The sequence below is a fragment of the Sitophilus oryzae genome, unplaced genomic scaffold (assembly GCF_002938485.1).
Source record: "Sitophilus oryzae breed Bouriz unplaced genomic scaffold, Soryzae_2.0 scaffold_1373_pilon_pilon, whole genome shotgun sequence".
Taxonomy (NCBI): domain Eukaryota; kingdom Metazoa; phylum Arthropoda; class Insecta; order Coleoptera; family Curculionidae; genus Sitophilus; species Sitophilus oryzae.
This window is the reverse complement of record NW_022146030.1, coordinates 424,033-476,962: the sequence shown is the minus strand read 5'-3', so window position 1 is coordinate 476,962 and position 52,930 is coordinate 424,033. Positions and strand designations below refer to the sequence as shown.

Here is a 52,930-nt window from a genome sequence, read left to right as displayed (position 1 = left end):
TGGGTATACCCTTTCTTGTACTTTTATTTTATTTTTGGGATATCCCTACTCCATACATTAAACATTCAGAAAATTGATTTATCTATCTTTATACAACCACCAAAACGTTGATATAATAGTAATACATCAGTCCAGTAGAGACCTTCGGGTAAAATAATTCCTAAATAAAATTTGTAATTTGTAATTCCTTCAGTGTTTTCGAAATCGTTGTCAGGGTTGCGTCGGTTTTGAAAAAATGTCGAAAAACCCCGGACTGTCTACCATCAGCCGTCGGATATAAGTAGTTATTAAAAGCAAAGTTTTTAACATTTTATATTGTATTTATGAGTTTAGTGTTTGATTATTATCTTGTGAAAAATTTTAAATAATATTTTAAAGTGATCGGCATGTGATAGGTTTGTGATGTTCAGTTTAATAGTTATTTGGTGTGTATGTGTTTACGTATATGTGTGCTGGATAAAAACACTTTCATTAAAAGGGGTAAGCTCTAACTAAACATTAAAAGGTTATAATTGTTTTATTGAAACTTGATTGAAAATATTTCCCTAATATATGGCGAAAAAGAAGCTATAATTGTTAAGATTTATTTTTTTTAGTTTACTCCACTGTAAAAGTATTTTGGAAATATTGCGCGTTTCTCTAGAATTGGTCCGCTGGCTGGGCGATGGTGGAATCCACGTCCGCTGATGGATCCAAAGAGGCCAAAAACCGTAAATTTGAAAACCATTTCCTTAAGCTTGAAATTTTGATGGAAGCTTACATTTTATTGACATTTGCAAAAAATATCGTCCGCTGCCTATATGCGGGTGGAAAAGTCGTCCGCTGGTGGGATAAAGGAAGATAAAGGGTACCGAACATAAACGCGTTATGATGCACAAGCGGACGACATTTCCACCGACATACAGGCAGCGGATGATTGCTTTCGTAAATCTCAATAAAAATATTACCTTTCATCAAAAAATTTCAAATTAAGGAAATGATTCTCGACAATCTATTCACAAAAAAACATGCATGGAAAACACGAGAGGATGAATCATAATTTAATCAGTCGACTAAAATTTTAATAAACTGTAAAATACTATATTACTGAGTAACTACGTAGCATCGTATAGATTTATTTAAGTGATTGGAGTGATTTTCAGTGAAATTAAATTTTAATCCATTTATAAAAACTTAAATAAAAATATAATAAAATTATTCCTATTCCCCTTTGTGAAGAAGAAGAATCAAAACTGTATCCCCACGAATCTCTAGTCCTAAAAAAAATTAGAATTTAACGGATCACTTTTATTAAATCCTGCACAAGTAAATCTCCAAAAATATTCAATTAAACCCATTTTTTTTTTGGGACATTTTACCCGTAATATCTGAAGAAAAATATCTGATATTTATTTTATTTTACAGGTGGCGTTGCCAATAATAATAACTCAGACGTCACGTCGCCGTCAGTGATCGCGCGCATCTTCCGAATAAAAAGACGTTTTTTTGACGTTTCGGGCTCAATAGCATTATTTACCGGTTAGATATGTCTGAAATCGAAAAGTTTTGTGTATTTTGTTAAAGAAAAAGGATAAATTAAAATATTTCCTTTCACGGAAAACATTCATTGAAAAAATGTCAGGAAATTTTGATCGTTCGGAAAATTAATATTTGAAAATGGAACGAATGTTAATTTACCGAAGGAAGTGGTCGACTTTTTCTGTATCATTCTCATTGTTACTCTGTTTTTCCATCTTTATCTCCAATATTTGGAAAAACGCCTTCAAAAAGGAGCCTCTAAATTTGGATCCACTCGAGTATGGTTGGCAATTTGAAGAAGGAAAATTTGTGTGCAAATGGTTTGAGGGCGATCAGCTACCGTCATCAGTGGAAATGATCACACAAGAAGATACAAATGCTGAAGGTACTTATTCAAATTATTATTAATTTCTGCTTTTCATGTCATTCTAATTATTTAATACTTTATTTTTCTAGGCACTTGATGAGGCGGATGAAGATGAATTATCACAAGAGGATGAAGACAGTGATGAATCTGATAATGACAGTGATGAAGAAGATGATGATTAAACGTTTTTAAAATATTTTGTTTAATATTTGAAAAAAAAACCTTTTAATTTTTACGTGAATCGAATAATTAAATATAATGAATTACTCAATAATATAATAATTTTACAGCTATTAAAATTTTAGTCGACTGATTAAATTATGATTCAACCTCTCGTGTTTTTTGTGAATAGATTGTCGAGAATCATTTCCTTAAGTTTGAAATTTTGATGAAAGGTAATATTTTTATTGAGATTTACGAAAACAATCATCCGCTGCCTGTATGTCGGTGGAAATGTCGTCCGCTTGTGCATCATAACGCGTTTATGTTCGGTACCCTTTATCTTCCTTTATCCCACCAGCGGACGACTTTTCCACCCACATACAGACAGCGGACGATTATTTTTGCAAATGTTCAATAAAAATATATTTTTTATAAAATATGTTGAATTACTATGGAGTTTGCGTTTAAATTTACGGTTTTTTTGGCCTCTTTGGATCCATCAGCGGACGTGGATTCCACCACCGCCCAGCCAGCGGACCATATCTAGGATACTTTATGGAACATAAAGTTCTTCTCGTGAGAGTTTCGTGCTTAAGGAAATCGTTCCGGATTTCGGTTTTTTTACGGACTTTGGAACCCCCTGGGAACCCTCTCCACCACTACCTAGCCAGCGGACGCCCTTTGGGCAACTCAACTTCGTTGATACAATCGGTTATTCATGAATCGGAGCTTAAGGAAATCGTATCCCATTTTGTACGCGGGAGGCAGGGGTATTCCTTTTCAGCACGTCATTTATACATTTAATAAATAAATAATAACATTTTTACGTCACAGGGTCACAGGTTACCTTCATAGAAGTTAGTTATATTAAAATTTACCCATTATACATTTTACTCAGATAAGAATCAGTGGCCTTGATATGGTTTAGAGCCAGTCAACATCTTGGTCACTCCCAAACTGAGCTGGCGGTTGCCTTGTAGCAGAGCCATCATAAAAAAAGAAGAAGAAGAAGAACAAACAGAGCAACAAATGAACAAATAACTACATAATGACTGATAATGATAAGTGATAATAATAACTTTAATGATATGAAGGCTGATAAAGGTAATTATAAACATTATTTTGAGTTTGTTTAATAAAATATAGGATACAATATAACTAAACAAAATCAAACAGTTTTAGACAACCATACAAGATTTAACTTGACATCGTGATAAACAAATTGTACATTCAGGAACTTCGCTTTAAATATTATTAGGTAAGTAATATTTATAATTAATAAAAAAAAAAACATTTTTAAGCAATAAATCAACAGATAATATATAGAATATTACCTATGATAAAAATGTTTAAATACTGATGTATATTTATTCTAATCACATATAAATTTAAACTCAAAATTTTCATAAAAAAGAAATGAGATTTTTCGCAAATATAAGTAAATAATATTACATATTTCAGGTTGATTGACGAATACTCCACAGTTGATTAGAGCCCATGATTATGCGAAGATAATTAATATCACCTAAATTCAAGAAACCAGCGTAAAGAAGTTTACATTCACAACTCATCTAACCATTATAGGTAATAATTTACCAAAATTAGGTCATTTTTCATTATAAATATTAGGTACTTAGGCTACATTTTTATCTTCTAGATCAGTAGTGTCGTCATAATTAAATCAGTGATTCCCAAAGTAGTCCAGGTGGACCCCCAGAGGTCCACGGGAGACTTGCTGGGGGTCTACGTAGGCGTGAACAAAAAATTGGGGTACATAAGATGTTAATGGGGTCCACGAAAATTTATATGCTTTTGATAGTAAAGAGCAAAAAATGTAAGCATAGTTTTTATAAGGGCCTACCTACATTGTTTTAAGTTCCTATCTAAGCAGATAATGTTTTAATAAGGCAAGCGACTTTTACTTGTCCAAACTTGCGTATTTGATATTACGTACAATTTCTTGTACAGACTTGCAAAGCGCTATCCGCCCGACTATGCTTAATGCTTGTTCAGACATGAACTTGATCACCACTATAAATACTTGATGCCAAAGGCAAACGCATTCATTTGATTCCGGAATTTCGAAAAAAAAGGCGGAAATTTGGAAAAAAAAGTTTGTGAGAAAATTTATATCTGTGTTTGCTAGTGCCGAAGAAAAGTAAGTAAACCTAACCTTTTTGTTATAGTACTTAAGTATATTGTTTACGTGTACTAGTCGGTTGATCACAACGGCCTGTATAGATAGGTAAATTAGTAACTTACAGATATCTTAATTGTCCTCTTTCGATTTGAAGACAACACAGCCGTTTTTATTTTTTTCCAAAAAATTTTTTTTAATTGTTTTTTCACGAGAGAAACAATGCCTCTCTAAAAAGGCCAAATAAGCAATATTGCAAGCAATTAATTTTGTTATTTTTCTTGCAAATAACTACTTAATTTTATTAAAAACAGTAATTTCATAATCATTTTAAATTGGTATTGAAGTAACTATTTTATCAAAAGTATTCCTTTTCAGAAAGAGCGAGCGGTGCGCGGGCGACGGGAAAAGGGCGGGGCTTGGACTTCGATGCCAGTTTTTCACGTTTTAACAATGAAGCCGCAGACAAAAAAATACGCAAAATACACGGAGCGCGTGAACTCATTGATTTAATAAAATGTTAGTTATCGTTTTTATGGACAAATTTTTGGGGATTTCGGACTTTTTTTATTTTTTCCTACACCAAATATGATCAGTACTCGATACTGAGTACACCAATTTTTTATTTATACTATTAAAAATTAGTGGTAAAATTATTGTACTTTTAAAAATTTGATACCGTTTTGTGAACAACGTCTGTTATTTTGTCTCAGCGTTATTAGTTGGTCCTTTACCAAGCCGTTAATTCTATTTTCCGCGTGCTGACAAAGGCTGCGGTGTGATACCTATATTCAGAAAAAAACTTGTTTACTAAAACATTTTTTTACAGGTAAGGTAACTGACACGAAACATGGCTACAGCAAAGAAAAATTGTCGACCAATTATAGTATCGATTATTTTGAAATAGGTTTTGTTTCATCAGAGGCAGACAAACAATAGCCCATGTGCCTATTATGCAACAAAGTTTTGAGCAATGACTCTATGAAACCATCAAAACTCGAAGATCATTAAAAAGGTTCATTATCTGAAAAAATAGGTAAAGATTTAAAATATTTTCAAAATATTTGAAAGGAAAAATCATGGAAAGAGACCCACCATGCACAGTATGTTCGCTTCAACATATCAAAGTAACGATGATGGCTTGCGGGCATCTTACAATATATCATTACTTATAGCAAAATCTTGAAAACCGCACACTATCGGAGAACAATTAATTTTACCCGCTGTTGAAAGAGGTTTTAAAACTGTTTTGCACAAATCTCCATTTGAAGTACTAAAAAGAATTCCATAAAGTAACAATACTGTACAAAGACGCATTTATGAAATGAGCTCTGATATCGAAAGCTTTTTGTGCAATCATCTGCAAAAAAACTCATTTTTCTGTACAATGGACGATTCAACGTTACCCAGTAATGAAGCATTACTATTGGCATATGTCCGATTTATTGTTGAGGAAGGAATTCACGAAGAATTGCTATTTGACAGAACTTTGGAGACTGACACTAAAGGCGAATCAATATTTAATGTCCTGAGTAATTTTTTTACGGAAAAATCGATCCCATTTACCAACATTATTTCAGTGGCAACAGACGGAGCTCCTGCAATGGTCGGGCGATATCGTGGGTTTATAAGTCATCTCAAAAGAGTTATACCAGGACTTACAGCTATTCATTGCGTAATCCACCTACAACATCTTGTGGCAAAACATTTAAGTGACAGGGTGAACCAATCTCTTTCATTTTGTAATAAAAGCTGTTAACAAACCCAAAATCAGAAGAAATGCATTGAATACGCGTTTATTTGCTAAATTGTGCGACGAAAATGATGAAGACTTCCAACGACTGCTCTTACATACTGAATTACGCTGGTTGTCGAAAGGTGCATGCTTAACGAGATTTTACTCTGTTTTCGATTCCATATTAGAGTTCTTAAAAAGTAGAGATCCAGATTTAAAAGAAACTTTGATCAAATTCAAAGCAGACATTGCGTATTTGACAGATTTGTTTAAAATATTTAATTTGATTATAAAAATAAAAACTAAAAAAAAAAAAAAAAGAATTTAATAAAAACAAAAGGGGATAATTTCGGCTTTTCTTGGGAAATTGAAAATTTTATGAAGGCAAAACATTAGTCGGCGCGAATTCTCTCAATTTCCAAACTTGTCGCAGGTAGAATGTATTGATTAGGATATCCATACCTACAGTCAACATTTAAGTGCTCTGCATGATGACTTCAAAACCAGGTTTGAAGATATACTGACGATGGATATACCACCATGGATCATAAATACATTTGATGAAACGGAAGTGGCCAATGTTGTATTACAAGAGGAGCTGCTCGAGCTAAGCACTAATGAGGAGCTTAAGGTGAAATTTAGAAAAAAGGGCTACCCAACATTTTGGCTGCAAGCAGGAATACCCGAAAAATATCCTGGACTGTGGGAATCGCAAGGAAATTTTAATAGCTTTTCCCTCGTCAAACCTTGTCGAAAGGAGTTTTAGTGCCGTTACAAACTTCTTAACAAAAAAAAGGAGCAAATTAAACATCACAGACGGGGGGATTTGCGGTTATTGCTCCAAAAATTAAAGCCAAATTGATCGTTTGCTGACACTCCATCAGATACATCCTTCCCATTAATTAAAATTATTGGACCTGACCTATATTACCTTATATTTTTTTGCTTGTAATTCTATTCTTTTTAATAAATAAAGTGATATTTAAAATGTACCATTTTTCGTTTTTATTTTACATATCGGAATATAGGGACAGAACTCAGAAGTGACACAATTTTTATTTTTTGGCGACTTTAAGAATGTGGTAGAAATGTAGCAGCAGGGGGTCCACCGAAACCAGTAAAATTTTGAAAGTGGTCCACGAGAAAAATAAGTTTGGGAACTACTGATTTAAATGAACTCACAGATAGCAATGGGGCACTGCACCGAAGCAGTATTACAAAATATGTGAAATAAAACTGTAATACAAATTGCTCTATAAAATTTAATAGAAATAAATTTATTTATGAAAATTAAGTTATGAAGTTTTATTTTTCCTAGGAAAAAAATAACAATTATATTTTAATCAATTTAGAAGATTACAGTTAAAAAAATATGTGTTAGAATAGCATATTTTTAATAAAATTGCAGCTTTTAATTTTTATACTTTTTTGCTTTTATATCAATAAGAACTAACGTAAGGAACAATTCATTTATACTATAAAAACACATGCATATTTTTTGATGTTTTTAAAACCAGTGAATGATGTTGAAATATACTACACCTATTATTCTTATTAACTAACTTTAATTACAAACTTACACACTATTGTCATTGGAAATAAATTAATTTGGATATTCTATTTGTTTAGAAATTTTTTTACCTATTGTAGTTTTTATAAAACCTACTTGATTTAAAACAAAAAAATGTCACCTGTTGTGACAAAATAAGGTATTTTTTACTAGAAAACAATCTAGTGAGCTTTTCTAATAATACTTTATTTGATATACCATATGATCGAAAAAACGGCGTCCGCGATGGCTTTGAAATGAAGATCGCTGTCATTTTAAATGTAAATTTATATGGGAAATGTCATCGATTGCCATTTCCAAGCCAACTGGACGCCGTTTTTTTTTCGATCATACGGTATAATATGTATTCCCATCTGTTAATCTTTTTATTTTAAGGAAGAGTAGCTTAAAACATGTTTGTCAATCAATTATCTTTATATGTCGTTTGTAAAAATATTTTACAGTAGTAGAAAATAAAACTGTTTTTAAGACGAACAGCTTCTTTGCTAAAATAATTTTTCTTTTGGTCCCAATACATAATGATTTACATTTTATTTTTAACTTCAAATAATGAATTTAATGGAAACAATTGCAAGTCATAAAAACGTTCTAAATATACAAATCTATCCATTTTTTCCATATCGTTGCTCCAGTTTTTTGTCAAATTAACGAATATTAGAAATAGTTTATTTCAACCTCTTCAGCTTATTTTAAAAATGTTGACAAATAACAAAGAATACACCCTTTAAAGTTTCGCATTTGTCTTGATATACTCTGTATAAGACAACAGTAATATAACTTCGAAATATAAATTTGAAATTAAAATAATGATTTGTTCAAAAGTGATTTACGTTTTATTAATTTTGATTTTTTTCTTAAATTTAATTTAAAAGTGATTTACGTTTTTTATTAATTGAAACGTTTAAAATTTGAATATTCGTTCAACATTTTTTTTTATAATAAATTTGTTTATGATAAATAATTTTATAATAAAAATATGACCGAATTTCCTGGAAAGTTTGCCAAATTTGTACATATGAAAACCTAGCTTTACCACTTATTACAGAAAATCTCTTCCTTCCCTTATCAGAGAATAATACAAGACAGAAGATTTAGATATGTTGTTACTGTCTTTTGTTTTTAATGGATATTTTAAAAGCCGGGTAATATATGGTAATATACTATATACCTTTGACTGTCTTTGATTACAGCTGTGTGATTAGTGATAATTATTATTAAAATGTCTGGTAATAAGTGTCAATTTTACAATTGTGGGATTTCTCGGAAATCAGGTGTACATATGTTTAAGTTTCATGCGTCAAGAGATCCTAATTTATGTACAAAGTGGATAGAAAATTATGAGTTCATTCATATAGAATTTTTTTGCACATTTTGTATGTAAAAATACGACGTTAAGTTACCTTAGAAATGGTGATCGATGGCTTTTACCATATACCGTATAATCGAAAAAAAGAACGGCGTCAGCGATGGCTATAAAATGAAGATCGCTGTCATTTTATATTTGATATGTAAAATTATATGGGGAATGTCATCGATCGTCATTTCAAACCAATCGGACGCCATTTTTTTTTCGATCATACGGTATAATTTAACACATTAAGAGTTGTCCATCGTTATATTTCTATATCTATGCAAAGTTTACGATGGATAAATCAAGTAATATTAAGTGGATACAAATTTTAAACGAATCAGTGATTATAAATTGTTATAAATTATAAGTAGGTAATGCAGTTAGTGAATATACCGTACGATAGAAAAAAAAGGCGTGGGAGTGGGCTTGGAAATAAAGTTCGCTGTCGTTTAATATGTATATAAAATTATATGATAAGTCTTATCGATTGTCACTTCCAAATCAACATGACATGCATCTGTACATCATTAATCTCACGACTAGAGTTTCCAAACTGAAATCCCGAACCCCCAGGATCCCGGCGGCGTGTATGTTTATCTCCGAAATCCCGATATTAAATTCCGGGATCCCGAAAATCCCATAAAATTTAAATGTCCAATCTAAAATGATTCGACTTTATACACCTTTCAACGATCAACAAAACAAACTCAAATTCATATTTAGTAAGTAAAAAAATGCAGTTTCAGACAATAGTTTGGTTTGGTTTGGTCGAGTTTTGTTAACACTGTCTAGTCTGGGCTTTTTTATTTGATATGTTAATGAAATAAAAAAGCCTAGACTAGATAAAATCAGGAGCTAACTAATAGAATCATATCAATTCTCTCTGATGCATTCTCTCTGCATAAGTTTCTATTTTCGGAAAATTTCTTAGAGTTTTTTTTGTTTCTACTGACGAATCTGACACAAAATGATAACTAGTTGCTAAAGTTGAACTAATTTGACAGCTATGTTGAAGTAACGTTAGACATATCACACCCACCCTAGATTTTATCAAATAATAAAGATCTATTCACACTAAATCATAGAAATGAAAATATCTAGGAAAATCTTTGTTTGAGGGGTAGGCCGGCAACCTTAATAGTACTTTGAAGTCACATGAATTTCCCATTGAATATCGGAATAATATTCGGGGTGATTCAATTAAACTAAAGGAGTTATACAGGGTGGGTATTAAAGGAGTTATACAGGTTATACCAATGTTCAGCATTTATTTTGCCTCACCCTGTATAACTTTATGGGTCAGGTTTTAATTTGATTTAAAGTGCAATAGGGTAAATTCCAATTTAGGTGGTTTTTCTTGAAATTTAAAAATTGTTCTTCATTTTTAGAAAATCTTAAGTAAGTCTAAAACCTTACATTTCAGTCATATACTTCCCTAATAAAACTCACTTTTATTTTTCTCTTAGAATCTAAAAATTAATTAATAAAGGGGGTATTCCATTACAAAAAAACACAAATTTGATGTGTAACTTTTTTTGGGGACACCCTGTAGAACTCTCTCTATTTTTAAAACGTGCTCAGAATTAACTTACATATGCTCACAAAATTTCATTTCAATACGAACTCGTCGTTCTCCTTGGAGCCTCCGAGTCGTATGAGAGGCGCCACCCTGTATAATTTTTTTCAGTACGTTCACCCCTCATTTCACCTCCTTAGAGGGATAATTTCGAAAAATTGCTTCTTAGTGCTAAATTACCTTATATAAGGAACGTCTGCGAAGAATTTTATACTTCTAGAACCGATTTTAACAAATTTTTGTACATATTTTCATCCCTTATTTCTTAAGGGATGAATGCCCAAAATTCGCTTCTGAGTATAACTTTCATCACTTGATGAACCTCTGTGCAAATTTTCATACTTCTAGGACAGATTTTTTTCAGAACGTTCACCCTTCATTTCACCCCCTTAGAGGGCAAATTTCCTAAAACTGCCGCTTAGTGCTAAATTAAGTTACATAAGGAACGTCTACGCAGAATTTCATACTTCTAAAACCGATTTTAACAAATTTTTATACCAATTTTCAGCTTATTTCTTAGGGGATGAATGTCCAAAATTCGCTTCTGAGTACTCACTTTCGTCACTTAATTAACAATTTCCAAATTTCAAACTCTTCGGACTAATTTTAAAAAAATATGCAAAATTTCACTGGGGAGAAAAATTTCCTAAAATCGCTTTGAACTGTTAGGTTACGCTACTTAAGGCTCAATCAACCTCTGTGCAAAATTTCGTAGTCCTAGGACATGCTTTTTTGTATACAAAAGTACCCCTCATATCACCCCCTTAACGAGCGAATTTCCAAAAATTGCCCCTTAGTGTTCAATTACGTCAATCAAGGAGCACTCGTGAAAAATTTCATACTCTTCTTAAACCAGATTTTAACAAATTTTTATGCAGCCTTTCATCCCTAATTTCACCCCCTTAGCGGTCGAATTTTCAAAAAATCCCTTCTTAGTGCTCATTTACTTCACTTAAGGAACATATGTGTCAAATTTTATTTATTACTATATAGATAACCTTTACCCTTATCTTCAGCTAATGAATATTAAGAGACAAATAATAAAAATAAAATCTAAATTATAAATTTTATGGCTATAAATAGCATACATATGCATCTAGAAATTCTGACTTTCAAACATCCACTGCGACTAGTATTTTCATATCAAATTGTCTAGTATTAAAGTCCGAATATACATTTTCCTTGGGTTTGACGGGGAATTTGCTTATAAATGTGAACAACCGGCTACGTCGCTTCACATCGCGTGGCCGTGGTGTGACTCCGAATTCGTTCGTTTTAAAAATATTATCACAGATAACACATAATCCAGATGGCCATTGCTTACGGAACAGCATGTTTTCGATGAGACAGTTCCCTATTAATGACACAGAGGGCGCCTATAGCCAAATCTAATAATATTTTTAAAACGAACGAATTTGGAGCCACACCACGGCCACGCGATGTGAAGCGACGTAGCCAATTGTTCACATTTATAAGCAAATTCCGGTCAAACCCAATGAAAATGTATATTCGACCTTACTAGACAATTGATATGAAAATACTAGTCGCAGTGGATGTTTGAAAGTCAGAATTTCTAGATGCATATATATGCTATTTATAGCCATGAAATTTATAATTTAGATTTTATTTTTATTATTTGTCTCTTTAATATTCATTAGCTGAAAATAAGGGTAAAGGTTATCTATATAGTAATAAATAAAATTTGGCACATAGGTTCCTTTAAGTGATGTAAATGAGCACTAAGAAGGATTTTTTGAAAATTGACCGCTAAGGGGGTGAAATTAGGGATGAAAAAGCTGCACATAAAATTTGTTAAAATCTGGTTTAAGAGTATGAAATTTTTTCACGAGTGCTCCTTGACTGACGTAATTGAACACTATAAGTATTTTGGAAATTCCCCCAGATGGGGGGGGTGATATGGGGGTACTTTTGTATAAAAAGCATGTCCTAGGACTACGAAATTTTGCACAGAGGTGCCTTAAATAGCGTAACTTAACAGTTCGATTATACAAAGCGATTTTAGGAAATTCTTCTACTAAGGGGTGAAACTGGGGGTGAAATTTTGCATACTTTAATATGCATTTTAATATGCATTTTTTTAAAATTAGTCCGAGGAGTTTGAAATTTGGAAATTGTTAATTAAGTGACGAAAGTGAGTACTCAGAAGCGAATTTTGGACATTCATCCCCTAAGAAATAAGGGATGAAAATTGGTATAAAAATTTGTTAAAATCGGTTTTAGAAGTATGAAATTCTGCGTAGACGTTCCTTATGTAATTAATTTAGCACTAAGAGGCAATTTTAGGAAATTTTTTTCCCTCTGGGGGGTGAAATGAAGGGTGAACGTTCTGAAAAAAAATCTGTCCTAGAAGTGCGTATGAAAATTTGCACAGAGGTTGATCAAGTGATGAAAGTTATACTCAGAAGCGAATTTTAGCATTAATCCCTTTAAGAAATAAGGGATGAAAATATATAATAAAAAATTTGTTAAAATCGGTTTTGAAGTATAAAAATTGTTCGCAGACGTTCCTTATATAAGGTAATTTAGCACTAAGAAGCAATTTTTTCGAAATTTTCCCTCTAAGGGGGTGAAATGGGGGGTGAACTTGAAAAAAATCTGTCCTAGAAGTATGAAATTTGCACAGAGGTTCCTCAAGTGATGAAAGTGAGTACTCAGAAACGAATTTTAGGCATTCGCCCCATAAGAATTAAAGGGATGAAAATTTGTACAAAATTCATTAAAATCGGTTTTGGAAGTATGAAATTTTGCGCAGACGTTCCTTATGTAACGTAATTTAGCACTCAGGAACAATTTTGGAAATTCGCCCTCTAACTTGGGGGTGAAATGAGGTGTGGACGTTCTGAAAAAAAAATTGCTTGTTATTGCTAAATTACGTTACATAAGGAACAAACAGAATTTCATACTTCTAAACCCGATTTTAACAAATGTTTGTACAAATTTTCATCCCTTATTTCACTCTCTTAGGAGATATGTCCAAAATCCACCTGTCAATGTCCAAAATCCACCTGTACAAAATTCCACACTCGTAGGACTCTTAGTTTTAACTAACAATTTATTAAAGTGCAACTATATAAAAATTATACAGGGTGGCGCCTCTCATACGACTCGGAGGCTCCAAGGAGAACGACCAGTTCGTATTGAAATGAAATTTTGTGAGCATATGTAAGTTAATTCTGCGCACGTTTTAAAAATATAGAGAGTTCTACAGGGTGTCCCCAAAAAAAGTTACACATCAAATTTGTGTTTTTTTGTAACGGAATACCCCCTTTATTAATTAATTTTTAGATTCTAAGAGAAAAATAAAGGTGTGTTTTATTAGGGAAGTATATGACTGAAATGTAAGGTTTTAGACTTACTTAAGATTTTGAAGAACAATTTTTAAATTTCAAGAAAAACTACCTAAATTGGAATTTACTCTATTGCACTTTAAATCAAATTAAAACCTGACCCATAAAGTTATACAGGGTGGGGCAAAATTAATGCTGAACATTGGTATAACCTGTATAACTCCTTTAATACCCACCCTGTATAACTCCTTTAGTTTAATTGAATCACCCAGAATATTATTCCGATATTCAATGGGAAATTCATGTCACTTCCAAATACTATTAAGGTTGCCGGCCTACCCCTCAAACAAAGATTTTCCTAGATATTTTCATTTCTATGATTTAGTGTGAATAGATCTTTATTATTTGATAAAATCTAGGGTGGCTGTGATATGTCTACGTTACTTCAACATAGCTGTCAAATTAGTTCAACTTTAGCAACTAGTTATCATTTTGTGTCAGTTCGTCAGTTGAAAAACAAAAAAATCTAAGAAATTTTCCGAAAATAGAAACTTATCCTACATCAGAGAGAGAATTGATATGATTCTATTAGTTAGCTCCTGATTTCATCTAGTCTGGGCTTTTTTATTTGATTAACATATATCAAATAAAAAAGCCCAGACTAGACAGTGTTAACAAAACTCGACCAAACCAAACCAAACTATTGTCTGAAACTGCATTTTTTTACTTACTAAATATGAATTTTACTTTGTTTTGTTGATCTTTGAAAGGTGTATAAAGTCGAATCATTTTAGATTGGACATTTAAATTTTATGGGATTTTCGGGATCCCGGAATTTAATATCGGGATTTCGGAGATAAACATACACGCCGCCGGGATCCTGGGAGTTCGGGATTTCAGGAAACTCTAGTCGTGAGATTAATGATGTACAGATGCATGTCATGTTGATTTGGAAGTGACAATCGATAAGATTTATCATATAATTTTACATACCTATTAAACGACAGCGATCTTCATTTCCAAGCCCACTCCCATGCCTTTTTTTTCTATCGTACGGTATATTCACTAACTGCATTACCTACTTATAATTTATAACAGTTTATATTCACTGATTCATTTATAATTTGTATCCACTTAATATTACTTGATTTATCCATCGTAAACTTTGCATAGATATAGAAATATAACGATGGACAACTCTTAATGTGTTAAATTATACCCTACGATCGAAAAAAAAACGGCGTCCGATTGGTTTGGAAATGACGATCGATGACATTCCCCATATAATTTTACATATCAAATGACAGCGATCTTCATTTCATAGCCATCGCTGACGCCGTTTTTTTTTCGATCATACGGTATATGGTAAAAGCCATCGATCACCATTTCTAAGGTAACTTAACGCCGTATTTTTACATACAAAATGTGCAAGAAAATTCTATATGAATGAACTCACAATTTTCTATCCACTTTGTACATAAATTAGGATCTCTTGACGCATGAAGCCCCGTTCTCAGAAGAACGTCGTGTCGCGGGCGACACAGTTTGACATTTCAAACAACCAATGGGAGCTGTACTAAATTTAAAATTGACAGCTGTTTGAATTTTGTACGAATCTGATTGGTTCTTTTGTCGTGTCGCTGGCGACAGTCGCAGTTCTGAGAACGGTGCTTGAAACTTAAACACATGTACACCTGATTTCCGAGAAATCTCACAATTGTAAAATTGACACTTATTACCAGACATTTTAATAATAATTATCACTAATCACACAGTTATAATCAAAGACAGTCAAAGGTATATAGTATATTACCATCACAGATTACCATATATTACCCGGCTTTTAAAATATCCATTAAAAACAAAAAACAGTAACGACATATCTAAATATTCTATCCTTGTCGCATATGGTTCGTTCCTGTATTATTCTGTGATAAGGGAAGGAATAGAGATTTTCTGTGATAAGTGGTAAAGCTAGGTTTTCATATGTACAAATTTGGCAAACTTTCCAGGAAATTCGGTCTTATTTTTATTATAAAATTATTTATCATAAACAAATTTATTGTAAAAAAAAAATTTGAACGTATATTCAAATTTTAAACGTTTCAATTAATAAATAACGTAAATCACTTTTAAATTAAATTTAAGAAAAAAAAATCAAAATTAATAAAACGTAAATCACTATAACAAATCATTATTTTAATTTCAAATTTATATTTCGAAGTTATATTACAAGTTATTTACTGTTGTCTTATACAGAGTATATCAAGACAAATGCGAAACTTTAAGGGGTGTATTCTTTGTTATTTGTCAACGTTTTTAAAATAAGCTGAAGAGGTTGAAATAAACTATTTCTAATATTCGTTAATTTGACAAAAAACTGGAGCGACGATATGGAAAAAATGGATAGAGATTAGTATATTTAGAACGTTTTTATGACTTGCAATTTTTCCATTAATAATAATAATAATAATAATAATAATAACATCATACAACTTCTGCAGAGAATCATGGCAACATGGAAAACTACCCTAAACATCAAAATGAAAAAACAACTCATCCACACAGAACCAATTCAAATTAATAGAGGAATTTTTCAGGGTGACTCCCTCAGTGCACTCTGGTTCTGTATTGCGCTCAACCCCCTATCGAACCTACTCAACAAAACGCCCCAAGATGCTTATAAAATATCCTCACTCACACATCCATCTACCATCTCGCACCAGCTATATATGGATGACCTAAAGCTTTATGCAGCAACCAGAAAACAACTCAACAACCTTCTCAATATTACAGAAACATACAGTGAAGACATCCAAATGAAACTAGGAACAGATAAATGTAAAATAAACAGCATTATAAATGGAAAACACTCGATACAGGAAGAATACATTCTACAAGACTCAAATATCATACAGAATATGGAAATGGATGAGACATACAAATACCTCGGATACCTACAAAAAACAGGATTAGAGCATGCCAACATAAAACAGCAACTAAAAAGCAAATACAAAAACAGAATAAAACAATACTCAAAACAGAACTGTCCGGTCGAAACAAAGTGAAAGCAATAAATACCTATGCAGCGTCCGTCCTGACGTATTCATTTGGCGTTATAAAATGGAGTGACACAGAATTAGAAGAACTAAACAGGTTAACAAGAACAACATGTAACAAGTACCGAATACACCATATACACGCGGCAACAGAAAGATTTACACTAAAAAGAAAAGAAGGAGGAAGGGGATTCATGGATCTAAAGAACATGAACTACAAGCAAATACACACACTCAGAGAATATTTCAGAGAGAAACAGTTACCAGCCCACTACACCTGAAGCATTGTTAACCTAACAACATCAGGTACACCGTTACAATTCAACAATGAAGCATTCATACCAGTTGATGCAATTACAACAACAAACACTAAAATTGAAAAATGGAAATCCAAAGCCCTACATGGAAAAACATGCAAACCAACTAACACAACCACACATTGACAGCAGCATCCAATGCATGGCTTACTCCAAGGTAACCTGTTTGGAGAAACCGAGGGTTTCATAATAGCAATCCAGGACCAGATCATCGCCACACGTAATTACCAGAAATACATAATCAAAGACCCCAAAACACCTACAGACAAATGCAGACTATGTCACACACAAACCCGAAACAATAGAACACATAACCGGGGATGCCCTATACTTGCTCCCAGACAATATACCCAAAAAGACACGACGATGTTTGCAAGAATAATCCATCAAGAAATAGCAAAGAAATATTCACTCATCTGCAACCATACACCATACTACAAATATCAAGCAGCTAACGTTCTAGAAAATAAGACAGCCAAGCTCTACTGGAACCGGGATATAATCACAGACAAAACCACACCACACAACAAACCAGACATCACGCTCATCCACAAACCAACCAAAACGACATACTTAATAGAGATATCCATACCAAATTCACAAAATGTCAAGAAGAAACACACTGAAAAAATTGAAAAATATATACCTCTAGCAGAAGAAATATAAGGCAGATGTGGCACCAGGACATTGTAAAAATTATACCAATAATAGTGTCATCAACAGGATTGATCCCAAAATCATTACATGATAGTCTGAAAGGCCTTGAACTTCCACCAAAACTTTATATACCCATTCAAAAAACAGTTATCCTCCACACATGTAATATTACACGACAAGTCTTAAATACACAGTAAAAAGCGTTGACGCTTGACTTAAGTCCGCGACTACGTTAAATACCGGAAAGCCCGAGATTCAAGAACATAATAATAAATTATTAACTCTAATTAATTAATAAAACATAACATAATTAATAAAACATAACATAAAATAATTAATAAAACTTATTAACTCAGGGAGTTACCTACCTTAAACCCAAAGGCACGGACACTGCAAACCCATCTAAGTACCGCCCTATAACATGTTTATCAACAACCTATAAATTACTAACGGCAATAATAACAACAAAGATCAACACTCACCTGCAGAATAATAACATCATATCAGAAGAGCAGAAAGGATGCTGTCAGGGGATCTAGGGGCTGCAAGGAGCAACTGGTGATAGATGCAGAAATACACACTCAAGCCAAATTAAAACGTAAGTCTCTACATTTTGCATACATAGATTATCAGAAAGCTTTCGACACCGTCCCACACTCCTGGCTCATACAAGTTCTACAAATATACAAAATCCACCCTCAAATCATACAACTTCTGCAGAGAATCATGGCAACATGGAAAACTACCCTAAACATCAAAATGAAAAAACAACTCATCCACACAGAACCAATTCAAATTAATAGAGGAATTTTTCAGGGTGACTCCCTCAGTGCACTCTGGTTCTGTATTGCGCTCAACCCCTATCGAACCTACTCAACAAAACGCCCCAAGATGCTTATAAAATATCCTCACTCACACATCCATCTACCATCTCGCACCAGCTATATATGGATGACCTAAAGCTTTATGCAGCAACCAGAAAACAACTCAACAACCTTCTCAATATTACAGAAACATACAGTGAAGACATCCAAATGAAACTAGGAACAGATAAATGTAAAAATAAACAGCATTATAAATGGAAAACACTCGATACAGGAAGAATACATTCTACAAGACTCAAATATCATACAGAATATGGAAATGGATGAGACATACAAATACCTCGGATACCTACAAAAAACAGGATTAGAGCATACCAACATAAAACAGCAACTAAAAAGCAAATACAAAAACAGAATAAAACAAATACTCAAAACAGAACTGTCCGGTCGAAACAAAGTGAAAGCAATAAATACCTATGCAGCGTCCGTCCTGACGTATTCATTTGGCGTTATAAAATGGAGTGACACAGAATTAGAAGAACTAAACAGGTTAACAAAAGAACAACATGTAACAAGTACCGAATACACCATATACACGCGGCAACAGAAAGATTTACACTAAAAGAAAAGAAGGAGGAAAGGGATTCATGGATCTAAAGAACATGAACTACAAGCAAATACACACACTCAGAGAATATTTCAGAGAGAAAGCAGTTACCAGCCCCACTACACCGAAGCATTGTTAACCTAACAACATCAGGTACACCGTTACAATTCAACAATGAAGCATTCATACCAGTTGATGCAATTACAACAACAAAGACTAAAATTGAAAAATGGAAATCCAAAGCCCTACATGGAAAACATGCAAACCAACTAACACAACCACACATTGACATAGCAGCATCCAATGCATAGCTTACTCATGGTAACCTGTTTGGAGAAACCGAGGGTTTCATAATAGCAATCCAGGACCAGATCATCGCCACACGTAATTACCAGAAATACATAATCAAAGACCCCAAAACACCTACAGACAAATGCAGACTATGTCACACACAAACCGAAACAATAGAACACATAACCGGGGGATGCCCTATACTTGCTTCCAGACAATATACCCAAAGACACGACGATGTTTGCAGAATAATCCATCAGGAAATAGCAAAGAAATATTCACTCATCTGCTACCATACACCATACTACAAATATCAAGCAGCTAACGTTCTAGAAAATAAGACAGCCAAGCTCTACTGGAACCGGGATATAATCACAGACAAAACCACACCACACAACAAACCGACATCACGCTCATCCACAAACCAACCAAAACGACATACTTAATAGAGATATCCATACCAAATTCACAAAATGTCAAGAAGAAACACACTGAAAAAATTGAAAAATATATACCTCTAGCAGAAGAAATAAGGCAGATGTGGCACCAGGACATTGTAAAAATTATACCAATAATAGTGTCATCAACAGGATTGATCCCAAAATCATTACATGATAGTCTGAAAGGCCTTGAACTTCCACCAAAACTTTATATACCCATTCAAAAAACAGTTATCCTCCACACATGTAATATTACACGACAAGTCTTAAATACACAGTAAAAAGCGTTGACGCTTGACTTAAGTCCGCGACTACGTTAAATACCGGAAAGCCCGAGATTCAAGAACATAATAATAACGTTTATTAAACATTTTTCTTGAAATTAAAACAGATATAAAATAGTACAGTACAATACAACATAATATGCTACTATATCTAATACACATTATCTAGGTACAATTTAACTAAGACTATATTTAAATTTTAAGAATCAAAATAAACGTTAAAAGAATTACCACAAAGTAATAGAATTACTTGTATGTGGAAAGGAATACAATTTAATTATGACAATATATAATGTTCACTGGGGGCACTTATGAAAATTTATTTTGTATATTTTAAGTTAACTAGGTCATTAAATATATCTCTACCTCGATCAACCATCCATTTGCATACCCCTTTTTTAAACCCAGAGTAACTTTTAACTTCCTCTAGGAAGGTTGGTAAGATGTTATATAATCGAGGTGCAAAAAACTTTGAAGATCTTTGTCCAACAGTTTTAGAGCATAAACTAGGATAAAACGCATTATGTCTAGTTTCATATTCATGGTCAACATGTTCAATAGATATTTTCCCCTGATAAATGAATTTTAAAACATCTAGGCAGTATAGCTGACGTATATCCAGTAGATGCACCTGCTTAAAGAGAACGTTTGAAGAGAAAGTTTTCTTTTTATTGTAAATAATTTTTATGAACATTTTTGAACAGAATACAAGCTCTTTAAATGACATTCAGCCGCACCACCCCACCCTAGAATTCCATATGTCAAATGAGATTGTACAAGGGATGAGTACAGGATTCTAAGCTGTTTGACGTCCAAAAAACTTTTCAAATAATTAAATTTCGGCAACAATCCTCGCAATTTTTTAGTTACATTATTAATATGAATATTCCATTTAAGATGTTTGTCGATTGTAACCCCTAAATATTTTATAAAATCACATTCCGGTATTACATTATTATTGGTTATTTGTAATCTGTCCCAATCTGGTTCATTATTTTTATAAATAGAGAAGGATATATATTTGGTTTTGTCATAGTTTAATGTTAATTTGTTTTTGATAAACCAGGTATTAATTGTCTGAAAGTCTTCCTCTGCTAATCTTTTCAAATTCGACCAAGAGTTAGATTTATAAAATATCGCTGTATCGTCTGCGTAGCTAAAAATTTCTGCTTTTGTATTAATTGTAAGTAGATCATTAATATAAATAACAAATAATAACGGACCCAACACAGTGCCTTGTGGTACACCATGCTCAATCCTTCCTGGCTTGCTATTAATATCTCCCAAATTAACATATTGTGATCTGTTCTTAAGGTAACTTTTTAAAATACTAAGGCTGTTTCCTCGTATTCCATATCTCTCTAATTTGTCTAAAAGTATTTTGTGATTTACCGTATCAAATGCTTTAGCGAGATCTACGAATATACAGAGGCTTCGATGTCCCGAGTCTAGAGCATCATAGATTGATGATGTCAATGCATGAACGGCATCCTGTGTTGATTTGCCTTCTAAAAAACCAAATTGATTTTTTGATATTATGTTAAATTTTAGAAAGAATTTTAACAAGCGTTTTTTTATAACTGTTTCAAAAATTTTAGAAAAAACTGATAATATAGATATCGGTCTATAATTGCCTATATGCTCCTTATCACCCCCTTTATATAATGGTTTAATTACACCTACTTTAAGACAGTCCGGAAAACAACCACTTTCGATACAATAATTTATCAAAAACGTTAAAGGCTTTGATATATCTCCCGAAATTATTTTAATAATATCCGAGCTAATATTGTCAAACCAGGAGCTTTTTATTTTTCAGATTTTTTATTATGTTTATTATTTCGTCTTCGCAAGTTTGACGTAAATACAGACTGTTTTCCAGACGGTTTATATCACAGGTATTATTTGTTGAAGATATTTTAACCGCTAGTTTTTCTGCGACAGTTACAATAATGATCATTTAACGCATTAGCTATCTTTAATTTATCAGTATATACGTGACCTTCTTCGGTTTTAATTGTATTTATATCTTTATTTTTTTGTGTTTTACCACATATTTTATTTATACACTTCCATAGAGAAGAAGATGTCTCTTTGTTTTTGTTAAATTCTCTTTTTATGTAATTTTTCTTTGCAGTTGTTATTAGTGACCTAATTTTATTCTTATAATTATTATAGTTGTCTTTTAATTCTTGATTTGTCGGATGTAGTTTTAATTTATTATATAATTTATTCTTTATATTTATTGACTTAAGAAGCCCAGAAGTCATCCACTCTTTTATAAAATGAGTGTTTTTAGACCTTTTAATTTCAACTTTTTTATTATTTTTGTCGATATACAATGTTAATTTTCGCATAAAAATCTGAAAAGCTTTGTTTGAATTATTTTCTGTATATATATCATTCCAGGATTCCTTCCGGAGATCTTCTTTTAATAATGTGTAATTGGTATAGTATTTAGATTTACATAGGTTATTTTTCGGTTTGTTTACTTCTATAGGTAGAGATATAGCAATTGGATAGTGATCTGTTATATCATGTTCAAAAATAAAAGATTTTATTCTCCTTGATATTTCCGTTGAACATTTTACAAAGAAATGATCAATGCATGTACCGGATCTTGGTCTAGTTATCTTATTAATGTATGAGTTGAAGTTAAAAGATGCCATTATATTTTTATAGTGTTCTACATAATCTTTTTCATCAACTAAATTAATATTTATATCACCAACTAAAATGTGTGAGTGTAACTTCTTTTTTTGAGAAAGATACCTCTCAAGGCTTGTAATAAAATCTAATTCGTTAAACTAGAGACTTATAAATAGCAGATATACAAAATATTTTCGATGTTTTTATATTTAATAATTAATTCTAATATCTTTGTATTACCTAAAGAAACTATAGAATGTTTATAATTAAATTCCGATTTTATATAAACAACAACTCCGTCATTTTTATTCAATTGACCTTCATTATAAATTAGGTCATAATTTTTTATTTGGAATGGACTATTAGAAATATCATATTGTTTATAAGTTTCCGTAAGAATAATTACGTCAAATTCTAGGCTGAGCGTCTCCAAAAATATTCTAAAATTATCAAAATTTTTCCCTAAACTGCTAATATTACAATGTATACATTTAAAGTCGTTTTTTAGATTAATTGAATATCTAGATCTAAAATTATTAAAATCACTAATTGTTTCTGTCTCTATATCCTTAACTTGAAAATCTCTTATGTATGAGTCCATTTTTAACACTAAAACACACTTCTAACACTAGATATCTTTAACTAGAATGTTACCTCTTCACGCACATTTGTCATTTTTTTCACTAGATGGATCTTCTGATTACTATACTAAGGTTTCGGGTGGCTCCTAGTTGCCGGTCTTTGTACCTTACTGGATGATTGTAGAGATGCTGTATTACTATTTGAACCCCTTCGCGCTTCCGCACTGGATGTCCTTGAAACAACGGTGAATTCAATTGTATTGTTTGGCCTGGATAAGGGATGGTTTGATTCTAGCTTGTTGCGCTCGATACCACTAGATTGAACTGGTAGATCGAATACAGGTGTACCCGGGGCACTCAAGGAAGGTCTTGATGGAACGTCAGTAAATACTTCGTTGTCTGAGTCGTTTTCTTTATGCCCTCTCTCCACTAGCTGTTCGTAGCTAAAACTCTCGTTGCCGATTATAAGGGTTTCTTTCTTTACGTACGCTCTCAAACCTTTCTTCTTAGCCTCTTTTAAGTTCTCATTCAATACTTTATTCACCACTCTCTCTTTTTTGGAAAGATCGTGGTTTATAAAAATCTGTTTACCCTTCAATTTATAAGCGTTTTTGAGTATTAAAACTTTTTTTAAATATGTGTTAAGTTCTATACGCAAAGGCTTGTTTGAGTCGTTACCTAGATAATATATATTATTTATGTCACTTAAATATACATCTATTCCTAAAAGAGTTTTTAATTGCTCTATTACCCAGGCAGCTAGCTCAATGTCTTTTAAATTTCGATTGTTCCGTAGGCCAAAGATTATTAGATTATTCTTTCTAGCTAGTTTTTCTATTATTTGAACCCTGCTTTCCAAGTCGTTGAGTTTACTTTCTAATACAGTAATGTTCTCTTTTAAAGTTTCTGTTTGTATCGCTAAATCTTCTCTGACTGATTTAATATCTTCTCTTAGCTCTTGTTTGCTGTTTTGTATCAAGAATTTTATCTCTTCGAATTGTTTGAACATTACCGTATCAACCATTATTTAAGAAAATATCAGGATATATCCTAGTCAAAAAGAATGTTTTTTGCACTTGGCAACGTCGAGCCGCTGTAGTCCAAAAACTGGGTCAAATATGTATTATTATAATGGACGTGTGATGGTTCAAAGTCCAAAAGGTATTGAACGCGGCGTGGCTTTTTATACCAAAATTTTACTTTTAAGGATATTTGACGGTTATAGATAAGCACTTTTATATTTAAGGGTTAAAGGCTTACTTTTGTAGACTATCTTCGACAATTTTTTCTAATTTTCTTCAACTAGGAACACTAAAAAACTTAAAATTTTACACTGCGATTAAACTTTAATTCTGCTTCACTTCGTGCCAACGTTGCCAAAATCGACAAAATTAAATTCATTATTTGAAGTTAAAAAAAAATGTAAATCATTATGTGTTGGGACCAAAAAAATATTTTAGCAAAGAAGCTGTTCGCCTTAAAAACAGTTTTATTTTCTAGTACTGTAAAATATTTTTACAAACGACATATAAAGATAATTGATTGACAAACATGTTTTAAGCTACCCTTCCTAAATCTTCCTTAAAATAAAAAGATTAACAGATGGGAATACATATTATACCGTATGATCGAAAAAAAAAAACGGCGTCCAGTTGGCTGGGAAATGGCAATCGATGACATTTCCCATATAAATTTACATTTAAAATGACAGCGATCTTCATTTCATAGCCATCGCTGACGCCGTTTTTTCGATCATATGGTATATCAAATAAAGTATTATTAGAAAAGCTCACTAGATTGTTTTCTAGTAAAAAAGACCTTATTTTGTCACAACAGGTGACATTTTTTTGTTTTAAATCAAGTAGGTTTTAAAAAAACTACAATAGGTAAAAAAGTTTCTAAACAAATAGAATATCCAAATTAATTTATTTCCAATGACAATAATGTGTAAGTTTGTAATTAAAGTTAGTTAATAAGAATAATAGGTGTAGTATATTTCAACATCATTCACTGGTTTTAAAAACATCAAAAAATATGCATGTGTTTTCATAGTATAAATATGAATTGTTCCTTACGTTAGTTCTTATTGATATAAAAGCAAAAAAGTATAAAAATTAAAAGCTGCAATTTTATTAAAAATATGTTATTCTAACACATATTTTTTTAACTGTAATGTTCTAAATTGATCAAAATATAAATGTTATTTTTTTCCTAGGAAAAATAAAACTTCATAACTTAATTTTCATAAATAAATTTATTTCTATTAAATTTTATAGAGCAATTTGTATTACAGTTTTATTTCACATATTTTGTAATACTGCTTCGGTGCAGTGCCCCATTGCTATCTGTGAGTTCATTTAAATTATGACGACATTACTGATCTAGAAGATAAAAATGTACCTAAGTACCTTAATATTATAATCAAAAATGACTAATTTTGTAAATTATTACCTATAATGGTTAGATGAGTTGTGAATGTAAACTTCTTTACGCTGGTTTCTTGAAGTTAGGTGATATTAATTATCTTCGCATCATCATGGGCTCTAATCAACTGTAGAGTATTCGTCAATCAACCTGAAATATGTAATATTATTTACTTTATATTTACGAAAAATTATCATTTTCTTTTTATGAAAATTTTGAGTTTAAATTTAAATGTGATTAGAATAAATATACATCAGTATTTAACATTTTATCATAGGTAATATTCTATATATTTTCTGTGATTTTATGCTAAAATGTTTAGTTTTGTGAAAATATTACTTACCTATAATATTTAAACGAGTTGCTGAATGTACAATTTGTTTATCACGATGTCAAGTTCTAAATCTTGTATTGGTTGTCTAAAACTGTTTGATTTTGCTTAGTTATATATAGTATCCTATATTTTATTAAACAAACTCAAAATAATGTTTATAATTACCTTCATCAGCCTTCATATCATTAAAGTTATTTTTATCACTTATCATTATCAGTCATTATGTAGTTATTTGTTCATTTGTTGCTCTGTTTGTTGTTGTTTGTTTTCAAAGATCATTTTTGAGGTTAATGTCATATGAAACTTTTCGTAATTAGGCAACTGGTAAATGACGTGTGACGATAAATTAATAAAATAATAATGAACGTATTAAGTTAAATATTTATATATTAATTTAACATATCTATTCCATGTTGGTAATGGTGTGGATCCGGTGGCTGACCTTGAAACGAGTTTTTGCTGCATATAATCACAGACACTACGCATGCGCACATCTTCGATGTTGCCAGATTGTGAATTATTTTGGAATTATTTTCAGTAGAAAACAAATATGTGCTTTTCAGTGTTTTTTTGTCAATATATACCGTATGATCGAAAAAACGGCGTCCAGTTGTCTGGGAAATGACGATTGAGGACATTTCCATAAAATGACAGCGATCTTCATTTCATAGTCATTGCTGACGCTATTTTTTTTATCAATCATAGTACGCGGTATATTATTTTAATATTTCGCACAACACATGAACGCTTATTATGTATTTTCAGTCAATAAAATTATATAGAAATAAAACTCTAGATTCCTATCTAGATTATTATGCTACGTTTAAAAAGTGCTTTATTAAAAATTCGGGAAATTAAAAGAGATGTGTCCAAATTTTTTCTTTTTTTTGTAATTTTTAAATGCTGTAGCTCCATGTTATGTTCATAATAGATTTTTTTTAACATTCCATCAAAACTACGGAGGCCTTAAAAGGCCTTTTAGCCTCCGTAATTAAAATTGTAGAATCAGCTTCAGCAACATTAACAGTTATACCTTGTTTAATTCTGCCTATACATATATTGCATTAATTTTTCTGCTACATTAAGATTTCTCTATTCTTACACCTAATTTATGTGATTTTCTTAGCATATATGATTTATAAACCATATTTTTCCTAATGGAAGGATGAATAGGATATGCAAAATTAAGATATTTTAACATTTATTTTCCAGACCAAGCATAATATAGTATTAAGATGAAGACATAACAAATATTATAAGAAAGATCTTAATATAAATCACAAACTAAGTCTTAATTTAGTCTTGTATTTCTATTATTATTATTATTCTTATAAAACTAATAAGATCAAAACTCAACCTTCACCATATTGTCAAGATTTGGCATTATAGGAAACAAGAAATTACAGTAAATTAAGAAAAGAATAACAAAGTACACGATATTAAATACTGTAATGTATTTTACGATACAAACCATCTCCCTTCTAAAGAGAAAAAGATAAAACATAAAGCTTATTTTAGTCTTATCAACACACTCTTCGATAAAATCCACTAACTTGATATCTATGCTTGATATTTTTAAGAAATTATGATACAAACATTAATTATAATCAAAGTATATTATATTAGTAACATTATATAATAGGTAAAATGTTACCTCTATCTCCGATTGACGTTTATTGTTCTATAATAAGACCCGTCATGGTAGTACTTCAAAACATCAATACATGCATATAATCAAAAATATTGTTGCCTGTAAATAACTAGAAATTAAATAACTTGAAAGAAATAAAATAATTCTAATAAGTTTAAAACCATTAAGAAAAAATCCGTAAATGATAAATTTTAATTCTAATGTAAACATATAAATAAATGTTATTATTTTACAATTTTATATATTATAATACTTTCATTTCACAATCTTCATTATCCTTCTTACCTTAATTTTGGATATCAAGATAAATCTGAAATTATAGAATTTGTATTATTATTGATTAACACGCAAAAAAAAATTTCAACTGCAAATAATTCGAAAATAAACTGCAATTTGGCAACATCGACGATGTGCGCTTGCGTAGTATCTATGACCAAAAGCAGCAAATATGGGCTTCAAGGTCAGCCACCGGATCCACACCTTTACCTTCATGTTTATAAATTACATAATTTTTAATTTGGTCTACCTTTAATTTTATATATTCATAATGAAATGAAATATATTTCGATATAACGTTTGGCAACCACGCAACTGAAGTGCAAACGGCATCTGTGCAAGAGAAGCAAAACCTCCCAAAAAAGTGAGAAAAGAAATCTAAAAATTTCAGATTATTCAAATGTCACTCCAATATTTTTCCAAATTGGAGTGAAATTAGGGTGACAATTTTTAACACGTAAGGAGCCATCTGGATTATGTGTTATCTGTGATATTATTAGATTTGGCTATAGGCGCCCTCTGTGTCATTAATAGGGAACTGTCTCATCGAAAACATGCTGTTCCGTAAGCAATAGCCATATGGATTATGTGTTATCTGTGCTTATACCACTAATTATATTAAAAAACACTTCTTACTATTAAAAACACTTCTTACCATTTTAATAATGTAATAAAATGTTATCACCCACGAAATAATTTTTATACTATCAATTAATTATCGAATGATTATAAAATAACTAAATTCTATAAAACATTTAACATTTTTTAAATAGATAGTAATGATAAGATATAACTAATTAGACAAGTCCATGACCAAGTGTGAGTTCATATTAATGAATATCCTCTAACAGTATCTTCACAATCTTGTATTACTTTTTTTATTTAAACATTTTTATAAATAGTGTAAATAGTCTCATATTCAGTCCCAAGAGAACAACGTCATACCCTAAACTACCACTTCGAGATCCGACCAGCATTGGAACAGCATATTGACTCGGCATTTGTTAGAAGTCTGTTCAGCTTATTGTTAAAACTGATTAGGGATTTTTATTAAAATTTACAATTTCTAAGCCATTTCAAACTTTTTTTTATTTTATTTTTTTAATTTTAAATTTTGTTTTACAGGGGCATAGCTACCTAAAATTAATAATAATAACTCAAACCAAAAAACACTAATTTGTATTTATAATTATAACTAACACTGTTCAATAATTATACCGTATCACGGAGAAAACGAGTTTCGAAAATTTAGTAAAAATTACAATATTTTAGCAAATTTTACTAAACGTTTTGGAATATTTACAATATAAAATGTATTTATTCCGTTCTGTTAGTAAATTTTACTAAAATCTTTGCTATATTTTTACTGTATTTTCGAGACTCGTTTACTTCATGTACGATAAAAAAACGGCGCCATCTATATACAGGGTGGTCCGAACTGTATTCCGGAAACATCGGCAGCATATTCTGCAGATAAAAATAAGTAAAAATATTCGTATAAATGTATGTCCTAAAATAGTTAGTTTCGGAGATACAGGGTGTAGAAGTTTCATTTTTATTTCGATTTTTTTCAAATATTTTTGGAAGTAACATCAATATTTGGATGAAAATTGGTGTTTGGGAGTTTTTTGACATGAGAAATTTGATTTTTATGTCAATATGACTCCTACTAGTAGAGAGCGCCACCTATATATTTTTTAACTGGTTTGAAGAGTAATAACTTTTCGTTCGTACCTGCATAAAACTACTGAGTAAAAAAAATACATTCACGACATTTTTTAAGTGAAAAAGGTTTCTTGGTAGAAATCGCTACGAGTAATGGTTTTCGAAACATTTGGAATCGAAATTATCAATACCTGTCATCATTGACATAAATTAAACATGTTGACTAAAGTGTGACTAGTTATTAGACTAAAGTGACTAGTTATTAGACTGACATCATAAATTTGAAATGTTTTTGTGCCAAAACTTCAATAGAAACTGTTTTACCATCATTTTTTGCAGAAAAATTTATGATTAATTTAAAAAAATAAATAGTATTGTCTATTTCCATTCTAAATATCTTAAGAACGGTTGCTCGTAGCGATTTTTACAAAGAGATATTTTTTACGTAGAAAGTCATAGAGATGTATATTTTTTCGCTCGGTACTTTTATACAGGTACGGAGCAAAATAAAAACACTAAATCACCACAATACACCAAAACACTTTTACTTTTACACTGGACGCGCGTTTCGCTAACCATGTTAGCATCATCAGCAGATGATTATAAACTTTTGAGTTTATAATCTTTTTATTTTGTTGTGTAATCGAGTTTTTTATTTTGCTGTGTAACACCAAAGGTTCCAACCCTCAACTGTAATCAGGTACGGACAAAAAGTTATTACGCTTCAAAATAGTTAAAATACATGTAGGTGGCGCCCTCTACTAGTAGAAGTCATATTGACACCAAAATCAAACTTCTCATGTCAAAAAACTCCCAGACACCAATTTTCATTTAAATATTGACGTTACTTCAGAAATTATTTAGAAAAAATCGAAATAAAAATGAAAGTTCTACACCCTGTATCTCTGAAAGTAAACATTTTAGGACATATATTTATACGAACTTTTTTACTTATTTTTATCTGCAGAATATGCTGCCGAAGTTTCCGGAATACAGTTCGGACCACCCTGTATAGACATCATATACATATTTGCTAAAAAAATAATAAAACTTGTTAAAATTAACACTAACACTAATAAGAAACTTTAAAAACGATAGAACCTTTCCAGACGCATAAATTACCATCGATTGTCATTCCTCAGCCGTCTTTGACGTCGTTTTTTTTTCGATAGCATGGTATTTTCATTAAATTCGAAGGAAGGAGAAAAGTCAGGTACATAGATTTAGTAAGAACAGATATCACATTAGACATTTTAACCCGATCAAACAATCGGAGGTTGACTACGTACTGTAAAAACCAACTGAGATAGAGAAGGCAACATTGCCACATCTCAAATTTGCGCCTATCTACTCAGTTTGATTTGCATTAAAGGTGACTTTAAAACCTTTACCGGATATCAATAAATCTCAATTTCTTAATTAAATTAAGAGTTTATTTTTAAAGAAGCATGCGTAATAATATGTTATTAACCAGAGGATATATGCGTTACTATTAAAGGACATGTTTACTGTTTAATGTGCTGAAACGTCTAGAACTATTGGCAACGTCGCTGCTAGTCTTCCAATGAAATGAGCCGTCCGTCCCACCACCCCTCGCGACGGCCCTTGGTCCGTTATAGCGTACTATGTTTAGCTTGCGGTGTGTTTGAAGTCGGAATCAAGACGAAAGTGAACTTTTCAGTGTTTTTCGGTGGTTTTTGTTTTTGTTTAACGTACTTTTGAATCTGCGAATTCAGTATAGTACGACAGTGTCAAGTGTGTGGAAAAATAAGCTCAAATTACCCGAATTTGTCTTTTCACAGGTGGGTATTGTTTTCACATTTTTATATTTCCGTCGTCATTGTACATAGGCGTCCCATAAGGGAGCCTCTCACAATCAAAATAATTTCTAATTATATTTGTAATTAATCTATTAAAATAAGAACGTAGTAGCCGGTAATTGAATTATAATTCGTCTCAATTACTACTACCTAACTGTTGTAGATCATAACAAATTTGAATATAAACGTTGCATTTGAAATTTTATTATAAGCCAGAAAGTGACATTTTTTTCTTAGAATTGCGTCATTTTTGGTCATTATATACGATATTCTAAAGGAATTTTGCTCAACAAATAAACAAAGGTGTTACCCGACCTTTTTTACATTTTATTGCTTTATTATATCTGCCCCTTCGGCCTTGTTTAGACAATTTTTTACCACTGTACAAATACCTCTTCCTAGAGTTATTTGTACGGTGTGTTTACTTTTTTTTAGAATGGGACGAACTGTAAAAAATTCTTAGGCTACTAGTTTTATACATACCTATATACAGAGTGATCCAGGCCTCCAAAAAAGCTTTTTACCTATTACTACTAGCTGCTCTCGCCATCTAGCACTCGCCATAGTAGTACGTTTTGTACTCAAATGCTATTTTTTGCTTTTCGTTTGTCGGATTGAGGGTTACAGCAAAGTCGGCCTGACGATGGAGATAAATCTCCGAAACCGATCGTCGAATGGCTGTTCCCTTCAGTCTGATGAACTTAATGCAGATAATAAGCATATATGTAGGGGTTAGGGCTTAATAATTTTTTGCTTCTTGTATTTTGTTTATTTATACAAACCCTACCAAGCCTTGAGCTCCATCTACGGTAACGTAGATGAAGCAAACGTAACAATTCATTATTATGCGACAGAAATTCCATACTGTAGCACACAGATTTGATACTTTTAATGATAAATGCCTTCTATTGAGAGACTAAAAGGTAATTGCCTCGTATCAGAGCCATCATAATACAAGAAGAAGACCGAAAGTCAAATCTTGTCTTATATTTTCAAAAAAACAATTCTCATTAAATATTGATTTTAGGTATAGGAAGTTATTAATAATAAAAGATTAAACAACTATTACACAGTACTTCACAGGAAGCTATCGATTGCGAACTAACTAAATCGTTACTAATTACTAATTTTGAAGTTCTTTTTAAGACCAAAAAAGGTAAAACTAAAACCTAAACTATCATTTCAGATTAAACGGGAAGTTCTAAATAATGTTGCCTATTCTAAACAAGAAAAATTTATTTATAAGTTTTATAACATCTCTAATTAAATTTGGACGAAAAGAATATTTCTGTTTGCTGTAGGTAATTTTCTCAGGGAAAATACGAAAATAAAAATGACTTATTTATAAGTTATTCCAAAAAAGTACAGGTGGCAACCTCAAGGTATTTCTGGAATGGAAATTTAATAGCAAATCTACAACTTTAGTTTTAAAATATGTTCCGGCCACCTATGTTTACAGAAATGTCTAAAATGTGCTTTACCATTGCCTCCATATTCTGAAAAAAAATTGAAAGAAAAGTCACCAACCACAAACCTAATATAGAACTGTTTCGGAAGCCTGAGTCACCCTGTAAATATTCAAAAGTAACTGAAAGTTTATATAGAAGTAACTGGAAGTTTAAATTGAAAATCGACGTTGGAACGATTTTCGAAAACCACCTACTAACGTTTCAACATAGGTATATGTGGGATATTAGTTATATTATTATATTAGACCTTATAACAAAACTCATCTGACGAAAAAGTGTTAATGTAGTATATTAATATGGAGTATAAATTTTACTAATTAATTTACTTGTACTTTACTAATTAAATGCGTTTCAAAAAACGAGAGGCCACTGGCCATTAGAACAATCGAAATGCGCCTAGTTGCCGGGGTCGGAAATTTTAGACTTCGCTGTCCTTGTTTGACATATTGGAATGTTTGATACACTACCAACAAGTATTTATGAATGAGATGTTCCGTCTATCTTTATAATGTCTTTGGTCAGGTACTAATTTCTTCATACGTACTTCCAAATGTAAATTTCCCTGGTATTATTTTAATATAGGAGCTAGAGAGGTCCGACGCACTGTTGCCGAGCCCGTATAAAGTATTAAGAATGACATTGAATCGTGGCAACCCTTATTTGCGGCAACTTTTTCATATACACCTTTGTAACATCACGCACAGAATAAAAATAGCTTTAATTTGACATATAACTAACCAAAAACATTTATGAACGTAATATCGTCTCCAAAATCAGTTATTAATAGTAATTAAACAGAGAGAGTTGCGACACCCTATAAAAAGTGTATTTCCTTATTCATAAATATATACGTAAAAATTATGTGTATATATCCTGTATCTCCGAAAAGCATTTTAGGGCATTTATACAAAGTTTTTTACTTATTTTCATCTGCAGAATATGCTGTCGAAGTTTCCGGAATACAGTTCGGACCACCCTGTATATAAGGTGCTCCATTTAAAAAATATAATTCCAATCTACTCACATTTTTTTGAACCAGCCTTAGAAGTTAAAATATATTCCTGAAATAGAAATTATTCTACTTGAACCAAATTTATTTTTTTATAAGACCTACAGATGCCCGAAGCACTGTTGCAAAATCCCGTATTTTAAATCTAGCATTATTAAACAATTTTTTGATAACCATCTTTAATATTAACTTAAAAAATTCCACCTAATACTCGACTAGCAATCTAAAACAATATAAAAATTATTAAGTTATTCAGTTTGAATTTTGAATTTGCTATCTCCAGAGATGCGTCTAGACATTTTATCATTTATTTTGGTGTTCTTCGTACAATGCTGTCATTCTGCAAGAATTTTGGGAGTATTTCCGTTGGCGGGGAAAAGTCTTAACATCCTGTATAATCGTCTGATGAGAGGATTGGCAGATGCGGGGCACGACGTTACTGTGATTAGTGCTTATACAAATAAATTGCCTGTAAAAAATGGTAGTATTACTGACGTACTTTTGACTGGATTTGCTGAGGAATATGATCGTAAGTAAAAACGTTTCTTTTACAAATCAGAAAATCAGTGGAAAATGGGTATAAAGCTTCATTCAGAACATCACAATTAGTGAAATAAATTAGTGGTTTCAATTAGCGTATAAGGTTGTTCCTCTAATTTCAATGTAAGCATTCAGAACGTGAAAATTAGTGGTAGTCATTTTCAATTAGTAGAAAAAGTTAACAAACTTTGAACTTTTCAACTAATTATATTTCAAAATTTGCGAGGAATGTCATTATGGTCTTTAATTAACATCCGTCAAGAGAAATTCATCAAATCAAAAGTTGATTGTTTTATAAGCTATATGTATATTAGGCTTTCTCTATGGATACAACTGACTACCGCAAGCTGTTGTTAGGATATTCTATTAATCTTAATTGTGTTTTTTAGACATTGGGAATTATCGTAAATTAAAAAGTATAAAGTGTAAAGCTTCATTCTGGACCTCGCAATTAGTGGAATAAATTAGTGTTCTCAATTACACTTTATACTTCTCAGTTTACAATTATTCACAATGTTTAAAAAACACAATTATAATTAGTAGGATATCTTAGCAACAGCTAGCGTTAGTCAGTTGTATCCATAGAGAAAGCTTAATATTTAGCTTATAAAACAATCAACTTTTAATTTCTAACCACATATTCGCTTGCGGGAAGAAAATCAAAGGTCAAAATGACATTTCTCACAAATTTTGAAGTATAATTAGTGGAAAAGTTGAAAGTTTATAACTTTTTCTGCTAATTGAAAATGCCTATCACTTACCTATTCTGACGTTCTGAATGCTTACATTGAAATTAAAGGAATACACTTCTACGCTAATTGAAACCACTAATTTTTTCCACTAATTGCGAGGTTCTGAATGAAGTTTTACTTTCCAATATTTTACATAATTTTTTATTTTTCCTTTTTTTTCTGCTAAATATTTTTGATACGGTTAACTTTATTAAAAAGTTGCTAGTTATCAAAATTATTGCTTATAAAATTACCTACAACATGTTGTTTATACTGTTGCGGACCGGTGTGGACTCGACCTAACCTAACTATATGGCCCGCCCTCGGATGACCTTAACATCGCATTAAAGAATAGACACCGTAATGATTCATTCAAAGATTCGAGAAGAATCGAGTTCCACTGGAATGGAGTAGTACATACGAGATCAATCGAAACCTTCTCTATGCACCTAACGATCTATGGACTATTCTAGAAATCTTTAGCTGTAGGTATAAAAGCCGGCGGCTGTGGCCTAGAGAGGGCAGTTATAAATAGACGAGTGCAGTTGACGCGCTAAAATTCAAAAATAAATTCTTTGTTATAAATCGTTTGTAAATAGTTCTTTAAGTCTTTTATCGTTATTGTTTTTGTTAATTAGTGTTAAATAAATTGTGACTTTCTATCCACACGGAACTGACGAAAAACGTAACAATTGGTGTCAAGTGTGGCGTGTGTGATAGACTAGAGAAATAAAAAGAAGGCTCCGAATAAAATGTTGAAAGACTTGAAAGTGTCGGAATTAAAATGCGTACTGGAAGAGAGGGAATGCGAAACAGATGGAAAGAAAAGCATTTTGCAAGCCAGACTGAGAGACGTCTTGATTGAGGAAGGTGAGGATCCTGACACATTTTACTTCGAGCTGGAAGGTGACCTAGACTCGTCATTGAAAAAATTACAAGACAATTTAAACGACAATTTGAATAGTTTAAATAGTAAAATAATTGACTTGGAAGTTAATTTAGAAGATAAAATCAGTGATAAAATCCCCAAAAATTAAACATCCCCAACAAAATTAAAAATCCACAGAAAATTCCCAAAAATTAGAGAGAGACCAGCTTTAATAATAAAATACTTAATTTAGAAGAAAAGATAACAGAAATCCAGGAATCTTCCAGGGAATTAGAAGAAAAGACTATAGAAAATTCTACAGAACTACAAGACAAAATAACACACATTGAGGACGATGTAAACAGAAAAATCGAAATTTTACGGGATGAAATAGCAAAGGCAAATTCACCAAAACGTCAAGAAACATCGGAGGGACCGAAACTAGTCGAAAATAGGTATGCCTCAAAATCAGTTATGAAACCTCCACAGTTTGACGGAAAAACCGCTTGGGCCAATTATTTTTGCCAATTTGAAGCCGCTGCGAGAGCGAACGGCTGGACAATCGTTGAAAAAGCTACCGCTTTGACTATCGCACTAGGAGATGCGACTGATATCCTGCAGACACTGTCACCATCGGAACAGGGAGATTATCAGCAATTGGTACGACATTTAGAAACGAGGTACGGCTAAGCTCATTTGGAACATGTCTATCATTCCCAACTAAAAAATCGCATTCAAAAGGCAAATGAGTCGCTGCAGGAGTTTGAAGCCGATGTAGCCTGCCTCGTTCGCCTTGCGTACCCTGTTACGCCCGAGAATGTTATGGAGCGGTTGGCAGTACAGGCATTCTCCGACGGTTTACGTGACAACGATACAAGACAAGCGCTTCTCCTAGCCCACCCAAAGCACTTGGTGGATGCTTTAGCACGTGCCCTAGAATTCGAGGCCGCGAAACAAAGTTTTCGGTCTTTAGGAAGAGTACGGGTCATCGACGAATGTTCCGACGAATCCGTGGAAAGGATTGTTCGGAAAGTAATGGACCAGTACATGGGCAAGAAGGGACCGATTCGTTGCTGGAACTGCGGACAGGTAGGACACATGCGAAGCCGTTGTAAGGAGAAGAACGAAGAACCGGCTTCGTCGAGGTCGGAAAACTACTAAGGGTCGAAATGAAGGGGCACACGTCGACCTGTACCCAACATGCCCCAACGAAAACTGCTCAAGTCGCCTCGCTACAACTCAAATTCAACAGCATTTTTGTGGATGGTTTTGTTGATGGAGAGTTCCAGACCATGCTGTTGGATACAGGTGCGATGAAAACTATCATCAGACCGGATATTCTTAAAACATCGAAGAAGGTTAAAACAACACAATGGCGACTACGTACTGCTACGGGGGACTCCGCTGCTGTCCATGGAGAAGTACACCTTAATTTTGTTATTGGGGCACCAGTTTTGAACATCCAGTGTTAGTAGCAGATATCGAAGATGAACTTATTCTCGGAATGGACATTATGACCACTAGAGGTTTTGAACTAAACTTCAAACAGGGAATTTTGAAAATAAATGAAGAAGTGGTTCTACATCGAAAATGTAAGGAGACGGTTCGCGTGGTGGTAGCAGAAGATGTTTCGATCCCTGAGCGCTGTGAGATATTTTTGGATGGTTGCCTGGAAGGTAAAATGAATAATGGGAGTATTATTCTGTTGGAGCCAAGGAACCATGACAGTGAAATAGGACGAGGGATCGCTATTGGAAAAGCCCTGCTGCGAGCGAAGAAAACTGTACCGGTAAGAGTAATGAACACGAATTAATATTCTGTATCCTTGAAGAAGGGAACCCTTTTAAGGTACCGTTGTTCGGTCTCCTCAGTCATTCGAAGCGTGGAAAAATTCCGGACAAAATGGTGAAGGAGTTAGTAAACGTTAAGGGATTATCTCCCGAAAATAGTAGAAAATTGAGAAACCTGATAATCAAGTATCAAGATGTGTTTGATAAAGGAGAAGCAGGAGAGAGAGGTCGTACCAATTTAGTACAACATAAAATTGATACCGGAGATGCACGACCAATCAAACAAAATCCGAGAAGACTCGCCAAACGTGAAGAAGCTGACAAGATCTTTCGAGTAATGAAAGAAGAGGGTGTTATCGAACTATCTAATAGCCCGTGGACATCGCCGGTAGTACTAGTAAAGAAGAAAGACGGTATCACCAGGTTCTGTGTTGATTATCGGCAGCTCAATAATCTTACCAAGAAGGATAGCTATCCCCTGCCGAGGATAGACGACACTCTAGACACACTGGCAGGATCGACAATATTCTCTACCTTAGATCTGAAGAGTGGATATTGGCAAGTCGACATGGCGCCGAAAGACAGACAGAAGACAGCGTTCTCGGTGGGCTCCGGACTGTGACAATTTACCGTCATGCCTTTTGGATTGTGCAACGCGCCAGCTACCTTTGAAAGACTAATGGAGTCTGTGTTAAAGGGACTATCCTGGACCACCTGTTTAGTGTACCTGGATGACATTATAGTGGTGGGGAAATCCTTCGACGATCATCTGAAGAATTTGGAAGAAGTTTTCAAGCGACTTGCGAGCTCTGGTTTGAAACTTAGCCCCAAGAAATGTCATCTGTGTCAAGAAAAGGTACACTACTTGGGCCATGTGGTCTCCTCCCAGGGAGTTGCGGTAGATCCACAGAAGACCAAGACAGTGGAAGAGTGGCCCAAGACAAACATGAACTCAGAAGCTTTTTGGGGAATTTGGAAGCTATGCACATACTATCGCCGTTATGTACAGGGTTTCGCCACCATCGCTAAACCATTAACCAGACGTACCGAAGGCGAGAGGCGTTTCTGTTGGGACTCAGATTCTGACGAGGCATTCCGAACACTGAAGAAGGCCCTGACTAGTGCGCCCATACTTAGCTACCCCCTTGGCAACGGAAACTTTATATTGGATACCGACGCTAGCAATGTTGCGTTAGGCGCTGTTCTGTCTCAGATCCAGGATGGTCAAGAAAAAGTCATTGATTATTTTAGTAAGACCTTGTCAAAACCGGAAAGGAAATATTGTGTAACCAGACGAGAATTACTAGCAGTAGTTAAAGCAGTGGAACAGTTCTACAAGTATCTCTATGGAAGAAAGTTCTTGTTAAGAACAGACCATGCTGCTTTGAAATGGCTGTTGCAATTTAAGAATCCTGAAGGGCAGGTAGCTAGATGGATTGAACGATTACAAGAATTTGACTTCGACACAGAACATCGAGCTGGGGCAATCCATCGAAATGCCGACGCACTTTCCAGAAGACCTTGCGCTAAGTACTGTAAGCATTGTTCCCGAGCAGAAGAAAAAGAAGTGTAACTCCTTAGAACAACTGTGGTTAATGATAGCTGGCAACACGAAGATCTTGCAAATGACCAAACCAGTGACCCAGAATTAGGTTTAGTAATTAACTGGAAAAACGCAGGCCAAAGACCAACGTGGGAAGAAGTTTGCAGATATTCGCCGAACGTAAAGTCGTACTGGGCTCAGTGGAATTCCTTGGTAATAGATAACGGACTACTTCGCCGTGTGATCGAGAGACCGGAGGGACAAGAAGAGAGAAGGCAGATCGTCATTCCAAAGAAGAGGGTCCCAGAAGTCTTGGAGGAAGTTCACAATGGAACCAGCGGTGGACATCTTGGTGTTACCAAGACACTTGGCAAGCTGCGTGAATGGTTCTACGGGGTGAACTGCAAAGAAGATGAGAGGGTTTGGTGTAAGAAATGTGACATTTGCGCAGCCATCAATGGGTCACAAAAGCGTGGTAAAGCCCCTATGCGCCAGTACAATGTTGGCAGTCCCTTCGAACGAATAGTGATCGACGTAGCTGGTCCTTTCCCGGAGACGAACGATGGCAACAAATACATTGTGGTAGTAATGGATTACTTCAGCAAATGGGTCGAGGCCTACGCGTTGCCAAATCAAGAAACGTCCACCGTTGCTGATGCCCTTGTTAAAGAATGGAATGGTTTGGTGTTCCCATGGAGCTTTATTCAGATCAGGGAAGAAACTTTGAGTCCAGTCTGTTCCAAGGCCTCTGTGAAGTCCTGAACATCCGCAACAAAAGGACGACTGCTCTACATCCACAATCCGATGGGATGGTTGAACGCATGAACAGAACTATCAACCGTTATCTGGCCAAAGTAATCTCTGACCACCAAAGAGACTGGGACAAATTTCTTCACCTGTTTCTGTTGGCCTACCGTTCATCCGTCGAAGAAGCTACAGGGCCAACTCCAGCCAGCATCGTTATGGGACGGGAAGTGCGCCTACCCTGTGATCTGAAATTTGGTTGTCGACCGGGAGAAGAAGTCGCCGGAGAAGATTATGTCCACACACTACGTCAAAGAATGGACGACATCCATCAGCGAGTCCGTCTAAATATTCAAAGTGCTAGTGACCGAATGAAGGAACACTACGACATTCAAGTTGGTGTGGCTATACAACCCGCAGAGACGTCGTGGGTTATCTCCCAAGCTACAATCCTCGTGGGAAGGGCGATACGAAGTCATGGATAGGATTAATGACGTCGTATACCGTATCAGAAAATTGCCAAAAGGAAAACCGAGGGTAGTCCATTTCAACCGTTTGAGCCCCTACCAAGGCGAAATAGAAGATCGTGCTGGGACCGTGAGAACCTGCAGCTTTGATCCCCCTGATTCGGAGATGTCCTTTGACGATTTCATAGCCCGATACAATAGCAGTGAGAAGGCTCGCTATGGTGTAACCAAAGAAGATCAACGAGACCTCTTTTCCGTGCCTCCTGATTATTCGCTCGCTCATTGTGTGGCTCGAGATTTGCGGATGTCCAGAGGAATCGCTGCGACGTTCAATGAGAAGTTTGGGCGTGTCGGAGAACTACGCCGACAGGATCCAGAGGTTGGAAGCGTCTTGAGGCTAACCGACAATGCACATGGTCAAGCAAGACACATCTTCTATCTGGTCACCAAGGAATGGTGACCAGATGAGCCGACTTATCTCAATCTATGGAAGACCCTGATTGAACTGAGAGAAGCCCTGCTAAACAACAACATTGCATAATTAGCCATTCCGCAGCTGGCGTGTGGACTCGATGGTTTGAGTTGGCGTACAATCCGGAACATGATTGAAGTCTTGTTCAGATTTACGGGAATCGAGATCCCTGTTTGCTGTTACAACCCAAAGCTGGGATCGGGAGAGAAAACTGTAGACTGCTATTTCTACCAGACTTCGCAATGTACCATGGGCCAGCTTTGCAAATACCTTCATTCACCGTGTACGTCTCGGGACGAGCATGTACCTAAGAAGGGGGCAGTGTTGCGGACCGGTTTGGACTCGACCTAACCTAACTAAATGGCCCGCCCTCGGATGACCTTAACATCGCATTAAAGAATAGACACCGTAATGATTCATTCGTTATTATTTTTGTTAATTAGTGTTAAATAAATAGTGTTTAAATAAATTGTGACTTTCTATCCACACGGAACCGACGAAAAACGTAACAATACTTTTGTTAATATATGTTTATAATTTTATAAGTGCACGATGGCGTACAGCAATGTTTTACTTCTGTAATAAATTAGAATTTAAAAATTTACATAAAAATCCTTAAATATACCTAAATACCTTAAATATGTTTTATAATAATGATAGCTGAATTTGGAGACGACATTGCGTTCATAACTTTATATCAAATTAAACCTAATTTTATTCTGTGTATATATATTCGATACCAATTTACAAACTCTTAGTTACGTAATCGAGGGCGCGATTGTTAAATTTATTGTTGCCAACTATAGCAGATATTCGTCGCCGGGCTGACTGACTGAAATTTAAATTTCTCTCTGGGGATTCAGGTGGCAGCTCTGCTGTAAAATATATCAAGTTGCCGCATTTATTTATTTATTTCCTGATATGTTTCTATAGTTTCATAAACATTAATAACTAAATAAAAATAAGTGTTTTTAGCCTTTTTTTAAACAACGGCAACAAACGGGCAATGGAACATTCTGTATATTGTAGGAGCATTTTAGTTATTAGACCTTATTACAGTTCATTAGTCCTAGTAATTTGTCAATTGTATAATTTGCTAATACGTTGTTGCAATGATCGCATACCAATACTGTTTATATTAGTTAGCGTTTACGTATGTATTTTGGTAACCCAGATAATATACCGTTTAGGTTGGTGACATTGCTATTGTACATTCAATTGTCAGTCTTCAATAAACACACATGAAAAGTAAGAAGTTGTGTTATTTGCTACAATATTATTCCTTTGTTAAATGGAGAATTAAAAAAATATTTTTTTAATATTTAAAGTACTTTAAAATCTGTATCTTGTGTCAATATTAGTCTGGTATTTTATCGTTGAATGAGCCGTATTATGCAATAAAAACGCGAATATTTGTGAAACCGTTAAAAATTTTGAAATACTCTAAGTGCAAAAAATATTATTTTGTATAATAGCTTTAAATTAATAATGAATAAATGTTATGAACGCAATGTCGTCTCCAAAATCAGTTATTGTTATTATTAATTCAACATATTTGCTGGAACTTTTTAATTGGCGCCCTATTAAAAGTGTATTTCCTTCCTATTTATATACCCTATTATAGTATCTATTTATATACCCTATAGATATACGCGTATTAGGTTTTGATTTAAAATATAATGAGCGTAATATTCCTGCAGCGGGATCCTGTACAACAACTGACGCTTAAAAAATTAAATTTAAATTATTTTTTTTCTAGAAGTTGAAAGCACACTAATATTTGATTGCCCTGAACATTATCCACACGTTTAAACAGTTTAATTACAGACTATTTACAACTACACAGTTTTTCACAATACGTTTTGCAGTTGAGAAATAGTTTCAAAATAAATTCCGCAGAAATTGGCCCATATTTTCGTTAGTTAAAGAATTTTGCTCTATTTTTTTCATCCTCAGATGTAGATACAAAACAACTTCTGAATTTGGTGGAAAGAACTTTGACGTTAAAGAGGTTAAAGAAAATGTTGCATTAACGCTTTGTTTTGATAAGCATTTAAATTTAACAATACGTAGCGAACTTGCATTTTAGTTGATATTTCTGCCTCTTATTAGAGAAAGTTCTCTCCAGTAGGTAAGTTCATTCGTATATATCTTCTATTAGCATTGGGTTTCAAACATATATCTTAGTCCAGTCTCTTCTTAAAACCCTATTGGGCAGGTATTTTTTATTTTATTTAAAATAAAATGGATGTATTTTAGTTTATAGCAGTTTTATGTTTATAATTTCAACTTCATTTAATGTCCATTTAATGTCATTTATTTGTATATAAAACTGTTACAAACTAATATAGGCGCTATGAAATCCTCCATTTTATTTTGTGAAAAGATCTATCAACAGGTTGTTGGAGAACCAACAAGACTTAGAGACTAAGGTAATGTGTCTTTTTTAATCCTAATGATACAATAGCAACATACATACTAGAGATCACTTTCTGAATTCTCTATATGGAGTCAATTGAATACTGCTTTTCAAGGCACCATAAAGTAAACTTTTCCTTACCTTCTACAGCATCAACACCAGATGCTGTTTTTAAGTATATATCAAATTTAGAAAAGCTTGGTAACTACACTTTGCAGATGAAGGGCAAAACAAGATGGAATGTTTTAACCAAATGCAGTTAACAAGCCAATTTTAACTATATTTATCTTTCAAAGTAATATTTCGCAACTGTAAACCTGTGAGAATAATGTCAAAGGAAATAATGTAATAATATATTTCAAATTCTGCAATTACAGGAAAAAGATAAAAAAGATAATTTAGTTTTAAGTACAAATTTATGATATGATTATGGGATGAAATAAAGATATAAGTGGTGGATGGAATATAGATATATGGTGGTGCCCGGTGGCGTAGAGGTACAGGCTCTCGTCTACCAATCTCAAGGTGTGGGTTCGATTCCCACACCCGGCATTTCATCAGCCGACTATTTTTATTAAAATAAAAATAGTTTGGGTACTTAGGTCGACTCAGCATTAAATGAGTACTTGGGATTCATAATCCTGAGGTAATAATAGGCGGTTGAAGCGTAGTGCTAGCCACATTACCTTCCTTGTATACCGAACGGCTCTAGTATAGCAAGCTGTACCTTGCTACTCCCAAGGCGTTAAACGCTATATACGGGAGCTATTATTATTATATAAAGATATATGTCAAATCATTTAAAAGTACTACTGTAAGTATATTGCTCCCTACTGTAACTGTAAGTATATTGCTCCGTATCAATAATAACTCGTAACTCAGTATCAATCAATTCGAAATTGGTCAAAGAATGCATAGAGAAGCTGAATAAATTAGGCAAAGAAAACAAAGTCCTCCTACACTGGGTGCCTGCTCACCAAGGGATAGAAGGCAATGAAAAAGCAAATAATCTAGCTAGGAAAGGAGCGAACACTCCACGAAATGGACCAGAACCGTTCTGCTTTCCAGGTGGTAACCAACTCAAGGCGGAACTCAAGAACTTGGAAGATTCCATCCGCAACCTGGAATGGAAATCTTGCAATGGTCTAAGACACTCGAAGAAGTTTCTGAGGGCTTATGATCAAGAAAAATCACAGATCTTCCTGGGTCTGAGTAAGAACAATCTTCGGATTGTCACGGCGTTTTAACAGGACACTGTCTCCTCAATGAACACCTCAGTAGATTGAAACTAAGAAGAAACGGCGAATGCAGATTCTGTGGGAAGATTGTGAAACACCAGTACACCTCATCACTGAGTGCGCCGAGACGACAACCATTCGTGCCATGAATTTTGGTACGACTGATATTGGAGATGGAGAACTACCCTCTATAAAACCGTCCCAGATACTGGCTTTTGTCAAAGCCCTGGGACTGTATGATGAGTTATGATTCAAGAAAGGGGGACACAATGGATCTGTAAGGTCGAAGTGATTAACCCCCCTCCCACTCATTCTAAATTCTAATTCTAAAGTATATTGCTCGGTACCTTATTTTTGAAACTTGGATCTCACTCATCTTTTTAAGTACTTCTCGTACGCCACTGAAAAAAGCTATTTTTTACTAGTGTAAATATTTTACAACGCTTTAATGTTTTATTGTTTTAAAATTTAATTTAAGAACATTATTTGATATATAAACCCTGAATTCAAACAACGTAATAAATTTGAAGAATTTTAAGCTCACATCATTGCACGTCACAGGTTTAACTAAATCATGCACTTATACAGTTTTGTAGGTAATTTTATAAGCAATAATTTTGATTTGGTTTAGCAATTTTTTAACAAAGTGGACAGTATCGGAAATATATAGCAAACACTAAAAAATTGTACCTATAAGTATTAAAGTTTTGGGGTGGTTTGTATGGATCCGGTTTGTACGGTGCGTCGGGCATCTGTAGATTCTAGAATACAGAACTTGAGAATTTTGTTTAAGTGCAAATCTAAAGTATGTACGAGGATGTATATATCAGGAAAATATTTTAACTTTTATAGGGCAGCTCAAAAAGGTGTGAGTGGATCGGGATAATTTTTTTGAATGGAACACCCTGTATATTATTGCATTTTTGGCTTCCTTTCAGAGTCTAAGATATGAGTAAATATATTTCGATAGTTTTAGAGATATTAGTAAATAAATAAAAATATATATTTTCCAGCCTTTCTTGAAAAAATATTAAAAATTGACAGAATGTTCAAAATTCTACGCCAAACTACTAACAAATATAAAATAATTTTTCTTCGCTCTTTTACATGAAACACCCTATATATTATTTCTTTTATTAGATGGACTGTTAAAAAAATAACATTTTTGTATATAAAGTATTTCAAAATTTTACTGGTTTTGCAGATACAGGTATTATATCATATCTTTCAACGGTAAAATGCGAGAGAAAAATCATTTGATGGCTTTGATAAAAATTTACTGTGGAAAATACTATATGAAATATAAAACCGGGAATATCTGCAAAACTGTTAACAATTCATACCATTTTGACATTGATCATTGATGACAGTTCTTGTATTTTTAATAATATCTTTAAGAAAGGCTGAAAATTATATATTTTTTATTTATTTATTAATATCTCTGAAACTATCGAAATATATTTATTCATATTTTATCATATAAAATTATCCGAAAGGAAGCCAAAAATGCAATAATATACAGGGTGTTCCATTTAAAAAAACTATCCCAATCCACTCACATTTTTTGAGCCACCCTATAGAAGTTAAATATTTTCCTGATATACATCTTAGTACGTCTATCCGTTCTGTAGCTACGGAGCATCCGTAAGGGGGGAAATGATATTATATGTTACCAGTAGCCAATAAAATGAGTGGGCGGAGTGTTTTGCGGTGACATACTCTTCAAGTCCACGTGGGCTCTTTGTCGCTTTTATTTAGGTTAGGATTTCATGGATAAACATGACTAAATTATTCTCCATATTTTTTCTGTTGAAAAATTTTGGTAAAACTCCATTAAATAACTACTAATTTTATTTAATTTTTAGTTATGTTAAGTCAAGAAAGTTTTCTTGACAGCCCTGAAGATTACCCGTTTTATACAGTACTATACTACCTGGAATTATTAGAACCTACATGGAACAGCACTTTACACCACCCAAACGTTCAAAAACTGTTAAGTTCCAATCAGAAATTTGACTTAGTCATCACAGAACATTTTTGGAGCGATTGTTTGAAAATATTTGCTCATATTTATAACTGCCCATTGGTCATATTCACCAGTATGGGTGGAATAAATTCATGGGTCAACGATCAAGTAGGGAATCTCTTGTTACCTTCTTACGTTACGCATACTATGAAGCTAAGAGTCTCCTCTGAAGAAACTAATTTTCGCGAACGGGCTCATAATTTACTATTTTATATCACTGATTATGTTTATAAGCATTATTTTTTGTTCCCAAACAGTAATGCTATGCTAAAAGGTGCCTTTAGTAACCCTCCTGACATAGCTGACATCTATGACAACGTTTCCCTGGTCCTTCTTGGTTCTCATTCAAGTCTACGTCCTGCCGCACCTTTATCACCAAATACTGTGGAAATTGGAGGATTTCATATCGATCCACCCAAAAAACTACCCAAAGACTTACAGGAAATCATGGACAATGCTAAAAATGGCGTGATATATTTTAGTATGGGTTCTCAATTGAGGAGTAAGGATTTTTCTGAAGAGAAAAAAAAGATCTTTTTGGATGTGTTTGCTAGGTTGGAACAGACGGTTTTGTGGAAGTTTGAAGATGAAACGTTACCTGGAAAGTCTAGTAATGTTTATATAAGAAAATGGTTGCCTCCGGTGGATTTATTAGGTACTTGTATAATAAATACTACTATCCAAAAAAAATCTTTATGGGATTTATCATTTCATTATATTCTTATAATATTTTGTAATTATTTATACTTTTTTTATTTATCATTTCATTATATTTTTATAATATTTTGTAATTATTTATACTAAAAGTTCACTTACATAGTAATACTTTAAGTATTTATTATAGGCTTGGTGCATTCTACTCTGGTGCTGCCACTATTGGAGAATACTCTAAGCAACCGACTAAACAAATACACGGGTTCAAGTAGCGAGTACTCGAAAATTTTGTTATAGTATTATTTGAAAAGTATTTGTAAGTGTAATTTGTGCAAATTTTAAAAAAACATTGTGCGTGTAATTTATTACTCAAGCTAACAAAACTATTTAGATTAACACCGGCGCCGCGCGCCGGCTGCTTGAACTGCGGTCGCGATCTTATTTTAATGCACCGGTTTTGCTAGTTGGGACGGCCATCTGTAACGATTTTTTTTAAAGGTACATAATTAAAATTTTAGAACACGAAAAATTTAAGTACTAGTTTATTAAAAAGAAGTATACTATTAATATTGATCAAATTGTATTTTATATTCATATTATATGCCTATTTAATATTTTGATTATGTAATGAGCACTTTTTCTACTCACTTGTCTCGTCGAACTGCTTGAATACTAAACGATTAATTAAATCGGTGTGATAAAGCTGAAATGTAAAATGAGAGGGACAATTATATTAAGTGTTATTGCACCCAACAACCACGCAAGTATGCTATACTTCTACTGTCAACAGTTTTTTGGGCAATTTTAGTATCATTTGAAATTGTCACAACATAACGTGTCATCTAGTTTGTTTTTTTTTCACTTCATTTTTACTATCAGAGTTGCTTTACATCCCTAGATCATACGAAGACTTGAAGTAAGTAATATTCTTAATGCCAAAAAGTCGGTTTCTCATGTTTTATTTGTAAAATGTCCTAAGTTCCATAAAAATTTGCACATATTCACATAGGTGGTGTTTATCAAGAACAAGTTAACAATTTGGAGTATCTAGGATATTATATAAACAATAATTGGACCAATACAACTGAATGAGAATAGAATGAGCTAAGGATTTGTTCAGAAAGATGATTAAAGTGCTTTGCAGCGGGGAGTTCCAACTACCTCTGAGAATAATACAATAATTTTTAATTTTTAACTCTATGATAATAATAATAGCTCCAGTATATAGCGTTTAACGCCTTGAGAGTAGCTTGCCATACTAGAGCCGTTCGGTACTACAACCTCTGAGAATACGGTTATTAAAATGTTATGTATTTTTGACTCTGAATAAGAGCGAGATAAAAAAAGTAGAAGACTTCAATGTGGTGTTACATGGGAATTTTAGGAAGGATATCATGAGTGACGAATATCAATAATGTTAGAGTGATGGAGATGCTGAATACGAGTACAGAAGTTATAAAAAGCGTAAGGACCAGAAAACTGGAATGCTTTGGATATCTTATGTGGCTAAATAGAACGCAGACGCTTAGCTGGAAGAAGAAGGACGTCCTGGCTCAAGAACTTGCGGGAGTGGTACGGAGTAAATACCAACAAGTTGTTTACAAAAGCCGTGAATAAAATATCATTGTCATCGATGGTAGCCAACGTTCTTCTAGGACAAGGCAATAAAGATGAAGAAGAACGAATATCAATATTCTTCTGAAATATAACCAGAAAGTATAAGTGCAGTTTAATATAAATAAAAGTACAACTGAATAATTTACTTAACTATGAAAAAATAATTCAAGGTCCTTTATATTAGAACTTCCACACACCCCACAATTTCTAGTCATTTTTACGAGTATTTAAAAAGTCCAACGAAAAAAAAATATAACTATAAATTGCACATACTTAAAATTAATTTCTCACTGAACACATTTGCAGCCTTTGCTATGTAAATGCGATCGACAAAAGAGTAATTAATAAAATATTTAAAATTAAAAAAAACGCAAATATACAAGCGTTACACCATGGAAATAAGATTATGACATTATTATTATATGATGACATTGATTGAACAGTTGGTTTTCAATAACGATGTATAATTTGTACATTTTAAGTCGTATAAAATTGTGATTATTTTGAAAACATTTGCGATTTTCAAAGCGCATGCGCAAAGTAACGTCCTCGGGAGAGACAAGCCTATTGACCGTTTCATAAGTGCAACAAAGAAGGTTTGAAAATGGCATGTCGTGATGTTGGAAACATCGTTTTTAATGTTAATCGTATGGCGTTTATGCATCCACGTAAGTATATACACACATGGCCAAAATTATTGCCATATAACGCCGTAAAATCAACAAAAACAAATTTCATTTTAAACAGAAAATATTGAAAAGAATTTTACTTATTTCTTACAAATAATAGTCTGTATTGCCTCCTCGAGCCTCAATGCAAGCTGTGAGAAGACGTGCCATGCTCTGAATTAAGTGGTCCAGAAGATGTTGAGGAATGGCCTCCCATGTTTCGCGCGCAGCAATTTTCAATTCATTTAAGGTATGGGGGGGATCATTCGTTTAGGCAAAATGGCGTTTTAGCATGTTCCAAGCTAGATCGCATTCATATCTGGATACATCGGTGGCCACCACAGTTTTCTTATACCTTCTTCTTCACAAAATTCGCGAACCGCTAAAGTGCGATGGGGAGGAGCATTATCGTCCATGTAAACAAATTCATCATCCACTGCCCATCGAAATGGACGCACAATAGGCTCTAAAACGTCTCTAAGATATGAGGCATCTGTCATTGTGCCATCAATAAAAACAAGAGGAGTTCGAGCTTCGTGCATTATACCTGCATATACCATAATGCCATATAGGGACACGGGGTTGAGCTGTATTCAAGCGTGGTCATCTTTCAGCTCTCCAAAGTTCGTCGCGCTAAGCCTATTCTTGTTTCATCACTAAACATGACGAAATTCCAATTAGGGCCATTTGCTCTCATCTCCTCAGCCCATTGTAGTCGCGTAATTTTGTGCTGTAAATTAAGTTTCGGAACACGTAGAGGTCTCCTTAAATGCAATCCTCTGTCATGGAGTTTTCTTGCTATGGACTTTCTTGAAACATTTACTCCTTCAAGGCGAGCTAACTAATTTTTAATAGCAGTACTAGAAAGCAGGAGATTGCTTCGTGCAATTAGGGATATTTGACGGTCTTGCACAGCACTAGTAACTCTCTCTCTCTCTCTCTCTCTCTCTCTCTCTCTCTCTCTCTCTCTCTACCTCTTCCAGGCCGGTCTGTAATCTCGTTTGTCTCCCTGAATTTTTTTAATATTCGCGAAACATCGCTTTGGTTAACTCCTACAATTTCAGCTATTGCAACTTGTCGGTAGTCCTGTTGACACAGTGTTACTATTCTGACCCTATTAAACTGTGAAATAATGTTTCTAGGCATTTTAAAGCCAAAACAATGGTCAAATTTCTTCTGAAACCCAAGAGACTACAAATCGAAATGTGCAAGAATCTGTAATAATATTGGGTCTGAACGATAAACATTGTTTACCATATCCATTTTAACAAAAAAATATTTATTACAGATTATCAAAGCTAGATTCTATAAATTTCTTTCCGTATATTTTTAAACGATATATGCAAAAATTTTGGCCATGTGTGTATGATCTAGGGTTACATCATACAAACTTCGTATCTGAGAATTTTATGGTTTCAGTAACTGCACTAGTAAAAACTAAAATACTTAAATATATGAAAAAGATACGATTTTAATATTATCTCGATGCCATCAACTGCGTGAAATACAGAGCCGGAAACGTCTGATTTCTGCCGTACCGACCGCTGAATGAAATGTACCAAGCCTATATAGATTCAATTTTGGATTATCAAGAAAACTTACAGTCTATCTTTCCTTTTAGCCCATCCAAATATGAAACTATTTATCACTCATGGTGGTTATGGTAGTCTTCAAGAAACCATCTACCACGGTGTACCAGTGTTAGCAATTTCTGTAGTAGCCGATCAGCATAATAATGCTTTCCAAGCAGTTCAACTGGGTTTTGGTTTAAAGCTCTCTTACAACGATAAAAACTTTAGTGAGAAAAACTTATTTAATAAGATTATAGAGTTGTTGGACAATCCAAAATACAGAGAAAATGCCCAGGCAAGGTCCAGGATATTTCATGATAGACCAATGAAACCCCTGGATACTGCCGTTTATTGGATTGAGTATGTTATTCGAAATAAGGGTGCTGAACATTTGAGATTACTCTCTACAAAGTTGCCCTGGTATAAATTATATTGTATGGATATTTTTGTAGCATTCTTTATAAGTTTATGGGTTTTGTATAAATTGTTATGTGTCTTGCTGTTAAAGGTATTTGGAAAAAATCAAGAAAAATTAAAGGTAAAGGAGAATTAGGGAGATTCTGAAAATTAAAAGGGTCAGAGAAATTTAAAATTCCAAAATTTTGGACCAACTGTTCTGCAAATTTTTCTTTAAGACAGTGTGATATTAAGTAAAGTATATATTATTCTTGGAAATTTAATGTTCTTGGACCTTCCCTCTATATATTATAAAAAATTGGGATTTAAAAAAAATGTCCCAAGAAAGTCTAAAAAAAGTATATATTATTATATACAGGGTGCTACAAATTCGAGGTACGAGCATTGGTATCTCGGAAACCGTAATAGATACGAAGATGGTTAAATTGGATGCCTTGGGATGTTCACCAAGATGCCATCAAAAAAGTTTTAAGGATTGCTGAGTTTTTTGGAAAAAACTGATTTTTTTGAAAATTAATTTTATTTTTTCCTGTCGTTACTTTTTAGAAAATCGAAATTTATTGCACATTCTTATAACCACTTTATACGGGCTATCTGATAGTATTTTTAATTTTTAAATTAGCTGATGATTTGTGAGATACAGAGGTCAACTTAATTTCTTTGAATATGGACCTGCATTTTTTATTTCAGGTTTTGAAAGAACTCGGTCCCAGGAAAATTATTTGATTGTTTATATTATTGTAACGATGAATAGATTAAATATTTAAAAAAAAACAGAGCCGGACTTAAAATTATTTTAAATAAATTATGTTCAAATGTCAAAACAAAAAAAATATTAAGTGTGGCATATCGTTGTACTCAGGAGACCGAGTTTTTTCAAAATCTGAAATAAAAAATGCAGGTCCGTATTTAAAAAAATAAATTGGCCTCTGTATCTCACAAATTGTCAGCTAATTTGAAAATCTAAAAATACTATCAGATAGCCCTAATAAAGTGGCTATGAGAATATGCAATTAGTTTTTTGATTTTCTAAAAAGTAACGACAAGAAAAAATAAAATTGATTTTCAAAAAAATCAGTTTTTT

At 33.3% G+C, this 52,930-nt stretch overlaps 1 protein-coding gene and 1 long non-coding RNA gene across 3 annotated transcripts; one reads left to right on the top strand and one right to left on the bottom strand.

Moving 5' to 3' along the window:
- Positions 1-25,340: 25,340 nt before the first annotated feature.
- Positions 25,341-26,591, bottom strand: LOC115875327. 2 transcript variants are annotated; one of them, XR_004048999.1, is made up of 4 exons: positions 26,357-26,591; positions 26,201-26,282; positions 25,885-26,007; positions 25,341-25,814 (listed from the first exon to the last, which is right to left on the bottom strand). It is a non-coding gene; the product is annotated as an uncharacterized LOC115875327 (long non-coding RNA). The 2 variants fall into 2 exon arrangements; XR_004048998.1 differs by lacking the exons at positions 26,201-26,282; positions 26,357-26,591 and having other exon boundaries at positions 25,885-26,089.
- Positions 26,592-34,315: 7,724 nt separating this feature from the next.
- On the top strand, positions 34,316-52,155 carry LOC115875331 (UDP-glucuronosyltransferase 2B15-like). Its single transcript, XM_030890753.1, has 3 exons — positions 34,316-34,610; positions 46,759-47,574; positions 51,480-52,155. The coding sequence occupies exons 1-3, from the start codon at positions 34,367-34,369 to the stop codon at positions 51,980-51,982; spliced, it is 1,563 nt and encodes a 520-aa protein (XP_030746613.1). The 5' UTR covers positions 34,316-34,366; the 3' UTR covers positions 51,983-52,155.
- Positions 52,156-52,930: the final 775 nt, after the last annotated feature.

Bases quoted from the DNA above. Each gene is read 5' to 3' on its own strand.
- LOC115875331 (XM_030890753.1), top strand. From the start codon at position 34,367: ATGCGTCTAGACATTTTATCATTTATTTTGGTGTTCTTCGTACAATGC. The intron at 34,611-46,758 runs GTAAGTAAAAAC...TTTAATTTTTAG, and splicing joins ATTTGCTGAGGAATATGATC to TTATGTTAAGTCAAGAAAGT. The intron at 47,575-51,479 runs GTACTTGTATAA...CTTTCCTTTTAG, and splicing joins GCCTCCGGTGGATTTATTAG to CCCATCCAAATATGAAACTA.